A 71,566-nucleotide genomic window follows, 5' to 3' on the forward strand; every position below is an offset into this window, starting at 1 on the left:
GCAATTCTGCTCCTATAGTAATGGTGTGACACAGTTAGGACATATCTGACTGCCAGAGACATGGATATCTATTCTCCAGAAACAAATTAGTAGAACCAGAAGAATGTGGATGGCATTTATAGTAAACATCATTACACTGCAACCTTACACTAGTGGTAGGTTTTCTACATAAGGCTCATAAAATGCAAGGCATCTGTCTGTGCAAAATGTAGAGTAATGGAGAAAAAATCCTCATTAAAGTCCAACAGATGAAGCACAGAACAAATTCCAGAGTCTTTGCCAGATTGAGCTAGCAACAATTGCAGCCACTGGAGAACAAGCCTTTATAGATGTCTGCATCCCATCAGCACACAGCTACAGAAGGATGGGCAATCATTCCCAAATAGATCTTATGCCATGCTTTGAAAGGCCACACTAAAGTGAACATGCACTTTCTACATGGATGGAGCTGCTGTAGGTAGCAGTGGTATTACAGTACTGCATTCTATGTGTACTGAAGTACACAGATGATGTGTCTATTAAAGTTTATTTGAGTGGAGAAGCAGATTACCCAGGGAAGCTGTGGATGCCCCATCCCTGGAGGCATTCAAGGGCAGGTTGGACAGGGCTGTGAGCAACCTGCTATAGTGGCAGATGTCCAGGGGAGTTGCAACCAGGTGATCTTTAAGATCTCTTCCCAACCATTCTCACCCAAACCGTTCTGTGATTTGCTGGTCTGACAGCAGTAGCCAAAGCACTTTTAGGGCTGAACTGTAGCAGCACAGGGCTTGCACTAGGTGATCTTCAAAGGTCCCTTCCAACCCAAACTCTTCAGTGATCCTCCCAGCACCATGGGAGTAGGGAGAGGCCAAACCAGGAGCTGTCTCACGCCTACACAGGGCAGGCAGGTGTCCAGGGCCATCACAGAAAGAGCTGTGAGCTGGTGCTGCACCACTGCACATTTAAATTCTGGACATGGTTGAAAATAGCAGGGGAAACAGAAGGTTTCCAGAAAGGTGTGGGCTGAAGGAGATAACTCAAGGGTACATCTATGAATAGATCCCTGGTGGGTGAAGCTCTTTTAGAACACAAATCTTTACTTTTAGATCAGTGGCACATACAAGTCACCAGAGGGTAGGACTGTAAGGGGTAAGTCAGCCCAGTAAGACATATGTGCCCCAATCCATGGGGTGAACAGGCCCAGAATTGCTCAGAGGTGGGTGCCCAGGCCTCTGGTCACTGTGCTCTTGTCTCTGAGCTGCCATCATGCTACAGCCTGAGCTCTGTGTGTTGTTGCATGCAAGTAGGTTCAACCACAGCATCCAATACAGCAGAGCCTCAGTTCTTCTGAAAGATCCAGTTTTAAGGGTCTAATGGAAATTTTGAAGTTATAGTCATTGCTTTTGTGATGAAGAATCAGAAGCAAGCTGTAAACAGGCAAGGTAAATTTTAATGCATGGGAAGATTTAATCAAGCTATTCCACTATTGCAGACAGGAAGAGTCAAAACCTGCTTAAACTTGACAAGTTAATTGTCTACATTGTGGAGCCGAGAACTGATGTGAACTTCCTAAATCCCTGAGCAAGTTCTGTGTGCTCAAGGGATGCCTCATGACTGGCCCATAGAGCACTGGGTGGCAGCTTAGGGTCTCCTCCAAACTCCAGAAACCACCTGGAGCTTTTTGAGGAGCCAGCCAGCTCAAGAACTGCCCAACATTAGTTCACTGCACTGCCTGAGTCGTCCCAGAGCCTTGTATGGTATCCTGAATCTCTCAGGTGGGGAAAAGCACCAAGCTGCACCTGAGGCATGAGCGAGTTTCCTCTTGCCTAAATCCAGCCCAAAATACCAACCTCAGTTTCTCCAATCCAAGTGTGAGTTATGCTGTGATTGTCTATCTCTTACCAAAAGTCCCACCCAGGTTAGAACAAGAAAGCTTTCATTGTGCTAAAGTTTTACATTTAGTGAATCGACAATTCCCAGCAAAGAAGTATTTCACTGGAAAATTCCTAAACCAAATCTAATTTGGTCATAAATGCAATAAAAATTCCAGACCAGATCCTCAAGTGCTGCAGCTCCAGTGCCCAAGGCAAGGAGGAATGATGCCACCTCAGCAGTGACCTGGCACACAGTACTTTGGCCAGCTGTTTTCCTTTTGCTCTTTAGGGACTTCCCAGTTTACCCTAAATAACCCAATTTGCAGTGGGCAGCTGCAGTTAGACTTGTAAGTTGCTCCTTTTTCCTGTCTTGCTGTTCCAGCTGTTGTGGTGATCTCTTGCTCTGAGCTATCTGTAATCCTGTGTTTGGTTGTGGCTGGTGCAGACCAACGTGCTCATGATTCAGTGTTTGCCTTGGTCTGCAGTGAGTCAGTTTGCCTTCCAGGACATGGCATTCTACTCCCATATGATGTTCTCCACAAAATCTCACAAAAGGGACTCTTGGCACTGCTCTGTTCCTACCATTCCCTATGAATCCCATGGAGTCTGGGAGAAGCATGTCAGAATAGAACCTTTGTACTTATTTATGTTAAAATGGAATTACAAAAAATGGGTCGGAATCAGGTAATGCTCATCCAAGCTAATGGGCACAAACTGAGGAGTAACTACAGCCCAGAGCCATAGAGCACCCTGTTCTGTGAAGAGTAAAGTTCTTTCTAAACCACGTTCTTATTTAGAGTTCTTAGTGGTAGGTAGCCAGAGTTTTCTCATCAGTTATGCAGAAATGGATTTAATTGCTGGCCTTTCCAAACTGGAATTGTAAATAGAGCTCCTAGTCAGAGCCATGGCATCCGACCACAGCTTGGTTACTTTGTCTTGCATCTGCGTGTTTGGGAACTCTGCTGATTCCCTGTGGTCACAGGAAGACATTGACCATGGAGAATCTAAACAGGAGTCACAGGACAGCAGATAGGGAAGAGCTGAGGCTGTTCCAACAGTGCTGATGCACAACAGCACAGAACCAACCTCAGGTCTGTGTTTCCTTGTTTTGGTATGCAAGATCCACGCCAAGGCTTTGACCAAGCCTTGGGTAAAGCCATTGTAAAGGATTATGAAAAGTCATACCTGGTGGGAAGGTACCTGTGGAAGAGCAGCCAGCTGAGTACCCCAGACTGACACTGTTAGACCTGTAGGAGTGCATCAAAGAGCTCAGGGACTTACAACTTAACCTGAGGGCAGGGAAAGGCCTTAACTGCTTTTTCAAGCCTCCCTTGGTGACACTTGGGGCTCCTGGTTTCTTTGGGGGCTCCTAATGCCTAAGTCCCAGTTAACTCCTGTTGAACTCCTAGTTAAGTATTAACTAAGAATGAGACAAAACATTTCCCTTTGCTAAGAGATGGCCCTCCTGACTGCCTACACATCTGCAGAGGCTCAAAACCACATTTCTTTTGCACTGTCTGGTTTGAATTAGACTCAGGAACTTGTTCCAAATGCCAAAACATGGAGAACTCATGACTCATCCACTTTCATGCCTATCCTGGCCCTGGAGAGCCTGGTCCCTCCTGTCAAGGAGGGAAAGGAAAACCCAGTGAACCTTTAAAGGGTATGGCAGGAGGGTGCTGTAGATACAGGAAGCTGCTAAGGAATCTGTACATTATCTGTGTACCCAGCCAGGATTTGAGAGCAGAAATCAAGCCCCTGCTGCAGGTGATTTAAGGTTTAAGATGGATACATTCCACAACAGGACAAGCACTCTTCTGAACAATTCCCGAGGGAAAAGTCACTCAGACATGACAGACTCTAGCTTGGCAAACCTGTGTACTGAGACAGATACAGCATTTGAGGGAGCTTGAAGATTGACTCTGTGATGACAAAGAACTAGTAAGGTATCTTGTTAAAAAACCTTGTGGCTGACAACATTCATGGGGATAAGATCCAAAGGTTCCCCACTTTTCCAGCTGATGAAAAATTCCACTTTGTTTTCTACATAGTATCTGAAGTGACAGCATAAAAAAAGTAATGGCAATGGGAGGTTTTCTGTCACGCATAGGGAATGAACAGACTGGATTTGTGCCAGTACCACCTGTCTGGAAGGATGGAGGCTGAGCCCTTCCTTTGGCCCCATGTGCATCCTCCCAGGGTGCTTGGGTACCAAGTGAGAAAGACCAAAACTAAAAGCTGAAAGTGGGATTTTAGAGATGGAACTCCTGCAGTTTTCCCATGAATTTCTGGATAGTGAGCTGGCAATGCAGCACATCACATTCTCAAGGAAGCTGGCAGGGACTTCTGAGCATCTTCAGTGCTTCTGACTGCTCAATCAGCAACTCTCACCTTCATCCCACCCAGGCTGAGACCCTCCTTTATCAGTTTCACAATAAACTCAACTACTCACAGGGATGTCCACCTGGGTGCTTAATTTCCCACCCAGAATTAAAGCAGATCCATTCAAGTAGAAAAACTATGAATAAATTTGCTGCTGAACTACACACTTTAAACTGCAATAAAGGCTTCCTGAGATCTTACCACTAATAGTCTCTAAAATTTATAAGAATTCTCAAAACTTAATTTCCTTGAACATTCTTTTTGCCTCTTAAGATGGATTCTGCTCATCAAAACCCACCCAGAGGGTGCAATGCCATTCAGTCTGTGCACTCTGCAGCTCACCATGCACCACTGACCTGCTTCAAAGAAAATTAACTCACAAAGCGAAAGTGGATTTGCTTCCAACAGCCAGAAGTTAAAACCAAAGGAATTTTCAGCATCAGAGAGCTCTTCTCTTTCCACTAAGGTACTGTAGTGAACAGAATTTAATTGAAAAAAAAGAGATGAAAAATATATGTATCTGGAGGTAATAGCGGGGATGGTAGCAACTGAGTTATTTTGATAATTTATTCTTCAAAAGACTGAAGGTTTTTGATCTACACCTCATTTTGAAGACGCTTAAAGAATACAATTTCAGATTTTATATGCACACCGAGGACCTTTGCTATATTCCATCTCTATTTTAATATCATTGACTAGGAAATGACATGGATCAGTTTTTGAAAGCCCAATAATGCCTTTTGTCTGAAGTTGTGTTTAATGAATTCATGAATGGCAGACATTGTTTAAAACAGTTAATTCCATGAACATTTAGTGTTACATTTTTTCCATGATTTAGTGCTCAAAAATATTTTTCAATACCAAATACTGAATAAACAGGAATAAGAAAGTCTTAGAAAAGAACTTGAGAGGTGGAGGGGGGAAAGAAGAGAAAGCCCAAAACATGAAGTGCAAGATAAAGCAGGGCTCCATTCCCTCAGGTGGCCACTGGCCCCAGTAGCCTGATCCCTGGACTACTGGTTTTCTTTTAAGTTGTGTATTCTTTTTTTTCCCCCTAGAAATTACATTAACCATGTCTGTGTTGAGATCTAAACTAATTTTATTCTTTAAAGCCACCTCCTATATCACTGTGCAGACACACTGCTTATATGCAGATAGAAAATGGCCTGGCTGAAAGAACCAAGACTTCAAGAAATCATGAACTTCCCTCAGGATATGGAACACTGGAAGCCTGTTGCTATTTAGACTTTTTTTTTTTTTTTTAATACTGATCTTAGCTACAGTTTACTTTCCCCACTTAGAAACGTGGAAAAATTTGTTCAGCTTAAAATTTCCTGTTTGGCATCAGCAGCTGCTGGCTATAATATTTATAAATATTTCAGCAGACATTTCTAGGGAAATCTGGTTACAATTAAGCAGCGAGTGATGGGGCTGTGCAGTCCCTCACTCCCAGGCAGGGTTGAGGTGACCCCTGGGAGGAGAGGGGCTGCTGCTGGGTGAGCTGTGTGCTCTCCAAGGAGAGTGTTAGCAGCCAGCAGCCCAACTTCAGGGGGTCTGTTTTCAAATGGAATCACTTGCCTGTGGCATCCAAATATAGTAGCTCGGGAGGAACATTTGGTTAGCAGGCCCGGGACCACCTACACTGAGCACTGCTCACTGTGCTTCCCTCGCCCCCAGTGCCCTCAGGCATCCCCAGGCTGTGCAGAGCAGAAACTTCTCCAAGAAAAGCAACCCTCCCAGCCTGTCAGCTCCTTACTCCAGTGTGTCATCCTCTCTCTGAGTACACCAACCTCAGTTTCCCCCCGATTCTCATTAATATGAGCTAAAGATCAGCAAGTCAGAGTGAAGGGCAGAAGGAAGAGACGAGATGAAAATAAGCCTTTGATTTGCCAGGCATGTCTGTCCGCAGCTTTCTGAAGCCTTCACCTTTGCAGAATCAAAAGCAGGCTACTGCCCTTCAGGCAGCCTCCACCTCATTTCAGGGCTTCCTAGGGCAAATTTTTTCTCATCCTTTTAAAATAGCCTCCAATATGATCTGAACTGATCTGGTCCTTAACATAATAAAGCCTCAAACATCTCAACAGCTCCTTATCTCCTTGGACTCAGAAAGATTTTTGTGCAGTTGATGCACATCATCCTGCATGGACACACTTTCAACCCTCGGTGCCCCACTGCTGTGCTGGGCAGAGGAGAAGGAGAACGTGGCTTCTTAGTGAGCCAGCTCATTCTGAGGAGTCAGGAAACCAAATAAACAGTCAGGCAGTGGTGTTGCCTCAGAAACCACTAACCTGAAAGAGCAGCTGCCCTTTTTACTGCAAAAGTACTGAGCAAGGGAGAGATTACTCGGAGGAGTGGCAGGTGGAGAGGACACGTGCCAGTGAGTTGCTTTCCCCTATGCTCTGGTTGTTACATCCCTGATTCTACACCTACACTGTGTAAAGCCAGGGCACCCCAGAGCCTCTCCACTGTGCCCCAGTGACACCAGTCATATAGCCAGGGGCAGCTGGAGCCTCATGGCAAGCAGAGTTTCCCATGCCCAAGCCCAGGCAGTCAGGTGTGAATAAGCATCATTCTTTCCCTGTCTGCACTCCTGGTAGAGGACATCTCCCAAATCTGCACAAGAAGATGCTTTACAGCACATAAAATGGTCCAAGCCATCCTACTGTGGCTCACAGGTCAGTGCTGATCCTGCTCAGTGTCCTGTCTTCTGGGTCCTTAACTCAAAGCTTCTGTAGCTTCAGAAAACTTTAGAGCACAGATCATTTTATTACAGTTTACCTAGTTTACTTCAGAGTGCAGGAATGTAAGGTAGAGGCAGCCCAGAAGAAGAAAGTCCACAAAATAATTCTGCTGTAAAAAAATTTTATGGGAGAAGTGACTTTAAGTTCCTCATTTGCTGGTTTTACGTAAAAAGAGACAAAATATGCTGAGCAAATAAAAGGCAGAACGGCAGAGCCTCACCCCCAGCCTGTTTCCGGTCCTAGGCAGCAGCACCACGAACTCCTCAAAGAGCAGCATTTCCTGAGCCTCGAGTGCTTGCAGATGGTGCTGTCCTGGAGGCCTTTCTGCTGATGCTCCTCAGTTCCCCTTGCCTTGCGTGACTACTCTGCAGCTTGCTTTGTTTATTTCACTTTTTCCTGCTCTTTAGTTATGAGCTACAGAAAGGAACCAGCCACTTTTGCTGCTTTAATCCCTCACTGGTGCCAGCGCACGTCCGCGGGGCAGTGGCAGAGTGTGTCACTGCCATTCACGTGAGCCACGATTGCAAAATCGGGTCCCTTCAGCCTCAGGGGCAGGAATCACAGAATCACTCAATGGTTTGGGTTAGAAAGGACTTTAAAGATCATGTAGTTCCAAACCCCTTGCCATGGGCAGGGACACCTCCCCGTAGGCACGATGGATCTACCATCGTCAGAGACAAGCCTATCAATATTTCTGTCTGAGAACTTTGTGTTCCGGGTGATAAAAAGGGTGAGGATCTGTTGCCTGGCTATGAGTAGGATCAGGTGTAGTCAGGCTTGGTCCAGTCACACATCCTGAACTTTGAGATACAAGCTCCAAGCTGGAAGCCACATCACCACATGAGTGTGTGTGGTGCCCCAAACACATTGGTAGAGGAACACACGGTTGTGCTGAGCATGGGATTAGGATGCCTACAGTTTACAGCAAACGGAGATATTTAAAAAGTCATGACTGCTGTCAGGATACTTGGTCTTCCTTCAGAGAAATCCTTTGGCTCTTCCCTTGTGGAGGTTGGTAACTTCCAAGTGCTACATGTACAAAGATAGTGTTGTAATACTTGGGGATTATCTAGGATTCCCACCTAAAGGTTCCTAAGAAAGGTCATTTATCCCAATCACAAACTTTGAAACAAAGGTAGAAAGCTAGAAGACTACATAGCAACACTGGTAGAAATCTTGAAATCCAGGAATTTATCCTCCTGCATCTGCAAAATTTAACAAATGCCCCGAGATGGCATCTGGCTTCTGCACAACTGTTTTCCAAATAGGAGATCTTGATTCTTCTCCCAGAAGAAGCAATTAAAATAGATTGAGTTTTGCATTTGCCAGCTAATAGGGCTTGATGCACAAGCTGCATATGAAAGAAAGGTGTGACTTTTAAAGTCAGATGAAATCCCCTTGGAAATGCTGAAGAGAGAAAGAACAGACTGGTCAAAAGTCAGAGGCGGCCCTCTGAAAATCTGCGGAAAAGTCAAGGGTAAGTGTAGCAGGACAGATGTGCATGGGTCAGCCCATGGCAATTCTGTAAAGAACTTTTCAGCATCACAAATGGCATCTATCCAGCAAACTAACTCTTCCTGTCACCTTCCTTTCCAGGAAGTGAAAACAAATCCTTAGAATATTCTCCCTTAGCAGGAGATGCCTTCATGTGGCACAGTGCATGGCTCACCAGACACTGCTACCCTCTGCTCCTGCACCAACTGACTTCTTCTAGGAAAAGTGCTGAGCTTTTGCAAAGCGATCACGAAAATCTTACAAAACAGTAAGGGATCAGTCATTGTTGGAAAGAAAGTCCCCTCTAAATATTTTTCTTTGGAAAATTTACAGGTTTCTGAAAAATCTCTCAAATGTGTCTCCAAAAAGGACTCAAAAGAAAAACAAAATAATGCAAGAGTTGCCTAAGCCACAGCTGAATGCCTCTGATCCCAACTGCTCCTTTGAGCCTGTCTTTCACCAGCCCTATTACCATTGTTTTTTCTCTTTGGTCCTTCTGGGACACCAGCTAACAGTGAAACAACTTTCCAATAAATCACACGTAGAAGCAAGAATTTCCCTACAGCAGAAAAGCAGGAGTACAGTTTTCCAGTGACAGTCTGTGGGTGGCTTCCCCCACCTTCAAGTGACCCCTTCCAAGGATCATCCTCCTGCAGCACATCTGGCTGTGCTGCCTTGGCTTCACTCAAGCTTCTGCCTGGCCTTTGACACAGGTGAAGGTTTCCACTGCTCCCACATCGAGGCACAGGGAGCTGCCTTCGCCCACCCTGCAGCCCTCCCAGCCTGGCTCCCCCACCAGCCCGTGGGCAGGTCAGCTCCAAACCTCCTTCGTTAGCCAAGCACACAGAGCTCCCAGATCCCCGTGACAATGGAGGAACACGTGTTTTCCACTACTGCCCCGCATGTGAGATCTCCCTTCGGACAAAGCTCAGTGCTGCTTTTCCTCTTGCCTTAAATATCTTTGCAGGAGGCTACAGACAGTAAAAGAATTTTCTAGAAGAAAAGCACCTCTAGTTCATATCTCAAGATGTAAATGAGCAAAACCACAACATGAAGCTTCCCAAAACACAGCATTTTGCAGTCAACATTTCCTTTTCCAGCCTTTCAGAGGCACCACTTTCTGTTCACTGCTCCAACCCTGGAGAGCACTGTGGGGCTCCACTGGCACAGGAGTGACCCACGAGCAGCAGCCCAGCCATGATGGCATCATTTCAGGACATGGAGTACACACTTAAAAGCTGTATTTTTCCTAAATGGATTTCTGCATGTATTTAATTACTTTGCTTAACTGGAACTGCTGCAAATGAAGGAATCATTATTCTGAAAAATAAACAAGGGCAGCTGTACATCCCTGCAAATTTTAATAGCAAAACACTCTTGACTTCTAAGGAGGGGAAAGCAAAAGTCTCCTCCAAAAGACTCTTATCTGGTCTCAGTTTATTCTTTTTGTCCCAATCCTGAAGGGAGTGCCTGTGGAGCACAGACATGGTTCAAGGTCATGGTGACATTGAACCACACGCTGCATTTCTGACAATATGGCTCTGTGCTGAATACCCCAGTGCTGTTTGTCACTGAAGGCTAATCCTAAATGCTGCTCATGCCAAGACTGCCCCGACCCTCACTCAGCAGTTTCTGAATTGGGCTTTGCTTATTCCCTTCCCTGGGTGTTGTATCTGAAGACTCCTGCAACTCTGGGATGGGATAGGTACACAGAGGGGTTCCAACTTCTCTGTGGCACCACAGCCCTTGGCTGGGACATCCTTCAGGTTCCCAGACCCAGCTGGGCCCATGGGAGCCCTCTGCCCCTAGGCCAGCACTTCCCCAGGGAAGTTATGTTTTGCCTCACCACCAGCAACTTCCTTCTTCCTTTCACTTCCACCTTTTATCATATTTAAAAAATATTAAAAATATTTCTTTGGAAAATGACAGATAAGTTATTATTCCCATCATCTCAGCACTCCTCATTTCCCCATCTTTCAGCTGCTCTCCTCTTGCTTCATCCCTGGGCACCCCTTGAAGGCTGAAGCATTGACATCTCATTCTCCCTGGTGGAATGATTGGCTGCGCTCACCCTCACATTACTGGATAAGGCACAGTGACAAATCCATGGGGAAAAATATCCCCAAAGTGTCACTGAATCAAAGCAGGGGTACAGTCCCTACTGATAAACTCAGACAGCTCAGCCACTGATCTAATCCGTCTGCGTATCCCTCCCTGAACACAGAGAGGTGAGGAATCAATTTGGAGCAGGGAAAGGGAGGGCGTTAAGAACTCCCAAGAGTTTCCACCATGAACTGTAATTTGGAGACACCAAAATCCTGGGGAGCTGCCCAAGCAGACTGCCTGTGGGAAGGCACCCTGTGATGTCTTCCCAGGTTGTAGGATCCCAGGGAAATGACAGAGCCAACACAACAGGGAGAGCAGCCCCATCCACAGCACTTTCCACCCTTCCAAACTGTGAAGACTTTATATCTCTTAATTATGAAGCATCAAGGAAGAAAAAGAAAAAAAAAAAAAAAAAACAGAGCAGATTTGACATGGCTTTCCCTCTTTCTCAGGCTTTGGAAGGAATAGTAATTAGTTAGTTTAACAGCAAGAAGCTGAACCTCCCCCAGAACCCAATCCCTTGATACAACTATTCTGCCTTGGGCTGCTGGGATTAGGTGGCTGAAAGAGTTCCCCTTCACCTCCCCAGCCTTAAACACCAGGACTGTATCATTCCAGAAAAATAATGAAGGAAAATGAGGGGGGGTGGGGTGAGGGGTAGGGGAGAAATAAAAGAGATAAAAGAAGAACTGAATATTTTTCACACATTTGAATTATTCAGATGACTCCAAGCATGTGGGATTTCAGTTTGGGCTTTCAGGACACCTATCAGGGTATTTCTCTGCCAGAGCAACCAAAACAATGTGAGGCTTTTGTGTTCTGCACTTGACACCCTCTTTCACTTTTTTTGCCTCATCCTATGTTTCACCAGGGTAGCAAATGTAAAGCCGTGATGGTGAGAAAATGCTGTTGGCAGCACGAATGTGGCCCTGAGCTCCAGCTGCCAGCAAGGATGGCTGAGCAGCCAGTGGGATGTGCATGGCTGCCCTGTGCTCCTTGGAGAGTGACAGTGACTGCTTATGAAAGTACCAGGAAGAAAGGATGCCAGGCCAGGATCAGAGAGAAGAAATGCTTTGCCATTCCACTCAAGTAACTATTAAACTTATGATGTTGATGCAGCCATATCTGATTCCCCTCCTGCCCAGTGCTCAGGTTTGACCACCTGGTGCCATCAGGCAATTCAAACCAAGTAAAAACCCAACCAAGCACTGCCATCGCTTTCCAGATTTATATTTTTGATTTTATTTTTAATTTTTATTAAAAAACAACCATTATTAAAAATGAATCATTTACTGGAAGGCTTCAGCCAGGGAGAACTCTCATTTCAAATCTCATTAACAAAATACAGCACAGTTATAACCCATAGGCATAAAAAAAAAAAGACCCTGGTTAAAAAAAAAGAGAATACTTCAAACCATAGCTTATAACTATGCAATTTTCTCATTGTCAATAGAGAGAATCTTATTAAAAGCCTGCAATTCAGAATTTCATGGAAGACTTTTAAAATCCAAGGGAAGAAGGAAGGACTTGCTTGTTAAAAAAAAATAAAAGGCCCTTGGATGTACTTATCAACCCCCAAACAGGGTATGTTTAAAATTGAAAGTTGGTGAATAATTTTTATTTAAAAAAAAAAACCAAAAATGAAATAAACAAAAAACCTCAAAACATTTCCTTGGTCTGGGAACTTTAAAGTCAAAACCAAATAAAAATGGTCTTAAAATATATACATATATATGGCTTTTCATCTTTCTGATCCATTTCTTTGCAAACAAAAATAAATTTAAGGGTGGTATTTAGTTTTTTTAAATGGTTCTGTCCTTCTCTTCAGCAGTCAGCCAGAGTGGATGGGATGGAGGCACTGCCTTGTGGTTGCTCACGATGGGCTCAGAATGCCCCCGAGTTCTCCTTCATCCTCGCCAGTATCCGGGAGTAGACAGGCGCTGCCAAGGAGAAGAGCAAGTTGGGTGGGGCAGACACAAACCATGCCCATCGCCCCTCTCCTCCCAGTTGTGCTACCTCTTGCTTAGAGCAAGAGAACAGGAGAAACCTCTTTTTAAGGAATGAGGGGACACAATGGAAATTAGAAATGAGCTGGAGAAGTTGTTTTACCTAGTCGAGGATTCCTCTGAGAAACCTGCATGGAAAGAAAACACAGGGTTTGCATAAATGCAACAAATCTCCAACAGCCATAAGAACATGTCAATATATTTGTCCTTCGTCTCCAAATCTATGCATGAGTGACTCTTCATTATTGGAAGCTGATATATTATAGTACCATGCCAAGGCTACATTCACAATGTGCTGCAAAGTGGAGCTTTGCAAAATGTGTTATTATTTCTTATATTATTAATGCAAGAAAAGAGGATGGACCATTCCATGAAACACATACACTCACTTTCCCTGGAAATCAGCACATGAATGTGACATGATCTTCCAGTCATTATTACCAAAATGAGATTTTGGCAGTTTTACAGTGAGAGATTTTTCCCTTTTACCTTGGATAATGCAGATGCCTGTTTGAAGATTTCTAACGCGGGATCTGCAGGCTCATCACCTCTTTCTTGTGGCCTTGAAGCTAAGGGTGGGACATTGAGAGCATTGAAATACTTGTCAGAGCATGCAGGCTGCTTCATTTCACTATTTTCTGCTAAAAATCCCACAACTGACTAATTTCTCCTCGCAAAACTGAAGCAATTGCCCTGTGTCCCCAATCCCTCCCAAAACAGTTTTGCTGTAATAAGGTTGCCCTGGACATTTCTCACCATGGACCTACCCTGTGGCTGTAAGACAGAATTCACAGCATAAATGACACCATTTGTGGCCATGATATCGCTTTCAGCAACAGGTTCCTTGTTGATATGTATTACATTGTTTTTCTGTTCAGTAAAAAAAAATAAGAGTAGAAGATGAGAATCTTCTGTCACTTACAATGTTATTTAAAAACCCTCACTTTGCATTTATTCATTTACTGGATGGCTGAAGGCATTTTTATTCCTCTTGCAAATTAAGGAGAATATAAAGACAAATTGTAGCCTGAGCTGTTTGTCTTGGAATGGCTGGCAGGCTTTGGACTTCCTCAGTGCAACTGGCTGGGAGTGCTGTCCCATGGCAGCAGAGCACATCCACCAGCACCCTGCCAGGAAGATGGCTGTGGAGATGGGATCAGGAGAGGGCAGAGCAGGACTGGAAGAGTCCAGCACGCACATTGGCCAATTCAATGCACCTGGAAACACAGTCCCTTCCATTTCTGTCACATGTTTTCTTATGCATAGAGTGGGCCATGATTGTTTATTTCCTGATTTTTTTTCCTCAGTTGAGGATTCTACATTCCCTTAACGGAGAGTAGAGTTTGTGAAATGAAATTATATATCTAAACAAACTCTGCTGTGCTAAGGGAGCCCATGCAGAGATCATTTTCATTACACAAAAAGATATGTTAGCTGAACAAGCTATTCATTTCATTTATTTATGTTTTTCTCCCCATGACTCAGGGTTAAATTTATAGCAGCTCCTGGAAATAATTTACAACTGGTCTTCTGGGGAGAAAGCTGAAGCAAACCACATTTCATTCTTCCAGCTTGTTGAATTGAGCACACGGCAACAGTCCCTCCAGTACAGCCCAGAAAACACTGGTGGGACTGTGCACACATTCAGGAGATGTTCTGCACCATCCAAATGAGCACAGACATGCTTTGGTCCATGGCATGGACAGCCAAACACTGGACAGCCCTGCTGTCAGTAAAGCCCATCTGAGGTGACTCACCATGCCGACTTCCAGTTTATCTCCCTGCATGGATTTCAGCCTCACCAGGGCATTGACCGCGCCGCTCACCAGGATCTCATCAGCCACGTGGAACTTGAGGATGTTGGCAAGCTCCTTGGCATTCCCTGGGGGGAGAAAAAAGATGTAAAGCAGCATCAGCACTTGCTTCTCATTTCATGTGCTGGAATGGAATTACTTGGAAAACACCATCATTTCCTGAAAGTGCAAAGAAACAATGTAAAATTGAAAAAACAAACCAAGACCGAAAACCAGGAAGAAAAGACCTGGTTAAGGCATTGAAGCCATTCCTGCCCAGGCAGGTCATGTTCCCAAGTCCAGAAGGACATTCTCCCAACATCCTACCTTGGTACCTACCAAGCCTGCCCTACACATGAATTCTCTCTTTCTTGGGTTTTCATCCCTCATTCTCTCACTGTGCTAAGTGAGAACCTGCTTCTCAGAATGAACCTGCTTCTTCTTGCTGCTTTCACTTCCCAAGGAAGCCTGGGATGGGGTGGGGAAAGACCCATGTGAAATAAGGAAGCAGATAGGACATTCTGATATTTTCAAATGTCACCAAGGCCAGTGTCACTTGGCAACAATCCTCACAGCTGGGTAGGAAGGGGAAAAGTGCAGAAGTGACACTCATGGACTGATGCCCTGATACCACCCCACTGAAAAAGCTGTGCTTTGAAAACGATTTTAGGAAGATAAGGTGCTTTCCCTGCACCATTTGTGGTGATGTGCACAGCATGGGCCAGTAGCACTTCTCCATCTCATCCTTCAGAGGACACAGGGCAACTGACAAGCCCTACAGACAGACAGGGTCATTGACAAGCCCTACAGGCAGCTAATGCAAAGGTGGCCTCCATCAGAGCAGCTCCCTCAGCAAAGGGGACTTTTTCTTTCAATGCTTTCAAAGATTGTAACGCGAGCTTTTTTCCATTATGGTTCTCCTAGCATGGCCACAGTTCACTCTGCACATCCTCACCAGCACAATCCATTTCTTCATCAGAGGCATAAGCTAAATATTTGTGTGAGAAAAGAACATCTGAAGTGTCTGCATCTGGGAATCTTCATTCCTGCAGCCATTTACAATAACTGCAAAACACTTCTGAAATATTTATATATTAAGCGTAAGACTGGACTCATATTACTGGTTCTTCATCCCTGCACTTAAAAGGATAACCAGCTACCATGGGCAAATGCTTCCCAAATTATGATGTCAATGTTTGGCTGGGTTTTAATGACAAGAAGACATTACATTCAAATACCTGACATTGTTTCCAACCGCAACCAGTTTTCAACATGAACAAAATAAAAGATCATGCTGCTTATCCAGAAGGGAGTTATTAAACACTCCCATGCTTTTTTCCACACCCAGACTGCATGCCTTGGCTTTTCAGGATACTGGCCTTTGTCTGAGCTAGAATGGTACATTGTTGGCTTCCCAGGACTAGACTGGACCTCCTGCTTTGTCGATGTACATGGAGAAGGAGGAATAGCCCCAGCCTTATCTTACTTAAATTTCATACAGTGTAACTTGAGGGTGTATGTGGATCATGTCTTCTCTTTTCAAAACTTACTGCAGACACCGTGATCCTGTATTGTCAAGAGTCACATTCTCACTTCTTTTATCCTTGAAAGAGGCAGAGGCCTCACTGGTTCTTTTAGAAATATCTGGGAGTTATCTTGCTTACACCATCAGCACAGCCAAATTAAAAGTCACTGTGAGTTTGTGACGCACACTATAAACATGTCCTCCAAGAACATAGGCAGTATAAACCCCACTTGGAGATTCAGTGCCACTCTGTGCATCCTCAGCTTTCTGCTTGTACAACTCTGTTGGGTGGGAAGCTCATGCTTCCAACAGACAGAGCCAAAGAATGAGATACAGCAGAGAAACTTGGCCATTCCTCCCAGTATCACAGCAGTCCCACACAGCAGCTTGTCACCTGAATGTTCTGGAGATGCTCACCCATCAGTTTGTTGAGCTCCCCCTGGGGCATGGCTCGGAAAGCTTCATTTGTTGGAGCAAACACTGTGAAGGTTCCTGGCCTGTTCAGGCTCTCTGTCAGACCTGCAGACTGGATTGCAGCCACCAAAGTACTGCAAAGCAAACATGCATCAAATACTTCACTGCAAACCACTTCGTTGTCAACTGTGTGCTGGGCTTAAGAGAGCACTGGGAAGTTACAATTGTGAAAACATGCTGGGGTCCAGCAAATCAAATAACCAAATGGTGATTAGGGAGGAAAGGAGCCTGTGAGGTCCAACCAGAACATCTGAGAAATGGCAAAGCAACCTGGGAGTGCTGGCTCCATGGGGACCAGATGGTATGGGGAGTCAGAGAGGTCTGGCTACAGTGGATCTAATGGGCAGAGATTGCTTCAGAGCCAGATTCTTATGGTATTAAGAGAGCCACTTACTCTTGGCTCACAGTTGATTGAGGGTTATTTGAAGTTTCACTCCCTATAATTTAGAGAGACCATGGTTTTGGATGATCTTTCTATGCTAAAAAAACATATACATTGTCATGACTACGACCTATAATAAATAGAAACTGCTTTGGCAGCTCTTCTGCTCCTAACTGGCACTTGGGAAGAGCAGAAAGGTCACCTGAAGCGATGGTCTGCCTTGAGAACATCCATCACTGAGCCAGTCGGTGGAGTCAACATTTTGTCCACACTAAAGAGGGTCCCAAACCTTCCCCTCTTGTCATGGGCAGCAATGCAGGCATTTTCAATGCAAAGGTTCTGCAAACACAATCGCAGAAAAGAAGACTTCATTAGAATATGCTTCAAAAGGGAGATGCTGATACCTTCCACAATGGTCATTTCCACTTTTTACACGACAACTGTAACAGAACACTGAGCATCACTCAGCCCCATGGAGCACAGCACACGGGAAGGACTCACATTGCGATACACAAAAACTCTCAGTTCCTTGTCCCCCAGAGTCTGCAGTTTCTGTCCATGATACAGGTATTTAGAGGAGAGCTGGTCTTTAACAATGTGATTCAGAAGCAAGTTTCTCATGTTGCTGTCAATTATGGGGAGTCCATCTGCAGCAAAAAGTATGGAAAGAATGAGTGATTAATTTAAAATGGCTATTGAGACATTAAAAACCATTCAAATGCAGAGCATTACCCACATCGGTTGTAAATTGTAAACCTAGATGCCACTGCCTCGAGGCATTTGAGAGAGGATTTGCATGCTTGTGCACTGAAATTTGGCTGAAGACTGCTTGAAGCAGATCTGTGGCCCAAACTGATGGAAGAAAGGGATTTAATCTCTGGTTTACCTTTGAACACATTATTCACTGGGGCAAGGAGGGTCACTCGCTCACTGCCAGTTAGATGAGAACTGAGACCAGCTTGTCTGAAAAGGTCTGTAGACTTGGAAACTTCAGATTCTTGTGCCAACTCAAACACGGTCTTAGCTGAAAAGAAAATCAACACACAGTAACTTTGCATTAAAGGTTATCAACTCATTATGCCCTCTAAATTCAGAATTTTCTTGGCAAAATAGATAAAAGAAAGGCAACAGAAAGAATGCTGCAGAGAGGCACCAGTACCTGAGTCTGGGATCAGCAGCTCATTAACAAAATGTACAACGCCGTTGGTTGCCAGGACATCCTTGTTGGCAATGATGGGCTTCCCGTTGAGGGTCAGCTCTTCCCCACTGCAGCCCACATCCAAGGTGGTTCCTTCCAGAGTCTCCATGGTCAGGCCAGCAATGATGGCCTCAGCACACATGGCTGACTTCAGGATGTGATGGTTCAGCAGGTCTGTGAGAGAGGAGAGTGTCTTAGGGAGCTGCAAAAATCAACTATGAAAATTTTGTAGCTTTCAGAGATCCTGTTCAATGGCCAGGGTGTACTCCATAAAATCCAGTAATTTTAAATTGAGATGATTTTAATTCCACAGCCTGTGAAATAAAATGCCTAAAAAGAGTCACTTCAAAAGGCTTCATGTGGGTACTCGACTCACTTGTCAGGGGAAGTTTCATGGATTAGATATTACTTTTCTTGCATTTTTCTGGATCAGTAGAAATCACCACCATATAAAGTGCTAAAAGAAAACTCATGAAAGGGACTGCTTCAGCTCCCTCATCCATATCTGGATGCCACTCCTGCCATGTCTACACATTCTACAACCAAAGAGAGCTGGGCTGTCCAGCTAAAAAAGATGGACTCTGTCACATCTGTTTACTGCAGCTGTTGTCAAGGAGCTGTTGACTTGTCCTTGAGAAAAAAATTAGAAGAACTGAAAAATACTCTTCAGTCTCCCAATGGCCTCAGTAAAAAAGCACCTACCCCTCAGGGCTTCTGGGTCTCCCAGGATCCTGTTCAGTGTTTCTCGTGGGATCTTCTCAAAGGCTTCATTGGTCGGAGCCAGGAGTGTGTACTGACCCTCGCTTTCCAGCAAGCTGCTGAGGTCAGATGCAGCCACAGCAGTCTTCAGAGAAATAAGGAGAGAGGGAAAAGCACATTCAGCCAGAATACAAAGGTCAGAAACTTTGCCCAGGGACACACTAAGGGCAAGACTTATTAAGGCTTTTATAATTTCATAGGACTTACAAAAAATCCTGAATAGCTTTATTCAGCACTTTGGTCCCTTTATAAATTTGACCCAGCCCCATGGTTCTCTGGTGTTCCAGAAATTTGAGTACAAGAGCCCTTTTTTTTTGGCAAGACTGAGAGCTAGTTCAAATACCCAGATATGCCTGGAAAGGCTCACAGTACTTCCAGTGAATAACTCAGATCAAAACCCACAGCTGGCTAACTGCAAATCCCCTGTGCATTTTTCTTAATTTGGCAAATATCAAGGCAAATAAATCAGGACACATCAAATTGAAACAGTTAATGTCTCCTAAGGCTAAGACTTCCATACAAGAGTGAGGAGACAGACTCAGTCTCTCTCTTTTCTGAGCAGCCATAGAAGGGTGACAATTATTGTCATAAAATCCTACTTGCACTGATAGCAAACACTCCTCTTCCTAAATCAAAAGGAGCTACATTGGTACAAGGATTTCATCAGCAGCTCCAGGGTCACAGCCCAAGACACTGGCAAAGCTCTTCTGGACAATTCACTGGGAGTGGGATGACTGAGCATCTTTAAGGAGGCCTGGAGTAGCCGTGTGTTGACTCACCCGAAGGGTTTCCAGGCTGTCCTCAGTCTCAATGATCTGCTGGATGGTGTTGGTGGTGGTGGCAATGACTTTGTCAATGACATGAACCACTCCATTGGTAGCGTGGTGGTCAGCTTTCAACAGCCTGGCACAGTTCACAGTCACAATCTGCAGAGGGAAAGACCTATGGGGTGCTCCATGCACTAAAACCAGAAGGTAAAGCAGCCTCTGCTGCTTTTCTATTTTTATTTCAAATGCAGCGAGCACTTCATTGAATCAATAAGAACAAAAACTTGATTTCCTTAAAAGATACACCAAAAGTGAGAATGTTCTATCAAGAATGTTTGAAATATTTCATGTTTAAAGAGCTTTGAAAATCATCAGTGGTTTTGTCTACCCTTAAGACTAAGAAAATAAGCCAGAACCGATACTCAGGCAAGCAGAGTTACACAACAGCATAGGCAACTGCCCTGCAACAGCATTGAGGAAACCATCTGCTTAAAAATATTCTTTTAAACCCCTTCATAATATGTGTCTTAAATCCATAGCTGTCAACCTAAGCATTACAGAGTCCTGGAGGCCCCAGGACAGTTTGGCTGCAAGGCAGCCAAAAAATAAAGCCTGCTGAGGGTAGGTTTAATATGAAGAAGAACTTCTTTACTGCAAGTGACCATGCACTGGAACAAATTGCCCTGCAAGGATGTGGGATGTCCCTCACTGGAAATATCCAGAACCATGTGGATACATGTGCCATGTGCTCTGGGATGACCCTGCTTGAGCAGGGAGGTTGGACCAGGTGATCCCCTGACCACTGACCCAGGCCCCTTCCAGCCTGAGCCACTGTGACTCTGTGACTGCCTTACCCCGTTGGGATAGTGGTGGATCTGGATGGGCAAGTTCTGGTACATGGAGTTTAGTGTGGTCCCGTGTTTCAGATCATCTGTGAGGACCCGTTTGTCCACCATGTGGTAGCGGAGGGCATTGAGCAGCTCAATGTTAACATTACTCACTAAGGAATCCAGAGTTTCCTGAAAATCAGAAAAATTAACTTTTTAGTACTGAGTGCAATTAGACATCTGTTAGAGAGTACCAGGAGGTCTGGCTACACCCAGGGTGGTCCCAAGGTGGGGGTGTGGGCATGAATATTCAAGTGATTCATTCAGCCTCATGCCATTTGTGTAAATTAAGAGCTCAACTTTCTCAAACCTCTATCTTTTGCCTTACAAAAGCAGCCAAGAGCTTTGACACCCAGTCCTTGGAACTCAAAGGGATGATTGCAGCTCTAGAGTGGGATCATTGCATTGAAATGAGCAGTAAGGCAAAAAGGCCACTGACAAATACACTAAAAGACCTTTCCCAACAGCATCATCCCTGAAAGGGGCTCTGCTGGGGCATTTGTGACAGAGGCTTGGCAGTGGGGAGACCCATAAATGTCCCCCCTCCCAGCCCTATTAGTTGTTCTTGTTCACAGGGATGCTTGACTGGGATGGGAGCACCAGCAGGACAGCAGTGACCACTTCAGGAGTGGGAATATCACAAGACATGGAAAAAGAAAATTAAAATGAATGAAAAGGAAATGTATATCTAATTGAGCATGGGACACACTCATGTGGGAATTACTGAGGCTCCATTTGGGATTGGCTATTTGTACAAATTATGAACAATCAGAATGGCAATGTAAGGGTCAACAAGAAAACTGGTAAGGGATGGGAAGCTTCTTGCTGCAGGTCTCCATTCAATCTCTAATGGTAATTGACAGAGAAAACTGAATGAGGAGATTTCCACATCCACATCTCTCTCAGAAGCAAAACTCTGGAGCTAATGAACCAGTACAGAGATAACCATCTTGGAAATCCAGAGTCCTTCCTCTACCTGTACTATCTCTATCCTTCCAGACGCCTGCAGAGCTAGATCTCCACTAGGGAAAATCAGAAGAGAGAGCAAAGGAATTATCTTACAGCAGACAAGGACGCCCAGGCCTCATTACTGGGAGCAAAAATTGTAAAACTTCCAGGTCCTTCGATTTCTGGCCTTAGGTTGGAGCGGTCGGAGTAGAGCTGTGTGGTGGCAGAACCAACCACTCCCAGGGTTTCATAGATGTTGGAAAGTGGCAGAGCTGAAAGAAGAGAAGGTTAATTTCCTAAAAATATCATTCCTCCTTCTGGCTGAATTAAAGCATAGCTGGTGAGAATGCCTGGGGAAATGAAGCACATCAGAGAATTGGTGACTGTTCAATAATTAGATAATAAATAATCATAGCCTGACAGCTTCGTCCTCAATTACAGCAGTGTAACCCAGAATCTACTGTATTCTTGAAAGTTTGAATGGACTTATTCTGGATTTATACAAATGTGCTTTAGGCAAGCAAAGATATTGATTGCTTTCACCCAATCCTGTTTGTATTCAGGTTTTTGGGATTTGGTGTTGGACATTGTCCACTGACCACGTATACCAGCCCATGTGGTTAACTTGGAGGCATCAGAATTTTGTGGAAGGAAGTGTTCTGAAAGCAAAAGCAGATTATGGCTTTCTTCAATAAACCAAATTTATTGCCCACCCGCCAATATCAACTGTATTTTCTCCTAAATAAAACTTTGCTAAGCCCATGCTTGCCAAAATGTTCAAAGCCAGGTTGAAGGGCTTGGAGTAACCTGGTCTAGTGGAAGGTGTCCCTGCCCATGGCAGGGGGTTGGAACCAGATGATCTTTAAGGTTCCTTCCAATCCAGACCATTCTATGAATCTACGAAAATAAAAATAAGCAGAGATTGGCAGAGCTTTCGATTACCCTATCATTCCTTTGCATTGAATGTCCGATATGGATATATTACTTGCTGGAATAAGTAGTTCCCTATGGCCTTCCCATGCTCGATTAAGTTCAATTATATCCAAGGTTCTAAGTTGTCTGGAACATTTAGCGTGCTTTGGAGCTGATCTGACCCTTGGCTGGTGCTCTACTGAGTCAATTTTGGAGTTGTTCATGGCAATATTGTACATATATTGCAAAAATCAAATCTACTTTGAGCAATTTTATAACATTTCCCTTTACTAGACAGCTGTATAATTATAAGAAGTCTAAAAAATGTCAAACACATTTTTACCAGCTGGGCAGCCTTTTTCTCCAGGAACCTTTTCATATCCAGGACAGCACTCATAACTGATTACTCTGGAATAAGAGATGGATACAGCAGATTAACCAGCAGTGTATTACAGGTTTTTTTCTATTTGCTACAGTTCTGGGTCCATCCATATTTGGGGATGTTTCCAAGCAGACTCTTCATTAGAAATTCAGCCTTCAACAAAAGACTAACCACACTTTTATCTCCTTCAGGGCTGCATGTTGCCAATTTCTCCACAGAACAAAAGCAGACACAATTTCTTTTCAAAACCACACTTTCCAGGAGACTTTATACAAACAGTGGATGGAAACTGATTCCACAGTCCCAACAAGACTGCCAGTGCTGGTTCATCTGGGCACGGTTCCCGTGGGATTTGGGGATCTCCTCGGCTGGCTGCTGCTGTCACATCTCATCACTGTTCAGGCAACACCCACAACTCCACCTTGGCTGTTGGACCAAACCAGCCAAGCATTTCCCTCTCATTTCACCCTGTTTTTGTCCACCACCAGAAATTATTTGCTTACTTATGGCAAAACCCACAAGACAGACCTGGAGGGAAAGGAGAAGCCTGTTCTCAGATATGTGCATTGGCACAAGGACTTGGTAAAAGCCCTGCAAGGAGACACTTCACCAGTGTGGGATGTGCATCCACAGCACAGCTGTGTCCATGTGAGCACCCTCAGAGCAGCACTTCCTTCTGAGTGGCAGCACTTTCCCCTGGTAAAACCAAAGGGGTCAGAGGCACCATTCTGGGCTGTCCTGACAATTTGCAGACCCTAAACAAGCAAGAGCTGCCTGAAGACTGCATCCATCATCTGCAGCTCAATGGGAAACAATCATCTGATTCTCAAAGGTGGCCATTTGAGGGAACATGGCTTGATATTAGAGGGAGAAGGAAAAAAATAAAAAAGGAAAAGGGAAAAAAATCAATCTAGAAGTTGTCTGTTTATTTTTCCCAGGGGATTCTTTCACCTATTGCTCTATGCTTGGTGTGAAAGTAACAAGGCCACCTGATTGATGAGCTGAGAGAGCCAGGGAATAGGTAGGTGTTCCTCCCAAGGACAAGCATTTCCTCTGTGCTCCCAGTTGTATTTGATACAAGTAGGATGCTGTATTGCCGAGGGTCAGCACACTCACTCAAAGAGAGAGGAAAATCCTCCAGCTTCAGATATTTGTCATCATTTTAAAACTGTTAACAAACAGTGGAAATGCCTGGGGTTTAATAGGGAATTCTTCAGGGTAATTAAGAGCCAGAAAGTGAAACAAATACCTGCTTTTCTGTGACAGAAGCAAATAAATTCTGTGTCACGGTTTCCTAAGAGAATTACAAAGCAAACCCAGACTGATTGTCTAGACATTATATATTCCATGTGGGAAAGAGTTTGCCTAAAGCAATCCCTTCCTTTGACTACCGAGATCTTAACACCCTGCTGCTCCGCTTTCCCAGCCCCCCATCTCGTGTTCATTGGAAACACACACTTTCTTCCCCCACCACTTCCCTCCCCTACCTCCAATTTTTCTTTTTTTCACCCTAGAAACTAAATCCAGTCTAGACAGTTCCCTTGGTTCAGACCTGTAATCAAAGATGAAGAGCTGATTAAAGAGAAATCATTCCAAAGTGCTGACGAAGGCTTTGAAAGCCTTACATACAGATCAATTGGAGATGAATGAGCTCCTCCAAAGAGGCAGGATGTGGATGCACACAGCCTGTGGCACACTGGCTCAGAGCTGCCCCTGCCCACCCTGCCAGGATGGGAGGGCACTGGGAAGGGATGCAGGTACTTGGTCAAGTGGAAGGTGTCCCTGCCCATGGCAGGGGAGTGGAACTGGATGGTGCTAAAAGTCCCTTCCCAGCCAAACCATTCTGCGATTCTAGGACTGCACCTCCTGTTTTTCACTGGGTTTGTGGGCATCTCCAGCAGGAAGGAAAGCTCATGACAAGAAGCATCAGGGCAGAAACAGGGCCAGCTCCGCTTGGGTAGGGGCTACCTCAAGTCCTGTGTTTCACTCTCCCACTGAAGCCTGTGTCTGGTACCTCACCATTCTGAGCACTGGCAAACTGCTGCAAAGGGCCAGGTGAACACAGAGGTGCTCAGCCAAGGGTTGGCAACTACAAGGAGCCAGAGATGAGGGTTATAAAACACAGCTTCAGGCATTTGGCCTCCCATGGCTGGTGGACGAGGTGGAAACAAAAGACCATCCAGCCCACCCAAAGGCACTATTCAATGGGTTGCTCAGGGGTGGCCCCAGGGCATGTCCCCAGCTGGTCCTGCAGCCACCTCCAGCCCTTGGAGAGGAGCAGCAGAGCCGTGGCTGAAGAATGTTCTGCATCTCAGCGCTGCCGTGCTCCACGGATCCATGGCGGAGGGAGGCTGCTCTTGACACCTCCGGCTCCAGCTGGGTCAGAGCCACAGTCTGCTGCCAGGGAGGAGCACTTCCCTTGAACACCTCCCAGCTACTGCTCCACACTGTGGGCTCTGCACAAAAGCCTTTGGAATTGCCCATCCCCGTTGCTGCTGTCTGCTCAGTGGCCACAGCCCATCCACCGGGACACAGCGGATGCCAGCAGTGTGGGTTAGATTAGCACTGCCCGCACACAAAGAGCATTTGTCATTCACTCTGCAACGCCTTGACCACAATTTCCTGACCTCCCCATTGAGCAATTTCAAGTCAAATCTATAGTTTTTTTAGCCTCTGGTTGTGAAACACTATTTCTTTAATATCTATCTGTGTCTGTCTACAGAAGCAAGCTCCTTTAGTTTAGGCTTTTATTAGTCATTGTTCCACTGCTGTTGCATTCTTAGGAGCTGAAATTAAATTTTAAGTGCATTTTTCAAGGTAATAAAAATAAGCTTAGGCATATATTAGTGAAAAAAGATCCATTTGTAATAACTTCCTGTAATAAAGCCCATATGTTTTGTTTTTGTAAAAAAAGTGCCAGTATTTTTTTCTAAACTGAGGAAAGTACATCACACATGAAAAAAGGAGAGTTAATTTAAAAGGGGGGGAAGGAATCTATTAATGGGTTGTTCCTCAAAAAATAACCAAAACTTATGAGTTGTCTTTTCATTCTCAAGACAAAACAGTGTGTGCGAATGTGTTCCATTGCAACCCCAATTCTGGAAGAATGAGTCCAGTGCACAAGGGAAGGAGAAAAATATAAAATACACAGGCAAAATTATGAAAATACACCCTGAATAAACTATTTCTTTCACTTTGGAATAACCAACAGTGGAAAGTTACCTAATTACAAAAACATTTTTGTCTCAGTGATCCTTGAAATCAAAGCAGTGTCAGACTTCTTGCCAACTATCTTATCTCACTTCATCAGCAATGATAAAAACTCTACATAAATCCTCTACCTAATTTCTCTGTAACTATGTGAGCCAATACTTCAACAGAGAAAAATTTTTTAAAAAGTCAGATAAAGAGGTAGGAGTCTTCTGATGCGTGAGTTAAAGTTTCCACTGTGCATAAACAGCCCCAGTGGAGTTACTCCACGCCTGTGGGCTAGAGGATGCCTCCCAAGCATTAAATCTACAAAGCCTCCACTCCAGAGTGTCCCCTCTGTAGAGGTGTAACCTCCTTGTTTCTGCCAACAGCCACGGAGGAGCTCAGCACAGCACCTGCTGCTCCCAGGTGACTGAGCCCTCCCAGCCTGGAGCAGCAACCCAAAGGGGAGGCACACAGAGTCAAGACTACAGACCAAGCACATCTGTGTTTTTCAGGCTGGCTTTCCTTGCTGCTCCAGTCACTCTAAGCCTCCTGATGCAGGATGTGATCATTCCACAAGGAGTGAAGTTATGGGACAGGCTTGCAGCAACTTTACTGTCTTCCTTGCTGAGGGGTGAATTTCTCTGCTCAGAGCCAGCTCTGCAGAAGCTCAGCTTTGCTCCTCAGCAGTTCCTGCTCCCTCACTGACCTCCCTCCCTACTATCTGTTTGAAACAGTGCTCAGAGCAGGAAAAGGGAAGAAACCAAGGCAGTCAAAACTGTCCTAGAGCAAGCCATTTTCACCTGCAACATACAGCTTGTGGCACCACTGACCCTTTAAGCAAAATGAGAGGAAAACAGCCAGGTCCAGTGCAAAGTAGATGAGCTGGGTCAAGTGTCTCCTCCCCAGGACTGCTGTTCTCAGGTGGAAAAACCTTTCAGGAGGAGAAAATGACCATGCTGATGCAATTCTGGGAATGTCCCCTGCATGTGAGAGGACCACACACACAGCTTTAGGAGAAGACTGCTGACTACAGATCCCAAGTAAAGGCTGGATCCACCCAGTTATGATAAATGTGCCAAATCCTGATTTTTTTCTAGGATTTAAGGGTATTCCCAAAACCTCTCATGGACCAGCTCAGTCCAACAGGAGGGGCCAGTTTGGAGGTTCATGCTGAGCACCATCAGCTGTGCCTGCCTGATCTCCTGGGCTCTGATACCTGAGCACACCACAGCATCAGACCCCTGACACTGCTTTAAGAATTTGACTGCTACAGCATAATGCATCATGTCCTTTATAGCCCAAATGACTCCTGATTGCTTCCATATGCCAGGCACACCACATCCAGTGGGAGCCATCACAAGCAAACATTTGTAATCAGAGCTGTCCCAGGGTCCTCCAGAAAATCTGAGTCAAGGCACATGTCTTTTTGTTCTGCACGAGCACTGCTAAGGGAGAAAGCAGGGCCCAGGCTCAGGAATGACTGGGAGAGAAGACAATAACACCCATTGTGGAGATGATCTAAAGCAAAGAATAGTAAGTGAATTCTGTGGATAATGGCAAGATTACCTCATAGGTTAACAGGCAGGTTAATGGTTTGTGCTTTTCTCGCAGTGATGCATCACTGGGTGAGACACTTGGGTAAAAGCATAGAAAATGAGGTAGAAAAGATCACCCCAGCTCCTCAGGTGAAATCATGAAATACTGCCAGATGCCAGTTATTCCACCTCCTCCTTGAGATAAGTGGATGAGTTTGTCTGTGCCAAATATAGCACACTTAGTTAATGTAAGTTTAGTTTCTGACTTGCTTCAGAGCTAAAGAAATCCATGGCTGGACTGCTTTGCCTTTCAGTGCCCACAGCAGCAAAAACTCTCCTGCATCCACAGCTGAGTTGTGTTTTCTTTGGAGACATACTAAGCTACTCTGTAATCAGAAAAGGCAACTATGAGACCATATTGCTGTGCCATAAACTTGTCCATTTTATGTCAAGAAGTGCCATTATTCAGCCAAGATGACAGCCTGAACTCGAATCACCCAAATTAAGTTTTCCCAATATTTTATTTGTAGAACTAAGTGGGGGGCTGCAGGGGGGGGGGTGTCAGTCTGGTTGCTTATTTTTACAATATTGCCTCTCCATTTTTTTCTGTAAAGACTATTGGACATAAGGAAAACAATGGTACATGCAAACTACATGGTACAGCCAACAATAAATTCTCCCAACTACAGAATTTTCCTCCCTAGGGCAAATTCATGTGAAGTACAATGAAAGGCCAAAACTTGTGCATAGCCATGACTCCTGGTTTGCTGCCCTCCGCCCCACACCAACACCATACATGAATCCTGACAGCCAGCTGTCACAGCTAAACAAACAACAATGGCAACCCAAATCTGCAGTGAAGAACAGCATGTTGCTATAGATCTAATTACAATTTACACTGAGCCATAAGGGAAATGAATGAGATGATTTTCTTCTCTCTGTTCTTGTTCCTGCAGATCCAGGATGAGACCTGGCTCATAGCTCTGGTCCCATAGCCAGGACTGCTCAGGGAATCTTTGCACTGACCCTGGGTGTTGTGATGGTCCATGCTATGAGCCAGCAAGGATGTCTAAAAGCCCAGTCTGGACTACAGCAAGGGAAAAGATTCTCTGCTCCTGATCTGGCAGACAGTCAAGCATGCATAGCCTTAATTATCTGCTGACTGCATCTTCCAAAAGAATGTCCCAAGGCTGCTCACACAGATCCTTCATGCAACAGCTACTTGAATATTATTGTTTGCAATTTTAGACGTGGAATTGGCCTGCAAGTCTGATTAACTTTCCTGGTGGAGTCAGAGAGTGTTGGCTAAATCTGACACCTCTTTCCTTTTATTTTTTTCCCCTTCCAAAGCAAATAGATGGAGATGAATTTTATATTCTCTCCAATATCCATCAACTCTGGGCTGCCTTTTTCCCCCCCTATTTCTTAAATCTAGGCAGCATTGATCCTATCATGGAGACAGACAGCACTAAAAAACATCTGGCACACACTTCATTACAGCACAGAGAGCTATATAAGTACATATAGAAATGCAATTAGAATAAACCATCAGGGTTTATATTTACGTGGCACTTTTCATTCTTAACATCAAAGTGTTTTAGAAAAACAAATATTTCTTAGGGGGAAAAAGATAAAACAATTTTTAACACAGACACATGACATGCACGCCATGGGCTCTGACATCCCACATCTGCTGTCTGCTTCTGCCACCCCGCACCCACCTCCACATCGGGTCCTTGGGGAGACCTGTCTGGCACTCAGGGACTTACGTGGACTTCCCGCAGATCTTCCTCTGGTACCACTGCTTGCAGTTGGTGAAATATTTCCTGTTGGTGCCGATCAGCTTCTGCACCGCACACACGTTGGGGCTGCAGGGAACGACAGAGCAGAAGAGGGTCCTGTAAGCCTCCCTCCTTCCAATGCTGACCCCCAACACGGAGCCAGACCCCCCCTGACAGTGCCTGAAAAGCCCTGATGGGAAGGCATGGGAGGAAACCTTGAGAGCTGCAAGTGAAGTTGCTCAATTTAGGCCTACAATGACAACCATGAAGTGGAGGAAGCAGTGAAAGAGATCTCTCTTGACTCTGCCAGAACATCTCTTTCTTCACTGAGCGCAAATTCTTGACTTTTTTCCATGTTCCACCTCTCAACAAAATATAAAGAAATCAAGTAAAAGTACTGAGGTCAGAATTTCCATGGTGAACAGCTACTTAAATTCAAAACTCAGCTAAAACCCGAAAAAGTTATGCAGTATTACAAATCCTTGCAAAAGAAACCATTATTTTATTGTCTAGGACATAAAATAAGTATAAGACAGATATTTATCAGCCTACAGACTTGCACCAAACCCAGAACTTTGGCTATATGACAGACTCAGCAAATTCTGGACATGGTTGCTGAGCTGAATGAGGGGAAAAGGAGCAGTGGCTCTGCCCTCCCCTGTTTCAACACACCAGATATGACAGCACAGATCAAGAGGGACTGTATCAGCCCATAAGGTACCAAAAGCTCCTGCTCAGCCAAAAAAACCTGGTGGTTGGTGTTCCATGTGTGAGTTGAAGTTCCCTGTTGAGAGCTGACTGCAGCCCAGCAGATTTCTAAGAAGCAGTATCACCATGAGCAGGGATGTGGTGAAGCTGGAGCTGGGAGTTTCCTTGCTGCTGGTTTGGCCAGCACAGCATTCCCCTGCTCTGCCTGGCTCACCATCTCTGTGGTTTGTGGCCAGCAGCCCTGGCCACATCTGTAGGCAAAACATGGTCAGCACAAAAGATATGATTTATGGATCTGGGTTGCAAGGCCATCAACTGCCTCTGGGCTTGACTAGAAGTATAGCAAATGCTCAAGCAAGCTGAAGATGCTTAGCCCAGCTGAGACTGGATTCCCAACACCATCACCATGTCCCAGTTGCAGCAGCATCACCAAAAGTATGACCAGTATTGGCTGCCAAGCAGATGACAGAAAAACAAATAATTAAGCAAAACACATAAATCATCACTTCAGCCTGTCAGAAGTGCTCTGTGCTGTCCAAGGCAGGTTTTTCATTTGCACAAACGAAACTCCAAATGGGGGCTGGAGATGCTCCTGTGAAGGTTTGTTGATCTGCTCAGGAGAACAGGCAGCAGCCTGTGTCCTGCTGTGTTTGACCGAGGCACTGCCCGCTTGCCCCCCAAAAGGAACAAAAGCAGAGTTTGCAGCCCAACCACCAAGTCCTCCTGCGGCCGTGCTTGCCTTTCAGCGGCATCCCAGAACGGGCCAGCCTGCCATCATTAGCATGAATTAACCTGAGGATCTCCTATACGCTGGCTGACTCCAATGCCAGCCTCCGCGGGAGCCTGGCTTGCCTTCAATGAGCCTTTGTTGGTGCGGCTGCTGCAGGGCCCTGCGGAGGCTGCATCCGACCCTGCGTGTCCCAGGCACCTTCATCCTGCCCCGAGCGGAAAGAAAGGACCTGTGGGACCGGGGCAGACTCAGCTCATCGTTTCCCTCATTACTGCAGCATCCAGTAACGGTAGTTTGTTTCTTCAGAAAAGTATTTAATTCCGTTTCTGTATATAAGGCAGGGAACAAGGACCAAGAACCTACTGAAAAAAAAGTTGGAAATCACAAAACCAAACTTTCAGCTGGTGCAAACTGGCCCAGACTCAGCAACTTCCAAGCCAAATCATCACTTAGAGAGACGTCTGTGCTCTCTGACTCAGCCCACCTTGGCCACCCGGCCCTGCTGTGGCAGAAATATGGTTCCAATTACATCGAAATTCCAAACCTTCCCTTGACTTTAGCATCTGGCTGACGGCAGTGGACAATCCCTCTAATATTCATCTTGACAAGCCTGGCTACTGAAGGACTTGTTTGATCACTTCCCCCGCATCCCCAGGAGCAGCCTGCCAAGAAAACCCTTGTGCCTCCAGGACAGTATTTAACTGCCTTGCTCCCTCCTCTCTGCCTGGGACTGCAGCTCTATGGGGCTGCTCCTCCCTCCCTGACTGGGGGAAAACTTCTTTCCAGTATTTCCTCAGTGTGGAAAAATCCCCGCTCAGGACTGTGTTATCAACGATTCCCGCAGGCACGCTGTAGTAGCGGCTCCCCGCATTGCATGTTCTGGTTCCTTGCCCAGTCTGGCTTAAAATGAATTTGTCAACACTCTTCCCTCTCCTCGTTGGAGTTCATCACCTCTGCCATGCCGTTCCCAGCCAGCCGCACTGACTCCGGGATAAAACTGCCTATTGTTCCCCTTCAGCCAAAGCCTTTTTCTTGGCAGCAGCAGCTGGGAGCTGCTGGGACAGGGGCTGCCCTTGGGAAGCGGCTGAGAAAAGCAGGACTTAATGTACAGCCCCAGATACCTGCAATGCCTATGGCCATGGCACTCCCCAGCATCACGATGTGCCCACAAAGCTGGATGGGTTTGGGAAGAGCACTCCTACATTTTTTTCTTCAAATGTTAATGTTCTTTATGCACTTTTCAGCTCCTCTCACTGACTTGAGCTGGTTCATTTTAAAAAAAGTTAATTAAGACATACATTTTGCTGTAGAGCCAAGTTCTGCCTCTCAACTCACTCTCAGCTCAATAGGGGCATTGATGGTGTGGGGGACGCTCACAGCAAAGGGTGGCAGTCTGATTGCACATCCCTCTGGAGCTGGCTTCTGCAAACAACACAGCATGCAACATCCAGGATGTTTCTGGCTGGTTTTGTGTTGCTGTATCTCTTTAGCACATCATTAATCAATGCTCAAAATTCCATGCATGTTCAGAAGTTAGCTTGGTATAAATCACTCTCCCCATCAGAATGGGAGCAGTGAGCAAAGAGCTGTGGTCAGCTACACTGGGTTTATATCAACTCAGATGGAAGTTCTGGCATTCCGGTTCCTTGTATCTTCCAAAGATCTCAGGCACCAGAGTGGACCACAGTCACATCTTACCCAGTTCCTCGGCTAATTGTGCAGGGAGTAACATAACAAGCTTCTCTCTGCGGAGATGAGTGCACTGCTTCACACCAGGACTGCTCTTATTCAGCCTGAGCAAACTTCAATCTCAGTGCTGTCAGCAGAACTATTTACTTAGTTTCACATCACACAGAGGTGGTGAACAAGATTCACTGTATTTCTACGTAAATCACTGCAATTCTGGCATTATTGACCTATTACAAATAGATATCAGCTCAGAATTTGCCTGTTGGATTGTGTCCGTGATCAGACATACAAACAACACATCCCTTGTCAAACTCAGACCTGGATCCTTGCCAGAGAATGTATCAAATTGCAATATTTAAATCTTGGGATTTTTTTTCATTTAAAGCATTTCATGACCCTGCTTCCAGCAAAGCACTTAAACAGAAGCTTCAACTCAATCACTGTCACCATCCTGAGAGATGGAAGCCAGCTGAAAGGTCTGTCATCCTTTCACCATTCTTAATTAATACATTTTAAAAACAGTGGGAACAACTATTAACATTGGGTTAGTTTTCTGCCTATTAATAAAGGCTCAAAGTGCTCACTCTATAACAGGCTGTGTATCAAGCAAGAGAGGTTTACATGAATTTTTCCATAGGCCTTATCTTGTAAGGTTTATGAATAAATAAGTGATTTTTGTTAAGAAAACTTCCAAGACTAACTGGGGTTTCCAGTCAAAGAGTAAGTTAGTGCTGACTCCACACAAACATTGAAAGGATTTTCCTTTTTTCCCCTACAAATTCATTTCCACAAAATCGTTAATGGCTCAAAATCGGAGGATTTTTATCCCCTTTTTCTTTAACAGGGATAAACTGATAAAGAAGCATTGAAGGGTCTGAACTGACATCTGCAACACTAAGTTTCGTGATGGAAAGGAGGAAAAGTTACCGAAAGAAAAAGTTACCAGGGGATGAAAGAGAAAGAACTGAAAGCAGTGGTTGCCGAGAGAGCTCCCCGCGGTGCCCGCACGGCCCCGGCTCGGCGCCGCCTCCGCGTCCGCACAAAGACCCCGAGGGGCTGCGCGGGACGGGCGAGACCGCGCCGGGCGCATCCCCCGCGGGATGCGGTCCCGACGAGGCTCGGACAAACGTAGGGGGAAAAGGGGTTCCAAAGAGGAAAAAAAAAAAGAAGGGCTCCCCCCTCCGTGCCTCCCCGTCCCCGCGGGGCCGACCCTTACCCGTGCTGCCGGCCGCGGAGCCGGCTGTGCTGCAGGACCTGCTGGTACGGGGACTTGGCGGCGGCGGCGAGCCCGAGCGCCAGCAGCAGCAGCGGCAGCGGGCGCGCCATGGCCGGGCAGCGGGACGGGACTGCGGGACGGGACGGGACGGGACGGGACGGCGGCAGCGAGCCCCGTTAAATGCGGAGCGGAGCGGGGGCGGGGGAGGGAGCGGCCCCGAGGGGGGAGCGGAGCCGCCCGGCCCGGCCCGGCCTGGCCCGGCGGGAGGGGAGGAGAGAGGAGGAGGGGAGAGGAGAGGAAAGGAAAGGAGAGGGGCCGTCCCCCGCGAAGGTCTTCCATCCATCCATCCATCCATCCATCCATCCATCCATCCATCCATCCATCCCTCCCTCCATCCCTCCCTCTGTCCGCCCACCCGCCCTTCCATCCCTCCGTCTTTACACACGTCGCTCCGTTCGTGCCCCGGAGACCCACCGCGCCAGGGGGGTTAAGTAGACAAGGATGCTTTATATCCCCCTTCCCAGACCAGCGTTTCATCTTCAATTTCTACTTCATCAGGACTTTTTCCCTCCATCCTCCCCCCGTCGGGACTCAGAGCGGGTGGTTGCACTGCCACGCTCCGGGTGTCCCACTGACTCCAGCCCCTTCATGATCTTCCTGCCCGGGGGGAGCTGCCTCCTGGCTTCTGCCCAACCCTACCCACGCCGCGGGAATGTCACCTGCGCTGCCTCTCCAGGTCCCCTCAGTCCCTCTTGGTGTCGACTTCCAGCACTGGCAGGGGTCACCCTTGGCAAGAGGTTTCTTGTTGCTTTTATACCAAACCAAGTTAAAGCAGGAGCTCTTAGGCTGAGAAAGTTGGGGGTGTTCAGTCTGGAGAAAAGAAGCTTCAGGGAGATCTTAGAGACCCTAACAGTACCTAAAAGGGGCTTACAGAAAGGAAAGAGAGTGACTTTTTATGTGGGTAGATAGTGTTAGGACAAAGGAGAATGGTTTTAAACTAAAAGAGGAGAGATTTAGATTTGATATTAGGAAGAAATTCCCTGTGAGGGTGGGGAGGTCCTGGCACAGGTTTGCCCAGAGAAGCTGTGGCTGCCCCATCCCTGGAAGTGTTCAAGGCCAGGTTGGATGGGGCTTGGAGAAGCCTGGGGTAGTGGAAGGTGTCCCTGCCCATGGCAGGGGTTGGAACAAGATGAGTTTGTAAGTTCCTTCCAAACCAAAGTTTTGTGTGATTCTATGATTCACTGCAGCATCCCAGTGTTTGTAAAGGCTTTGCTCTGATTGGACTGACATCAAAGTTGAAGGGCTCTTTCCTCCCTAAATCTGCCTGGGAAGCAAAAGGGGTCCTTTGGGGCCACTTGCCCTAGGGGACAGATCTGTGCAAAATCCTCCCGTGGCTATGTAGACTGGGCAGTGGCCAGCAAGGGCAGCTGCTCAGCAAAGGATGGGAATTGAAACGTGTCCAGCAAGCGGCCACTGAGCCAAAGAGAAAAAATCTTTAACAATATTAAGCACTTTAAATGTACAAAGATGTTTTTTCCCCACAGTAAATAAATCTGATCTGCATAAAACCCGTTAATGCTTATTGGATAAAATTCATTAAACCATTCCTCAGCCAGGTTTCCTCTCCTCAGGGAGTGTTTCATTACTTCCTCCATCTAAGTAGGTAAATCATGAAATCTTACCTGCAAAGGCTCATGACTCCAGTAATGGAGTAAAGGATAAGAAACAGAGGTCTCAGGTATTTCTGAGGAAAAGGTGATGTTTTATACCCTCTCAAATATGGCCTGAGAGCCTCAGATGCACCCCTATAAAATAGAGGCAATTTTATGAGCCTCCAGTTCTCTGTGTAAAAGAAAGGAGTGATCTATGCTCTGCCCAGAAAGGGGTGACTTGGTTCCCTGGCTCTGGGCAAAGATTTTCAGCTGTGAAGCCTGATCTGATGCTTGTGCATTTTTCCAGGCCAGAGTTAGACCCCTTGGTCTAACTTTTCCTCCACCACCCGTTCCATTTTTTTTTGCCAGGGGAAGGCTTAAAACTGTTAAAAAGTAGAATGAAAAGCAGAGGGAAATCAAGCAAAGGCACTGCCAACTGCTGCGTCCTCGGAAAACAGCAGCCAATTGCAATTTCTCTGTAAAGAATATCAAAGATCCCACATGATGGCAGAGCCAAGCCCCTGGATATAGGCTCCTGCCTTGCCCCCATATGCTAGACTGCTGTTTTGGGAATCACAAGGTCCCTTTCACTCACAAAGCTGGTTTATAGATGTATGAGCTTCTCTCTCAGACACCCCAAGGAGCAGGAACCCCAGATCCTCAGAAGAGCATGTTTCCCCAGGAGCACAGGACTGCTTGTCCTGCTGCCTGTCCTGGGATGAGCTCACCAGGACCACCGTGTTCCTGTTACAACCTTCCAGAATGAGGGTTGATGTCCTTGAGACACCAAATGCTGCACTGTATCCAGCAGAAGTTTGTTGAACCCAAAGTGTTGGAAATTAACTTGACAAAGATTTTTCCCAGTGAAATGCTTCCCTGGAGATTAAGCCAACAGGGAGTGAGGAGGGACAGCCAGCTGTGATGGGTCAGGGTGAGTGTGGGGAGGGATGGGACAGCCCCATTGCCATGCTGTGCCCAGCACTGACATGTCCTGGTCCCTGAGTCACATGGAGGCAAATTCACTGGTTTTATCTACCACTGCTGGTTTACTTCCTCCCCATCCCTCCCTTCCAGTCCAGCTGCCTCCTCGTTCTTCTTCAGTGCATCTTTATTCATTACTCCTCTCCAACAGGACTTTCTGTACTGACTAAGCTTGCAATTAGCTTCTAGAATCTGTTTGAGAGCAGTTCAAGTGTTGCAAAGAAATATTTAAATATACTTGGCTATCAGACTGTAACAAACTTATTTGTGAATAACCAGTGCTTTGATTTGCACTTGTTTTAACCTCTGTTTCCAGACGGATGTTTAGTTTGAAACGAAATCCATGGGCAGTGGACTCTCTGCACACTCATACAAATACTCTGAAATCAATCACGTAGAAAATTGCACTTACACAAATAGACCCTTCTGTACACATTTCAGACATAACAGCTGCTCCACAAAAAGGGAGGAATCGAAAGACATACCCTAAGCCAATCGAAGACATCTTCAGCAATAATAAACATCTATTATTTAAAAAGCTCTTCCTGTATAAACAAAACTGAAGGTTGAAATTACTGAATCATTAAGACCATAAATATTTTTCACCTTGTTCTGTGAGTTGCACAGAAAGGCCGGAAGGAGAGCTTTTAGAGAAAAAACACCTTTCCACCACTCTAGTAATAGTTTCAAGGTAAATAATCAACAACATAGAACTGAAAGTGGTTTATTTGTATTTGTCTGCCTTATTAAATTTCTGCTATCCTCATACTAGTATAATCTCTAATTCCAAAAATAAAAAGTCATAGTGATATTTGGTAACCCTCACATTCCTGCAGCAGGCTGAATTTCCATTTCATTCAGAGCTTTACTTCATGGTGATTTCAGGTTGAATTTTTTTCCCCCAGAGTAGCATCTGCTCTTGTTCTCACAGACAGAAAAAGCACTGAAAGTAGCTCTGAGCATCTTTGTTGTGCTTTTGTTTGACATTCAGCAGAATTTATTTGGAAGAATAAAAAGGTGATGCTTCATTCAATTCCCTCCTGTATGTTTCTGGAATACCAGGTGGAGAGATCGCTGCCATGGCTGGAGGCACAGTCCTGCATGGGACAGAGCAGGATCCAGCACAAATGGGGATGAAGCAAACAACAAATGGTCCAGAGAGGTGGGTTCAGAATATCACAGAGCAATATTCCCTGGTGACTGCAGTGCTGACAGCCAGCAGCTTGTGCCTGGTTTGGGCTGGAAGCTCAGAGGAATCAGTTATGGTGGGAAGCGACAGTAACCACAAGCCTGGCCCTATCTTGGTGTGAAATATATCCCATCTCATCCCACACTCCCGCTTTGTTCCCTGTTTTCACTATCCATGCTAACATAAGGGGAATATATTTCCCTTCTGTGTCTTTCTAGCTCTTTTTGAACAACTTCTTCGTCCCAAATGCTCCCACATTTGCCTTTTGGGTCTGCTTTCCATGTCCAACGTGTTAACGATGTGGCAGATGGTTCCTCACACCATGCTCTTGCTTTCACACATCAGTCTTGTAAAAAGATCCCGATAAAGATCATATAATCCTCTTCGTTTCACTTTGCAGACAGTTCCATGTGATGTATCCAGAGCATGCTGGAAAAGGAAGAGAGCTAATTCCACTTGCCCCTACCACACACAACAGGGAATTAATGAGATTTATGTTCTAGCTCCACTTCAAACTGTGTCCAAAAGGCCCTCTATATGTTTGAAGTGTTATAATTATATACAGTAACACGCTAATAAAGTAGTATAATACATAAAATACATATATGTTCAGTAACATGCAGTAACATACATAACAGGCCAGGTTGAATGGGGATCTGAGCAACCTGGTCTAGTGGAAGGTGTCCCTGCCCATGACAGGTTGGTTAGAACAAGAGGATCCTAGACCATGTGTTACAAACACAGAAGAGGTGTGGTTTAAACGCAAAAGAGCAAAGAAAACGAAGTCTCTGTGAATAAAATGAATCAAACACAGAAAGGTTTGAAATATACCCCAAAACTTGATTAAAGCTAAACAAGGCTCAATGTTGGTTCCAAAGAAAGTGATACATTTTGTTTAATAGTAAAAGAGGCAAGGAGAAAGAAAGAGAAAAGAAAAAAATAAAGAAATAGAAAAGTTTGTGGGGCTGGGGAGGGCAGGGAGAGAGTGAAAGGGGTTAGATAGAAACATATCCCCCTTCTGGAGGACCCAATGACATCTCATGGTTTCCCTCCATCTGGTCTCCTTGGGGGTGCAGGTCCCCTGCCACAGTGCCAAGTCTAGAATCCAGTGGATTAACACATGTTTGGGCCAGGTGGGAACGCCCAGGTGCCTCCCTTGCAGGGGGCCAGTTTGGCACTGTCCCTTCCAACACTGAGGGTCTGGTGCAGGGTCTGGGGACCCCTTTGGGGAGGCCTTTGATGGGCCATGACACCCCCTCTGCTGTTCTTCACATGGATGCAGCCCTTTCCCTGGGTGAAGGGGCCCTCAGCTGAGCTAGTCTGCACAGTGGAGGATGGGTGTTCACTGCCTCTCACCAGAGGCTTTTCCACCACACACCCGAAACCTCTCCTTCCCCAGCCCTTTGGTGTGAGGGTCTGTGTGAGCCTGGCAGCTGATAACCCCGGGGCTCTGGTCTCCACCCTGAAGGTGCGAAGCTTGATCCCTCTGTGAATGTATTCTTCTTCCCCCAGCCCAGACCTGAGTCACTTTATTTTATCTCCATCAATGAGCAGTGCAGGGTCTTAGTTAGGGTGTGGTGGTCTTCTCCGAAGCTTTTATACAGTTTTGCTATAATAGGCAGTATATAAGTCCTTCATGAAGATGTTTTAGCCATAAATTGTAACATTTCAGTCTCTGACACCTGATTGCTTGAAGTGCCATCCAACCTGGCCCTGCCACAGCCACTGGCAACCTGTGCCAGGGCCTCATTACCCCCACATGGAAGAATTTCTCCCAAATATCCCATCCAATGCTGCCCTCTGTCAGTTTAAAACCACTCCCCTCTGTCCTGTCACTACATGCCCAAGTACAGTTTGGTCTCTCTTCTCCGATTAAAGGTGATGATACTGTTGTAGGTCTTGTTAGGTCTGGCCCAATTAATCTACACTGAGCAGTGCTAAAGTGCCTCCCCCAAGTATTTAAGCAGGGTTGTTGCCCTGAGTTAGATGGGACAGGCATTCCTTGTCCTGTCCTCAGGGGCCTTGCGAGTGCTGGCCAAAAAGGCAATTACACACAATATTCTGCTTCCTTTTAATGTATCATTGTGATGGAAGAAATATGTGCTTTATCTTCTCTTGTATAAACAAAACAATTCTCTTACTTCATCATATAAGCTTGCAAGTATCTTCCCACATTAGAGACTTTGAGAAAAGTCTTTTTAAGAACACCTCTCTATTGCTCTTGCTCTCTCATTTGTTGGCAGGCACACACCCAAAACAAACCTGATGAATCTCAGGAGTAGAGCTATGGGCCAAGCTGGTATCTCATCATCTGTCTTCTATTTTCTCCTCCTTCCCACTGCCAAATATTGTAGATATATGATACAGTAGATTTACAGAGCAGAAGTCACAAGAAGTAGCAATTCAACTTTCAGGGAATAATTCAGTGTCACTTATTCATATCATCCATGTATATGAAAAATAAAAAAAGAGAGATAGAAAACCACTCCCACAAGGCATTTCTAGCTCTCGCATGTTCTCATTTTATTCCTTATCCTGCAATTTATCTTCTTGCTTTCAGCAAGCCAGCAATGAAGTAGAAAACCCCTAAGAAATCTTATTCTGACATATCTTTCTGGGGAATATTCATTTCCTTGAATACCTGCATAAGCCATGGAGAAGTCTGTGGCATCACTGGAGAGCAAAGCACTTGAGGAGCAGTCTGCAGACCTTAAAAATGATAAAAGCAAGCTTTTTCTGGCCTGTTCTATTTGATTTAAAGGTCTGATAGACACCCAGCATCAGCACAGTAATCTGCTGAAGTTGGCCCCAGGCCATGTTGTAATGCAGGAAGAGAGCAAACGTTGGAGCATCCTGAGCCAAATTACAATTGACTGTTATTTTGGGACACTAAGCTTTGAAATCTGAATTAATTTAGCTTATTATGATATATTGGAACTTCCTTAAAAAAAAAAAAAAAAGAAAGAAAACGAACAAACCCCAAGATACTCTTTAATTCTGGTTAAACAGAGCAGGCAGAAGAAGGCATTGCCTGCCAAAAAGATACACAAACCCCATTATGTCAATAGACCATCTCATAACTGGAGGTGCATAGCCAGAAGGCTGCTGCTCCTGTTCACCTAGAGACTCTGGATGAAGTTCAGCTCCCTGAAAACATGACAAAACTCTGACTTCAAGGCCAGCCTCAAAAAGTGCCTATGTGGCTCAGAACAATTATTTCAGATTTTCACATTTTACTATTCTACACCCAACATGGCAAGGTGGGCATTGCTCACAGATCAGGAGGTCTCTGCACAAGAATCTCTCCATGCATTACATGTGTTATGGAAGAAAAGAAAAAGAGCCATTAAAGCACAGAAGTGGCAGCAAGTTCCCTACTGTACATTTTCCAATGTATTATCCATACTTCTGAAGTAATCCCAAAGGTTTATCCAAGCCTTGTGGGTTCTTGCAGTTAGGAGCATATTAAAAATATTTGAAATCATTAAGTTCTTGGAAGTTAAGAAACTGGAGAGCAACAGAGTATTTCTCAGGGATGCCTTGCCTTGTTTGAGTCACAGCTTAAGAAGGGATGCTGCATCTAAGAGAAGAAATAGGGCTTGAAATCATTATGAAAATTAAAAAATTATTGGTATCTCCTACATGTAGTATTTGTACATCCCTGATATCCTAGTTTTGTAGAGTTATACAGGTGTTCAATAAATGTTTTGATGTGGCCCTGTGGTATTAGGTGCATGGTTTAGTGGTGGGCTTGGCAGTGCTGGGTTGATATTTGGAAGTGATGATCTTAAAGGTCATTTCCAACCTTAATAGTTCTGTTTGATACACCTGACACTGGAGGGGTCCTACACAACTGAGAGGGAGAAAACTGACAGATCTTCCCTCTTGGTTTCTGTAACAGCTTGGAAAGATGTCACTGGCCACCTCCACATTGATCTCCACAGGGCTGGACTGTGTAGGTACAAGAGCAAAATCACCTCATGACCTCTCTGTCTGGCATCACACCATTGTCAGCAAAACACCTCCCCAGGCTTTCCTTCAGCCTTGACATCACACTCTGAAGGTGATTCTGTACCTCGCCAGCTCCTTCATGTCTGTGTTTCACCTTTTCCTTCTGTTTCCTCAGACAGAGACATACCATTCACCACTGTCTGCTTTGGGGCTGCATGCCCAAAAAGCAGAGCTTTCCCCCAGTCCGTGATGCACATGCACCTAGAAACCTCAAAACTGTACAGACACACACTTCTCAATTAGATATTGCAAGTCTATCGTCACCATGAGGAATTTTGGGGGATATATGCCTTAATTACGTTGCAGTGGTTTTCTCATTACAGCTGAGTAGATAACATGACAAGGCTAGTGATTGTTTCTAGGAGGAATGATTTAATAATATAATCTGCAGTGCTTGCAGAGGCTCCTTGATAAAGGGCCAGGCAGAGCTGGAGTGTTTTGGATCCATTTCCTCACCACTGCTGAGAACGAACGTTGCAATATAAGTCAGGAGGGTTGAATGGAAAATAATTGCCTTCATTATGCAAGTTCAATGTACAGACATATGTTCCTGGATAAAACACTTTTACAGCCAGCCAGGGCCATGTCGCTTATTTTCCGTAAAATACAAGGAACAGCGTTTTCTACAGGTTTCAGTCAAGTATTTGAAGCAGACATGGACCGATTTGTCCTGCAAAGCACACACACATTTCTGAGCTCACATGCACATAGGTTTATGGCTTTTTACAAGAGATGCAGGTGTGGGAATAGGTCTTATAGAGGATGTCTGAACAGGCACCAGGACTTTGGCATAGCCAAAGCAGTGAGAAACTGGAGACATGGATTTTATAGGATACAGAGCACATTGTAAAGCAAGACATCTTGGGCTAAAATCCAGTTCCTCTTCTTTAGGCAAACTGATCTCTCGATTTCGGTGGGACTTCTCACTCAGAAATGGTCAACAAACTCAGCTTTGGGCATTGACAGGAAGAATACAAGAAGTTATTTCTTTGGTGTGATGCAATAGGAGTTTGTATTCCCATTAGCCCCAAGTGCCTGGAAATCTGGAATTCAGATGAAGTAAAACCTCACTACAAATAAAGATTTTCTTAAAACTGAAGTAGTTTCCACCACTACTTTTAAAAAGCAGAGTTGCCAGCTACTGAGAAAATGAGTCAGTGATGCTCTGGCCCAGGAGGATTTCAGTACTATTAGTCTGGCAGTTCTAACACAATCAAGACCGACTAATTTCTTCATTATTAGATTTTGATTCTTCTAAGTCTGCTTTTCACAATGGTTTGGCACTGTCCACACTCATCACTCTCCAACTCCAAAGCTGGCAAGTGGACACATTTGTTTCTTTTATTATAGCACAGGGATGGGCTGATTAACACCAGGAACTGAGCGTGCCAGCAGAGCCAGGAGAAGAGGGAAGACAACATTCCCTCCTCTAGCTGCTGCAGGAGAGATGCTTTATCCATGAGCAGGAGCAAATATTTATCAAATGGGCTTTCCAGTCATATGGTCCTAATCCTCAGTAATGTGAAACTCCCTGGATGAGGTCATGGTTGTTGAATCCCAGACTCTCCTTTTTTTCTAGAGGCCAGGTCGGGTAGGTGGAAGATGGAGCACACTTATCCTTGTCTGGAGCTGGCCAGGAAAAAAGCACATGGGTTTAGGGACATGATGTGCAAATACTGACCCATTAACACACACAAAGACTTGTTCCAGAGCACATCAGGGCTGCCAACACTGAATTTCCAGCACCAACTCTGGGCACCCATTGCTCTAACTTTCCAGAACTTGGCAAAATCCAATTGTCAAACTTCCTGAAAGCTCTTTTAAGTAAAAATCCTTCTCAAATGTGAAGAAAAGAGTATGATTAAGCATTTTTTAAAGGTTATTTAAAGGCTCTCTGAGCTGATTACTGCTGGGCACGCTTGTTTAGTTAGCTAAGGTATCTTTGACTTGCTCTTTAGCTTTTACTGGCCTTTGGTGATTTACACTTTAAACTGAAGAACCAGGGAATTCCCTGACCATTTTCCTCCAGTAACTGTTCGAATCCGAAATTGTCCAAATTAGGAATTGTATGTGAATCCTACTGAGGTCTGAGCTCGTGGGTCCTGGACAGACCCTTTTTATTTTAGCCCAGATGGTACTAAAAAAAGACCATGAGACATCGAATGGTATATTTTAGGAATGCCATGCTTAAGATAATTGTCCAAATAATGTGTCATACTCATAGAAATATGTTGTTCATCAGTACACAATTTATATCAGCACCATGTCTAGGCATGAGGTTATCTTGAGCAGGACCGAACCAAGGGAAAGAACAACCAACTTATTGTGGGTGGCATTTGCAGCTGGAAAGTTTCCCAAACCTCAGTCAAGATGAAATTTGAGTCACTCAGGAGAATCTGACAACCAAGTAGTCAAGAAGATTGTAAAGGCAGATCATGTCCCTTATTTTGAATCAGATTTTAGCTGTGCAATTTTCTGTAAGACTGATTTCTGAGCATGACTAACCCAGAGCAGCCCCTTTACCTAGAGCCAAGCTTGGGTCTCCAACAGACAAGGTGTGTCCCAATCACCAGCCACTAGATTTGACTTTGGGAAATCTCTCTGCCAATTTTTGCCATAACTCTTCTTTCTTATGCCACAGAAAGATGAAACCAATAGTTAAAATCTCTGGGTCCCTGTGTCTCTCCCCCAAGTCTGCAGCAGTGGGAGGACTCCCACATTTGTCTCAGGTCAGCAGTGGGGTCTGCTGGGGTCATGCTGGACAAGGTCCAAAGACAGAGTCACAGGCTGAGCCTCGAAAGTACTCAAAAATCTGGGTGAGAGTTTGTAGCAGGAAGTGGTCTGGGGTGTAGTTCAAGCTCTGCTCACATGCTCTGTACAGAAACATCACTGAGCCCTAAACACTCTGTCTAGGAGGGGAAGGTGGCTGGGGAGTCAGAGAGGGGAGAGTCCCTGACTGTCCTCTACGCTGCAGAAACCCACACCCTGGGGGTCTGAGCATGTTTTGCTTTCCACACATTGTAGTTACCTCCAATAAATAACTGGAGAAGGGAAAAGCAAGAGAAAGTGGCTGATGCTGCAGGATGGTGTTGTTTACCCTCTTTCCTGAGCAGATCCTTTATTTATTTCACATGTGGGAAGAATCAGCCCTTGGATCTTCAGTTTTCTCCTTCTATCTCATTCCCCTCAAATCCATCAGCCAGGGAGATTAGCAGTGTCAAAGGAACCAGACCTTTCTGCTAAATCCCTTCCAGATGTCCAGAGCCACAAACATGTCAGTCACTGACAAGAGCCTAATGACAAGTGGCTCCCTGTTCATTAGTGATGGCTACTGTTTCCTGGCAGAAAAGCTTTTTCTGCCCTGCCTCCAAAAGCGGGTTTTTCAGGGATGGTTTTTCCTTCCTTCCCCAGAAACAGGGCTGCTGTCTGATGGGTCATGAGGAGATCCTCATCCCAGCTGGTCTTGAGACCTGCCCTAGAGCTGCTGCTGGAGCACTGTCACAGGGCACCACATTGCACAGGCATTTCAGCATCGGTAGAGAGAAACAAGTAGCAGATACGCCTCCAGCCAGTAGAGTTTGACAGCCCTAAGCTGTGAGGTTCTTCAAAAGTTTAGTGGCATTAGACTTCTGAGGTGGCAATGCCAGTCGCAGGGAGCAAGGTAGAAAGTCAAGCAGGTACCAAGGTCAGGATGGCTTTGGAGAAAAGGAGCAGGTGGGAGGGCTGGCTGGGAGCAGTTCAGGACAGAAGAGAAGGAAATCTTCTGACTGTTCCTTTCACAAAAGCAAGAAGAGCCCTGTGGTGGTGTTCTTGTCTTGCTCATGGAGAAGGCTGTGACTCTGTGACAAGGCGCCCTTTCAGGCACAGAATGCAACAGGATTTTCGTTCCAAGCCTGTCTACCAGGTCCTTTTCTTTGCCCAAAGACTTGTCATGACTTTCTTGACCTGTTGCACTACATCAGATTTCATCACTTTCTTCAATTGCATTTTAATCAGTTTGTAATTGCTGTGTTGGATTTGTCTTACATCTCCATCTCCATCTCCATCTCCATCTCCATCTCCATCTCCATCTCCATCTCCATCTCCATACAAGCTCAAGAGGTACTTTGTCAAGCTAAATTATCCTCAAAAAACTCAATACTATCTATCCCTTGTGGAGATTCCTGGAGATTGTATTTTTTCCTCCTCTCATTGCAGTTAATGGATGGGATTTTAAAAGTACAGCTGGGCAGGAAAGACTGTTTCTTCCATGCAAAGTGCCAGTCTCCTTACTGGGAAGGGCAGGCAGGATGGACTGATGCAATGTCTTTTGCCTTGCTCCCAACCACACCACCACAAGGAAATGTTATTCAGCAGCTCATCCCACCTTGGCACAGAGACTGCAATGAGATGCCAAGCCAGAACTTGTGCTGAAGTATCTAAGAACTGTTCCTTTAGTGCAGCTGCTTATTAACATGACCCTACTTGGGGAGATTTCTTCCTTTATCCTTGAATTACAAAAACCATTCCAAAACTTGATCCCCATGAAGGCTGGCATTTTGTCAGCTCTAAGAAGCTGAAAATAGTGATGGGTTCTTTGCAGTGAACAGAAAGACCCACTTGGAGTCTGTCATTTGGATTTATGAATATGAAGTCTGTTCTTTTGGCATAATCTTCTTGATTTAAGCTTGTGGTTTCTGCGCACAGTTTCCATTAAAATTAATGTAAGTCATCTGAGCAAATCTCTCCCAGGCCTACAGGATGAAATATTCAACTTCTGGAGATTTATTCCTTGTTTATGGGCTTCAATGCTGACCTGTGTAGGACCCAACCCACAGCCTGTGTTGGAGCTCAACAGGACAAGGTGCCCAGTGTGGACACCCAAAGCACCAGGGAAGGTTGGCAAACACCTCTGAGTGTATGAAACTGCTCCTGAGTGCAGCCTCAGAACAAGCACCAGACATTTGCTAGATAAACCAAAATATCAGCCCTTGCTCACCTCTTTGTGCTGCAGAGATGTCGTGAGTTGAGATGTTCTGCCTAGAGTTAAACCAGCTTCACCATCAGCATCACTTCCACAGCAATGTACCATAAAGGGGTGAAGCAGAAAACTGAGGAACTCAGCAAAAATCCCAAACAACAAGGTTTGGTTGCAAAATAGCCCAACCATGTGCTGTAAAAGAGCGCAGATATCTCCTCAGAGACGTTAGTGTCTCATTTTAACTCAAATCCACTAATTTTGCAGATGATAGCTGACATCACATCCATTTGAAAAGCAGCTGGAGGCTGAACCCTTCCTAGATTCACATCAGCCAGGAGAGCCCAGCATGGCCAACAGTGCTTGGAACCAGTCCTCCAAATTTCCTGAGATAAAACCACTAAAGTATGTGTCTGTGTGACAGTAAGACCACAAGTGCTGAGTCAGCCCATTGCCTCTCACACAGTTCCAGTGATGATTTATTTCATTTTTCCTCCACTGCTACCAGATCCTTGGCCCTAGGAGAAGATCACTGGCTCTCTCCAAAACAAGGTCTCAGAAGCTGGGTGCTTCAGGTTTTCCCTGAGGAAATTTGGAGAAACCTGTTTCCCAGAGCCCTCTCCCTACCTGGAAGGTGGGTTTGCTTTCCATCCTCCCACCCTTTCCCATACTCCCTGTTCCCTTCCCCAATGCCCTGGGGAGTTGCCTCACAGCAATTGTTACTTAAAGAAAATGGAACTAAAGGAAATCTCACCAAAACTCCAGAAACCTGCGAAACTAGGGTCCCCTGTGCTAGCATAACAGCATGTCTCCTTTCCCTTGAGCCCTGTGCATCCCCAGACCTGCATCCACCAGACCTGCCACCTAATGCCTCCCAGTACCTCCCTCCTGTCCACCTCAGGTTGCCTCCACCTCCTCCCACAGCTCATCTTGGTGATGGGGACTTTCGAGCCTGACCACAGCTCTCCTGAGGTGCAGACAAGTATGGTGGAAAGCACAAGTGTCCCCTTATTAGTCCCCTATAAAGGGCAAAACCATGCAATTATTTTCCAGTAAGTGTTATGGTTGGTCCAGAACACCCAGGAATCCCCAAGCACTGGCTCCAGCCTGGGAAGCAAGGTGGGATGGAAACACAGAGACCTTGAGGGAAAAAGGTGATGGGTGAAAGGGGGGAGCAAAGCAAATGTTTAGTTTTGACACTTGTAACAGTGGTTATTCATTTTCCAGTAAGTCTATACTGCTCCGAGCCAAAATAGTAATTTTTTAAAAATGGCATTATGAGCTCTGGGGGATTTCCATGAAGTGTTTATGTCAGAGCACTCATGTGTGGGGAGTCCTGTGGTGGCTGCCATTGCTCCATGGCCTGGGGACAGCCTGCAGATGGGGACCACTGTCACCAGGAAGGGCAGCCCTGGGGGGGCCCTGACCACAGCCCCCCTGATTTGCACCATACCTCAACACTGAAAACAGGGCTGGTAATCTCCACCAGGCAAAGGTTTGGGATTGCTTGGTTGTGGTAAGAAACGCTTGATATTCTTACACATCTTGATTAGTAGATTAATGAACAAATGCATTAAATAATTATTATTTTTTAACAATGATTAATTTAATATTTTTTTCTCCCTAAAGTCTGGAAGGCTCTAAGTAACCTAAAGGAAGAAATAAGGATAGCGGGCAATAGTGATTTTAGTATGGGGATAGGTGCAATGCTGTCTAAGAACTGAATTTAAACCAAAAATCAGAGAAGGAAGCAGGCTGCATACCTTCCATGGGCTATTTATTTCTCATTGTTCTGGTTTCCCTGCTGTCCTTCACTCCCTTGGCTTTTACAGAGCACACACTGCACTATTGTCCCATAAAAGCCTTAGTTCAGCAAATGAGGAATATATTGCAAAATCTTCCTGCCTGTGGAAGGCTCCTCGCTGCCAGCGGGGACTCCTTTGCCTTCCCAGCCCCGCCCCTGGGTTTGCTGCTCCAGGCGTTACCTGTGGGAGGATGAACTCATCAGCAAGAGCAGTGAGAGGATCCCGGGGAAAATAGCACAGCTGCTTATTGCTGTGCAACATCTGGAATTAACCTATCACATCAAATTGTCACCTGTAAGCGCTGGCCAGGCCTGAGCTCTCCGTGTTCCCCAGACTGTAAATCCCGGTGTAATCCCAGCACCGACGAGCCGGGAATGCCTCACTGGTGCTCACAGATCCACAGGCACTAATGAGAGCTGAGTATCTGGCCCATGCCTTAGGCCCTTGGGCATCTTCACCGAGGGTTTTTCATATTTTTCAAGTTAGAATTTGACTTTCCTGTTTTGTCTGCCCACTGGGAAATGTCTGGCACTAACATTAGTCCCCAGTTCTATTGCCTCATGTTTTGCTCAGTCTGTAAAAAGCAGAAAGAAGGAAGAAAGGGTCCTTCCCATTTAAAGGAAAAAAAGAAAAGAAAAGCAGAGTGGGAAGAAGAAAACTCAGAAGCATTGAAATAGTGAAATCTAGTCTGTAAAAAAGTTATCAAGAAAATTTCCAGCCAAGTCATAGCTCCAGTTTCTGTTTATCTAGAAAAAAATTCCAGTTTGTCTTCCTTCCAAAGGCTATCACATCTTTTCAGAATAAAAAGCAAATAAAGAGCCTAATGTAAGGAATTTGAGCTAATGTTATAAACCCTGTAAGCAGTTAAATAATTAGAGACCTTTACTGGTATTACATGAAGACAAATTATTCCATACAGTCCAAAGCTGAACTGTACTCCTGCTAGGTACCTTAGTCTTAACTGTAGGAATATAGGAATATCATACATAAATCTCTCAATCATCTTTTCATGTAGAAAAATGAAGTGCAGTTGGTTTTGAAGATCAATGGAGTTGCTGTTTTAATATTATTTTATTATGCAAGCATGCCATGTGGGAATTTTGGCAGCAAGTGATCCAAGAAGACTAAAAAATACATTTGTTGGCATTAGAGTAGCAAGCAGGATTTTTGATCAGTGATAAGGTATTATTTGTTCATATATATATACACATGCATCTGCACATATATTTTCAACATGTTGCCATAAATCATGTGAAACATAGAGCAGATGTCCTGTCCTAGTGGGGCTGTCATGCCTTGGTAGTGCTTTCCTGGGAGCTGACCCATAGCAGGCTCAGCAAAACATGCCTGATGGATAAAGTAATGGTGCTACTGGAAAAGAACATTTATACATGGGGCTAACCTGGTTTTTTAAACATGAGAGGTGACTTGTCTGCTTCATCAGCTCTTAGATGAGTCAGACGGTAAGCAGATGGTTTCATTAAAAGAGTATTTTCCAGTAACTGGTCATTTGTAATGGTCTGTACATTCAGAGGACAGGTTTCCTCAGACATTTCCTGGCTCATGCAGGGGGATGCAGCAAACCATGGTCGTGTTTGAAACACCGCTGGACCCAAAAGACGAGTAGCCAGAAGAAAACGAGTTAAAAATGACTGGTTAGAAAAACTGTTTAGAGATTGTAAAGTCTTGAGGTTTCAATCTTTCTTTCTCAATGGGAACTGCTCAGAGGGTAGAAACTGTTATTATTTATCCCTGCTGTGCCCAAGCCAAAGGATTTGTGTATCTGCATCCCAAATAGGCAGCCTGAGGTAAGATTGAAATAACTGTTTTTCAGAATAAACTGTTTAAATTCTGCTTGGCTCACTGCCCATATTTCTAAGGGCAGCACAATGACTGCTGCAGAGATATATTGCTTTGCTATCCATGTTTTCCTATACCAGAGGTTATAGGGACTAAAATAATAATTCCTGCTATAGATACATAGCAATTTATTAGAAACTGAGGATTCATGCAGCAAAATCCTCAGCAGCAGCAAACAAAATATAGAAACAAATGTTCCCTTAAATAGCATCAGAAAGATTGTAGCACAAAGCAATTCCAGAAATACCTTATAATACACATTTCTTAGATTTTTCTAGTCTAATCTGCCATCACAGCTTCCATGTTTGAAAAAACATAACTGGGCATTTGTGAGAAACTGGGTGCAACAGGAGACCAACAGAGAGGTCCAACACAAAGATTTATGTATAGAAAGAGAGGTGATGGGCAAATGAACAGGTCACACAGGGCCAACCCCTCTGCTTGCCAGTTTGCTCTTGGCAACATTTCCAGCAACATTTCCTCCACATGCAGGGACCTTCCCTCAAGACATGTGAATCTGGGGATGTCAAGAGCGCATTCCTGAGAGGTGCAGGGGGCAGAGGGACACCCCACCACAGCAGCACTCACAGCACAGGGAGAGGCCAATCCAGCGAGGTGAGGTGGGACCACAAGAGAAATGTGGCAACATTTGCAATGCCCCTGCAAGTATTTTCCACTTCTCAGAGCACAAAGTCAGCAGTGAATGAAAAATTAGAAATGTCACATGTGTAGACGTTTGCTTTTTTAAAAAGAAACAAACCCACCAGTTTTTCTGCCGTGCTTGCCAAGGGGCAGCTCTAATTCATCCCCTTGGCCATCTCTGTTGTATTTTCCTCTCTACAATTTGTTAAACAGTAGGATTTCCATGGTTACCACAGCTTGCTGTTGATAGGACTCAAACACACTGTCCATTTTTGCTGGTGGGACGCAGACACGACCACCCAGAGCAGTGGGTGCAGCTGAGACCCTCAATGAGCCCTGCTGAGGACACCCAGGGGATGTCAGGCACTAACCCAGGCAAGAGGTGTTGGGGAGAAGGTGCTCTGTCCTTGCTTCTCCTTGCTTTGGGGTAGAGACATGACGTGGCCACCTCCTGTGGCTTTAAATATTTGGCAAGGCCACAGGGTTGAGCCCTAGGTCCCTCCTCTAGGATTACCCCTATTACATGCACCAGCATCTCCAGCTAAGGCATTAGCATGGCTCAGGGTGGCCAACTGCCAGCATCCAAATATTTTTCCCCAACCTTTTTTTTTTTTTTTTTTTTTTTTTGGCATATGCATACATAAACAAACACAGACATATTGCATCAGTGGAGGGTTCATGAGAGGGAATTGCTATGCTAAATTCAAACATTAAAAAAAAACCCAAACCAATGCAATAATTATTTTCCACCAAGAGATCATATATTTTCCTACTTTTGATGTCTAATAAGCTAATTTCAATCAAGAGGTGGTATAATTTCCTGCTTTTGAAGTCTAATGAGTAAATTAAATGGAAACCTCCATAAAGCAGAGAACTTATTAATAAATGTATAGTCTCTTTGTCCAAGACTTCCAACTTTAAATCAAACGCATAACAACCAGATGTTTTTCACATTACTGCATTTCAAGATTTTACTGGAAGTGATCTCATCATACATACTTAATGTAGGTATCCAACTGTGCATGTTATTTGTATCACGAATCAGACCTTGCAGCTTTAGGACACTGTGTGGCAAACACAGCTATTGTTTAAAGTGGATAAAATTTATGCTAAGCTCGCCACAGGGAGATGAAGGAGCCCAGACTGGATGCAATATGCTGATTTTGATGAGTGTCAGAAGTGAGGAAATTATATCATTCAAATGTTTGAACTTATTTTTAGGAAACACTGAGCCACTGTTTCTGGAAAAGATATTGAATTTAGCCAATCTAGTAAATCAAAGAGTTTTCTGTTTTAATTTGAAGTAGGAAATTAATGCAAAAAAATTGAGACCAGGACAAAGCTGAAACAAGATGTATTTGTTTTCAAGGGGAGTGAAAATGTAGGCTTACTTGAAGGGGGAGGGGGAATAATTTTTCAATAGGAAAATATTGCTTCATCAGTTCTGAAGAATATATATATATAGCGAGGTTAGGATTTTAACTTTTTGCTAGGAAGCATGTCAAGCTAGGGGAACAAACTTTCCTTCCCTGGAGGGATGCAGAGCACAGGATGCAGCTCAGCTTGCACACCATGTCTTCAGTTTTCTTTGGTTATTAGGGAAATACCCTAATGGAGTAGTGGACTCAATGCCCTGTTGGAAACACCCACTATGGAATCATATTAATTGGTCACCTCTTAATTGCCAGCAAGAGCTGGCTGAAAGTTTTCCAGGACTGTTTATCACCAGAGCAGGGCAGTGGGCAGCTCTTTGCCCAGGGCAAGCTCACAAGTCCTGTTCATTGTAGAAGAGCCTGAGCAACTCCCCTTCTCTGCTGCCCGTGTCCATGTAAGACTTTGACTTTTCTCAAGAGTTTAAGAAATGCCACAGGAAGGTATCTCAGGGGACTTCATACTCTTTTTTGTTCTTTTGTTTCCATTGGAAATTTGCTGAAACAGAGTTTCTGAGTCCCCCACCCACTATGTTTCCACCCTGAACCAATGGGCCACTGGAGAGAAGCAAAAAGGAAGACAAGGAGGAAGAGCTTTAAACTGCCAGAGGGGAGAGTTAGATCAAATATTAGGAAGCAGTTCTTCCCTGTAAGGATGGTGAGGCCCTGGCACAGGTTTCTCAGAGAAGCTGTGACTGCCCCATCCCTGGAAGTGTTCAAGGTCAGGTTGCATGGGGCTTGGAGCAACCTGGGATAGTGGATGGTGTCCCTGCCTTTGGCAGAGAAGTTGGAACAAGATGAGGTTTTAGGTCACTTCTAACCCAAACCATTCCATAATTTAATTTGAGAAATATGTGAAAGGATCTCATCTTGCTCTCCATATCAATTCATCCCAACCTGCCCTGACACCACCTTCCTGCAGAGATCTGTTCTGCACTGCTACTGCATTCCAGGCCATCCTCAACAGCAAACAGGGGGCTCTCAGCCCTTCCACAGAGAAATTACCTCCAGAGATGAAAATGCTGCCCCTTCACACATATCAGCTTTGACCCACAAGTAATGGGGGAACTAGAATACTGACTACTATCTGGCTGGTTTCCTCTTTGAGAGATGTGGAAAGTTTATCCAATTTCTCAAACCACTCATTAGGAAGGGGAATCACTCATTTTCTCTTTCTATCAGGAGAACAGTGGCAAGGAGCTGCTGAATTTGTGCCTCTTACTTGCAGCCAAATCATCTGACCCCACCACATCTGAGCAGGTTCAGTGAAATCTTTCCAAGCCTGGTGTAAAAACAAGGATCATTTTGGCACATATAAACACAAAGAAATGTCACATTGAAATGAAGCAATTTAGAGAAATAATAGGCTTTTCAAACAAATCAGCAAGCCCTTTAGTGATGTCTAGAGACAGCTCAGAATAAAGAGATCAATCAAACAGGAGACATAAGCAGGAGAGCACATGGTCCCAGGCTATACCCACACCTGAACTGATGTCCTTGGCACAGCCCTAAGATGTCAGTGGGAGCAGCAGGTCTGAGTAAGGAAACTGAATTTCTCAGTGTGGCTTCTGCAAGGATTAGATCACTCTTTGGCCCTCATTAGATCAATGTACACTGCTGCTACAGCAGCCAGGCAGCAAGCAGGGCTCTGCCTGGGTGCACCAGCACATGCAGCATTGTCAAGGTCTTGGCTCTCTTCCTTTGCAAGAAGAATAATTTTGGTGCATTGCTCACAACACACACTGATAGCCTATCAATAATCTCTGTAAGATCTGTAGCTCATTATGAAGAGAATATAGACTTAAATTAGGAGGCTGAATCAAATTAGGCTGCCTTGAGTTTCCATGTTCCAGGTCTTAAAGAGACCACAAAAGCCCCACCCCACTGGAGATGTACAATTTACATGCTGAGTGTTCAAAGAGCAGATTTTGCAAACCCACTGATCATTTCTGAAGCAATCCTCATTATCCTCATGCCAATTCCTGTCAATCATAACTGGCATTGTGAAATAAATAAGCCCCTAGACTGCTGCAAAGAGGTTGGGAACCTTCTGGAGACTTGGCACTCATGTCACACTGCTCACCAGTGGGGGAATTTGGCACAGAATCTCCTTGCTATGAGAATATCAAGGCCTTGATCAACACAGTTTGCAGCATCAAACCCTGGTCTGTAATCTCGGGAAATTATCCTCTGCCCCTCTCACCAGCTGCTGGCACACAGAGCTGCAGCCTGCCCGGGCAAGTGAGTGGTGAGGCTGCCCAGCTCTCACCACGGCTGCTCCTGCCTGACCAGGGCCAAAAGGCCTTCAGGCTCTTTGCTGGACCTGTGTTTTTGGGGTTTTTTGTTCATTTGTTCTTCTTTCTTTTTTTATCAATTTAAAAAAGCATGAAACCAGACTTTGCTGACCAAAACTTGACCCCCAGCAGTTCTCTAGCACAGTTTGACTGGCCCTTGTTGGCAGAGGAATTATTCACAACTGGTTGATATAAGCATCACAACCAAGCTGATGCCTTGGAGTGGCTACTGAGAACAGAGGCTACACAAGGTTAAGAGAATAAAAGTGGGTATTTATTAGAGGCCTTCAATAGGTGCACCTTGGGCAGTCAAAAGCCTCACAGAGGCTACACCCAAGATGGACAATGGTCACAAGTTTTTCAGACAGAAATAAGATTGGTCCATTTACATATCAGGAGTTAATCCTCCAACCACAGCTTCAGGTAATGAAGTCTTATTCCCCCAGTCTGCTTCCCCCAATTCAATTTTGTTTATACTTTGTGGGGCCTGAGGCTGTAGAGTGTCTGAGTTTCAGGCCTAGAGGAATTGTTTTGTCTGACCAAAATGCGAAGACAGTAACTAACACTTTATATGGAGTTTAGAGTTATGCACTAATTCAGTACAAGATTTGAAAAATATGAAGGCTAAAACCTTAAGGCATCAAAGTGACTCCTGAATCCAGCACCACAAGGCAGGGCTTCATCCCTGTGGTATGAGGCTCCTTCTACCCAATTGTGCATGTTGCATAGACACTTGTTAAAACTTGTTACTCCAAGGGAAAAAGCTCACATCAGTCTATAGAGACACTGGAAGGAGCAGCCTTTGAGCACTGGGAGAGATTTCGTACATCCTGTAAAGGAGAGCTAATTTTGCACAGTATTTGCATTTTGCACTGGATAATGCTCTTCCATGGCATCTGTGATACTGAGAACTGGTAACATGAGGAAAGAAATAGCCTGCACTTACTACAGGATACTACACTTACTACGGGATCAGCATACCCTAAAAAGTATTACAAAATTGTAATAGCTGCAACACAATTTGATAGATAAAGGCTTCATAAAAAATGTAAGATTAAATATAAAAGGACTCTTATAAATCTCCCATCTGTTGTGTATCGACAAAGGTTTTGGACAGCTGGATATCAGAGTGTTTGCTGAATGGACTATAATACTGCTATATTTTTCTCTAAGATTAAGTAGAGATTGATTTTGTTACGGGCATTAAAAACTTCAATTTTCAGGAAGCAAATGGCCCTTGCAATCAAACAAAAAAGGATAAGGAGAAGTGAGGGAAGATAACCTTTCCTAAAAGCTGGTTCTGGAGACAGAAAAAGCCACTGCACCCTCTGCTGGAGCCTGGTGAGGAGACTCCTCGAGACTGACTTCAGGCAAGCTGCACACATTATGTGTTGTCCTGTACAAGAGAAATTAATTTCTCCTGACTATGTCTTTCCAGTTGTACAGCACAACATGGCTCATAGCAGCTCTTATCCCAATTAGGGATGAACAGTGGTGCAAATTCTGCTCTAGATGAGAGGAATTATAAATTCATTGTCAGCCATACTTACAAGTTAATAGGGCAGCAGACAAGTTTGCTTCCAGCAATAATTAAAACTAAACATCTTTTTTTCCCTAAGTATCCAAAGTGGCTCAGGGACAGAGCCACTTGCAGCAGCATCCACGAGCAAATGGGGAAGATCCAACATTACGGGTTTGGGAGCATCTGGGTCAGAAAAGCTGGAGAGGGGCCAGGCACTCCTTGCTGCTGGGGTGAAAAGCATCCACAAATTTGTGAATGAAGGGCACAAACAAATCAGATGAAACAGCCCAGGGCATGATCCAACCCCGAGCAGGTTTTGGGGATCTTCAGCTTCATGTGAGCCCCTGATCACATCCCACTGCTCTTGGAGGGACATGGCCACTTCTGAGGGGAAATGGAAGAAAACAGAGGCATCATCCAGCTCCAGAGCTGGACAGCCATGGCCTGAGATACAGCACTCCTAGTTTCCATAATAGTCCATGAGGTTTTCTAGAGCCACAGGTCTTCCCCATTTCACAATATGATCAACTAATCCAAAGCTGTGTGTCCAAGAAGGACCTTGCAAACAAGCAGGAATGTCGTATGAGAGATGCAAGAGCATGTAGACTACCTGCAGATTTCTTAAAAGGGGAAAAAACCCTGCCCTGTCTCTCATTGCATCAAAGCACCAAATCCTATGGATCTTCACCTGCCAGTGAAAGAAACCTCTTAGCAGGAAAGACTCTTTTCAGAGAGAACACACACCGGAAAGTTACCAGCACAAAGGTAATAAAACCACAGGGAATGATCATTGAATTTAATGGCACAAGAAGGAGTTATTTACAAATCCTCTCTTAATGGTGAAATGTAGTTCTCAAACCTGGAGTACATGGTCAGCAGCAGAGTGCTGATACCACTGGAAGGGACATTTAAGATATTGCAAAGCAGCTGTGACCCCTCAAATATATCAAGGGGGACCCTGCTCATGTCCTCTAGTCTGAGGGATTGTTGCCCACAAGAAAGACTTGCTGCTGCATACTCATTGGCAGGTTAAAATTAAATGGGATATCTTTTCTAGAATTTATTTTTAACTAAACTAGAATTTGAATTATTTCAATAATACACTCTGGCCCCAGCATTTGTGTCCCTACTGTAGAATATCTCCTTGCTTAGAGGAGCCTGGGCTCATTTTCTGGCTTGTCAGCATAACCACATCACTCCTCTCTCTCCACGACTCCCCCTGTTATGTCAAACATGTGTATTCATCTTCATCTCAAGGCTCCTCAGCTCATCCCAACACTGGCCTTCTCCCACATGCTGTCAAACCTTCAATACCCACCTGCAATCTGCCAACCCCACTCACCTCTACTGCCAAAGGCAAACTCCAGCCAGTCCCCTGCTTGGCTGCCTGCAGGAGATCTCCTTTCCATCATTTCGAATATCCTCATGCAGCAGAGCTCTTCTCCAGCACCCAGAAACCCTCCTCAGTTGTCCACTGGAAGTTTGCTCCTGCATGGAAAAGCCAGCTGAGCCCTTCTCCCTGGTGCTGGCCACTGTGGTGTCCCTCTGCTCTCTCCCTCCTGTGGGTTCAGCCCTGTGAGTCCCCTCAGCGTGGCTCTCACACATCCCTCTCCACGAGGGACCAGAGGGGCGTGACGGGGACCATCAGCCATGGCCATGGAGCAGAGAATCACTGGATACACAAACAAGACCACAAATGCCGTGCAAAATTCCAACTTCTGGCTCTTGTCTTTGCTCTGTGAGTGACAGCTTAACAATTCCTTGCCTTCATTATCTTACCAAAAGACTTTTGTGTAAAACAAAAAAATCCAAGCTCTTAAGCCAGCTGTGCTGCACAGCTGGATGCATGAGTCCCAGACAGCATGAGGCAAGGCACTTCATATGGAGGCAGCTTCCTGCTGCTTGAATCCACTCTGGGAAAATCAGGCACGAGCAATGGAAATATGTAAGAGAAATTACATTTAGACAGATATCTACATTTCAGCAGTATCAGACCTTTCTACTTTGAATGCCAATGCAGGCTGGTCTTTTCTCTTCGTGCTTGCAATCCAGGCCCAGTCCTCTCCCATGGGAAGGTTTGGGCAGAGGCAGGGAGAGAGGCTTCACTATAAGAAACATTTAAACAAATAGTTAATCTTCCCTGAATCAGGACCACAGACCTTGGGAGAGATTACTTGACCTGAAGTCAGCAACTTTCTCTACCAGCACTAAAAATACCCCTGAATGAGCCGTGGAAATGTGATAGCTTAAACATTTAGCAGTACTTTAGGCTAGACAGTGGTTTTTAATTATATGGTTTCCATTCAGAGACCTGCCAAGAGGCCATTCCCACACAGTTTGTATTTTAGTGAGGACAGGGCTCTGCCAGCCCAAAGGTGAGGGGAGAGGTGGTATCTGCCTTTGCCCATCAGCAAAACCAGCCCCACTGCAGCACCACGTATCTGTCTGCAGCTTTTCTAAATCCATCAACAGCTCCTCTTAAAGGGTAAAAGAAATCTGCTGAACAAAAAAGAGTAGCAGGCACTACAATAACGGCATGATTTATTTTTATGGTCTTCTTTATGTGTTTTCATAATTAGATATCCAGTATATTGCAGTTTTCCACCCTTTAATGCCAAAGCACTGAGAAGTTGTCTGTGGACTGATCCCAGAAGCTGAGGCACCCAGACATGGGAGATTTGGGATCCTGGGCAACACAAGATCTGTTTTTAGACTACCCAAGGTGAGATAAATATATCTTCCTTCTTCCAGATGAAAGCAAAATTGTTAGAGCACAATTTTGGAGATATATATACATATATCTATATGTATCTATATATACATATATATATATGTATGCATGTATGTATGTATGTGTATACACAAAGCAGAGACATTTTATCTCTGCCTATACATAAACATGAGGATCCAGGAGGTCGGGACAGGCTGCTCAGTGGAGCTGCCTTCATCTGCCTTCCAACAGAGGCCAGTGACAGCCCTGCCACTTTCACTGTCCCCTGCACAGCCCAGTTCATCTCACCAACACCTTCCTGCTCTGGAGCACAAGTGCTGCACATCCTTGGTTCTCCAGTGCCCAAATCCAAGACCTGGCTGGGACCACGTTTCCACAGGCTTGTCCTGGATGAGCCTTGATGTGCCAAGATGAGCTCAACAAGTACTTGGGGAGAAAAAAGCATCCAAACATACTCCCCAACCCAGCAAACCCAGCAACAGGACAAGAGCAGAGACAAGACCACTGATGGGGACCACAGAAGTGACCATTAACCTGGTGGGACATGAGGGACACCTTGGGAGTGATGCACCACAGCAGGACATGGGGCTGTGCAGCTCAGCCTTGCCATGCTGATGGGGACCCAGGACTACAAAGAAATTTCTTTCTGCAAGAACCAACAGCCAGCTGTGCACAGAAGACTGCAGGATTTTAAACTGCTAATGGACTAAATTATCAATGTGGTGCAGAGAGTCACTAATGGCCCCTTGCCTGGGCATCCCGTGGGACAGCCAGAGCAGCTGTCCCTCAGCCAGGCAGCACTGGAGGCACAACTGCAATGTCAGGATTGCATACAGCAATTCTGCTGCTCATATTAACTAATAAAAAACCACTGTGTGTTTCTGCAGATTGAAGCAAGGCTTTCTGAAGAACCACAAGCCCCTTCTTCTCCACAGGCAGAGTGTTTCTAAACTATTTCCTGTGAAAGTCTGCAGTAAAGTCTCTTTCTAAATTACACTCATTAGTTAAATTGGGTTTCATTACCATCCTTTCCCTCACAGGCCAATATACAAGTTGGATGCTGCATTTCAGGAATCCATTACATGCTAACAACAATAATTTTAATACTTTTAAAAATAATTTTTAAAGACTTTTGATGTTAAACTATGTCATATTTTTTGGAATGTCCAAGATGTTATCAGAGAAAGGGAGGCAAAAGTTGCCTTTGGACATCACAGTACCCTCTAGAATGCCCCTCTAGTTCATCCAAATTATTTTTTATAAACATAATTGACAGAAACAATAAGTTATTATCCCCACAGACAGCTTTTTTTTTTTTTTTTTTTTTTTTAACACTAATTCTGGCCCTCTTTTATGTACTCTGCAGCCTCTAGGAAATAGAAGCAATACAACTCAGAGACACATGGGATTACAGCTTGTCATCCCATACAGTTCATGTGGCATTTGTTCACCAGCAAGAAAAAAAAATGGAGGAAAAACAAGACATTGCTAGTAGGCATCTGCAGTACTGTGCCCCAGGGCTTTATTTCCAGTAAGAAATTAAATTAGAGTCTTGCAAAACCTGGATATTTCTAAAGCCTGACAGTCAGGAAAGCAAATCACCTTCTCTCCCTCACTGCAATCTACCCATACCCATGGATTTCACTCTGTTTGGGTCTCTGTTTAAGGACATTGAGGTCTATCAGGTTGTACTGACTGGTGAATAGAAGAAAACAAGAAGGATTTGGTCTGTTGTGTCAAAGGCCAGAACAGGCTGTGAGTTTTTAGACACCTATTTTACCAAAAGACCATTTTTAGCATAAGTTGGGGATTCAAGCCCTTAGAGCATTGCCAGCCCCTTTAGTTATGCCTTGGTACTTGGTAAAACAGAAAGAAAACTGTTACAGCTATTTGCATCCCTTCCATAACAGGGGAGAACAACTCTCCTATTGCTAAGTGACAGACTGAGTCAAGCACTTCCTCTTTAATGAAAACTATTAACTCTCAGCATGGTTACAATTTTGGAAATTGCTTTTAGAGAGTTTTATGAGTTTTAGGGATAGAATTTAATGCCATTGTCTTTTAAATTTAATCTTACTTGAATTGCATTTAATTTGATGACTCTGTGGTGCTTACTTGCACATGAGCAGTTCGCTATTTTGCTACTTATTCACCCTTTTGCAAGCAAGGCACCCACTCTCCCTGGTGCAAGCCCCAAATACAGAGCAGTGGGCATTCCTGCCCACATGGTGACCTGAAAAGCCTACAGAGCTGCAGTGTTTGGGCATTTTTTGTGATATTTTTTCTTCTTCAGACATACATTATGTACACTATGTACAGACATACTCTATACCTACACTATGTAGGCTGTGCAGCCACAGCTAAAGAGAATTGCCTGTGCCTCACACACACCTTCCCATTGTCCTAGTGTCTCCCAGAACTATGTGAGATGAGGAAAAACCCATCCTGCCTCACTTGCCACCCACACAATTTCCCCTTCTTCATCCCAGTGAGAGACCCTTCAGTGCCTGCATCACACAGACCTTGCTTTGCTCCCCTTGTCCTGCTTTGTCTCTTCCACATTCCTGCCATCAATGAAAAATTAAGTAATTACCAATCACTGCCAGCAGCTTTTCTGAAAATTAAAAAACCTATCTTTGGATCCAGTCAGGAATAAGCAAAATGTGAAGAAATTGGTTGGTTATGTGCATTGCTCCAAGCCTTGGGGTGTTGCTCAGGTACACAATACAGCTGTAACCCCCATGAAACACAGCGTGGTGAGAGCAGATGAGGTGAGCAAAGCATCCACTGCTCTTGCACAGCTCACACAAAGCCTTCATTAATCACTCTTTACCTCCCTGATCTTTATCTCAGGGTATAATGCAAAATGTCAGCAAGCAATTTTGTCTTTTCCATGTTTAATTCACTCAATGTGAAAACCTCTCATCTCAGTTAGCAAAATCAAAGCAAAGCCAACAATTGTCCCGGAGGGGTTCCAGGAGCCACGCCTTGCAGACCTCCACTATCTTCCCCTCTCCCACACTAGTGGAAGCCAGACAGAAGTTTATTAAAAGACCCCAGAGAAACCCATCTGCAGCCCGGAAATCCAGATTTCCAAAGAGCTCTTAACCTAAATTTCCCAGTGTGGCACAAGAGCTGGAGCACATTTTTCTGCAGTCCCGTATGTTGGTGGCCTCCCCTCTCCGGGGACAGAAGCAGAAGTCACCTGTGGTGGCTGCTCTCCTGTGGATCAGAGGAGTATCAGAGATGTCATGGGTTGGTGACCTTGCTGTTGTGTTTGAAGGATGCCCTTGAAGCTGGTGGGTTTCCCTGTGGCCTCTCACCACAGTGCATTCACCTCCACTGCTTTAAACTGAGTGTGCAACAAGAAACTGAGAGTATTTGGTCCTCAGGATATTTATTAACAGAATTAGGAAAAAACCCACTCATTTTCTGAGGAAACATACACAATTGCTTCACTCGTCCTTTTCTCCTCTTTGATGTCTCAAAGAAAACTGGTAATTAACAAAATGAATTTAGGCTGAGGCAATATTATCTGGCTTGGTTTAGCTGAGCCCTGGGCATGAGAAGTAGTGCACAGAAGTAGCTACTATATATTTTTTTGCCGATATAGTCTGTCTAAACATCTTGCTTCAAAATTTTACTGTCAAATAGATTTTCCCTTCTCTATGTATGACATCTGACAGGCAGGAAAACTGTACACCAAGAGAGTTTCTTCTTGAGAAAAAAATCACTCAGGGATCCAAATGGGAGAGGGAAGACAGTGGGGGCTTAAAACCCCTCATGTGACAGGACCAGCATGATGCCCTCCTCATCTTGCTGATCTGCAAGGGGTTGTCTGAAGCTGAAACACCTCATCTGGTCTCCACTAGGCTGTGAAGACAACTCCAGCCCAGCATCAGCTGGTCAAGGGTTGTGGAAAAATAATGTTGATTGAATAAGCAAGAATCAGCTGAGGCATATTGATTACTAACAGCATGCCTGATTTCTTAAAAGCCTTTTACTTCAAGATCAGTAAGGATCTTGATTTGTGTCCAGAGATGTTTGTGTCTTTAATGCAATCACCTTCAACTTCACAAAGAATACACAATTCATAAAATAAATGAAGGCTGCCTAGGACCTAGGCTATTTTACTTAGGGAAGGCATTAGGGATTTCCTGAACTCTTTTAGGTCAGACCTCCAATGCCAGCATATCATTTTCCCTTCCTCTTCCCAGTGATGCCATTACCAGAGCCCATAGTAGATAGTGCCTGCTGAGCCCTTCACACTCACAAATGTCAACTCTCTGCTTCTTAAAGCATTGCTGCTAAATCTCTTATCATTTTATTGTCATTTGTATTTTGCTACTGAATGTTACAACTTTGCCCGGCTTTGAAAAAATTTCATAGGAGCAAATTTCTCCCTCTCTGTCCCCTGTGTTAACAGGATTCTGTGTGAAGACGTTCTACATGAAACCCATAGAGTTTGGCCCCATAAGAAGGGAGTGAAAATCAGTGTCCTGGTGCCCATGCAAAGGGTGACTGAGGAGTTATATTTCATGTCCATATCCAGAACTGTGCCTTAGAAGATCCTGTCCCAACATGTTAGCAGGAGCCTGCACATCAGGGTCAAACCTCCAGCCCCCTGACTTGTGGGGCATTGCTTGGGCACAGGCAGTCCCTCCATCAGAGTGAAAACCACTGAGCCTCAAGCAGTTGTTCCACCTCAAAAGTATCCATGAACAAAATACTGGTAGTTATCTGAGCAAGACCAGCCTCAGAGTAAGATCTCTAAGAAAGAACTTACTCTGAGAGTAAGGTCTCTAAAACACCTGCCTTAAAGCTGTCACTGTATCCTGTCCATCACTGTTCTTTTGGGTGGGGGCTGATGCCGTGGGGACAGAAGATGGTGGGAGGAGATGGATTCTCAACGCTCAGCAGCCTGAGCCCTGCTGCAGCTCACTCCTCTTGGATTTCACTGCTTTCTTTCAGCCAAAAATGAAGATTTCTTTAATAAGTCAGAAATTTCACTTGTGCTTAAACATGGAAAATTACATTATTAAAGGGCTGCTTCACTACAAATTGCTTTGAATTTCTTTGGTGCTGTCATAGACTTAGGGCTAGGTTCTGCTTTTTTAAGGCAGCTGGGAAGAAAAAACCTGTATAAAGCTGAAACCCAAATCTTCCCTGGGGCCCATCACCAAAGCCATAAAACAACATTGATGAAGTAACTCATTCCTTTTCCCCAGACTCCTGCCTCAGGATTGCCTTGGCACACTCAGGTTTCTTTTTGTCCAAGTGAGACATTTCTTTCCATTAGTAAATCAGCTGAAGACTTTCCTGGGACAACAAGCTCTTGTTAACAGGACAAGGCTTCTCAGGCCAAGACTGCCAACATGCTACTGGGAGTGTCAAGGGCTAAAGTGCTCTGCAAGTGCTGCAGGCTCACGTATTTCCTCGTGAAACTCCTGCCCTGGAGAAGCAGGGAAGCGGCTTCTGTGGGGGCTGTGTATGTCCTGGCAACATGTTTATTTCTTCCAACTACAGAAGGGTATTTGCTGCACCTGTGAGAGGTGCTTATTCGCCCTTCCCAGGAAACACTTTAATTTTGCTATGAATGAAAACTCAGCATGTCCACATAAATATTCAGCCCCACCTGTAGAGGCAGATAGTGACCAGACATTGAAGGCAAGTCAGTACAACTGAGTTGTGAAAAAACCCCAACTCTTTCCCTTCTTCTCCTTCTTTTGCTTATATTTCAGCAAAAGTCTCCAGTGTTATCCATGTTGACAAATGTTTTTAAATTGTTATAATGCAGTTGGTTGTCCTTATGAAAGAAAGACTCCCACCTACGATTCACAGAAAATTCCATGTTCTAACACAGTTATCACCTTATATTTGAAAAGAGAAGAACCCACTCCAACCCCCACCTCTCCATGTAAACTCTAATGAGAACTGAGATGACATTTGTGACTGAGCAGGGCTCTGAGTTTCCATCAACATCCCAGCTTTGCTCCTCCAAGAGTGACATTTTCACCTGTACCTTAAGGACCATAGCTCAGCACTTTTCCAGTGTGTCCCACAGATTGGTTTCCCAAGCATTTTCAGGAATCCATTATTTAATCAGAGTTTTTCCAGCAGCACAGTGATGCTCCTACATAAAACCTTCCAGTTTTAGCAGGGGCTGTCACCCACTAGCAGAGGAGAACAAGTAATTATCACTTTCTATTTCAGGTTACAGACCAGTTGGGGCAAACAGTACAAGTAAATCCAGTTTTATCTTATCAGTCTATTAAAAATTAACTGGGTCTAGAGGAAGGGAAAATACAACGTGTAGCTGACTCTGGAAAGGAAATAAAGAGCTGGTAAAATACACAGTTCTAGAAATATTTAAGGGGAGGGGGTGATGGGGAATGATACAGGGACAATTAGGCTTTTGAGTAGAGAGCTAACAAACTCAGCCATGCAGATTTGCTTTGTTTCTGCACCGGTTCTGCAACGATTCATTTCCTTCTATCCCTTTTGTTTTGTAAGTTTGTATCATAAGGTCTCAGACTGACTGCCTTAAGTTGTAACCCAAATCTATGCTATGCCCTTCTATTTCCTCAAGCCTTAAAGGACTTTTGGAGGATTCAGCCAAAGCTTTGTCCTCCCCAGGAGACAGAACATAGGCAGTAAAAAGATATTTTGTGTTCTTTAGTGCACCCTACTGAAACCAGCCTACCTCAGGCTGAGGTATGTTTGTTAATAAGGGCAAATAAACTTGAAATGGAGCCTTCAATCAGAATTGTGCTGTATCACAACTCCAGCTTCATCTTCAGCTCATACTTGGCAAAAAGGGGCAGGATACTCACACCTCCCACAGTCTGATACCTGGTTAACAAGGCAGGCCCAGCCCTGCCCTTTGCTGGTCAACAACCACAACCTGCTGTTATCCCACCAGAACTCCAGTCTCAGCCATGTGCATAGGGCTTAGTTAATCTCTGGGGCAAAATTCTTCTCATTTCAATGATCAGAAGCTGGATTTATTAGCCAGTGCAATTTGTTTTGCATTGTGCCCACTGGATTTTCACCACTAGTCTGCACTACAAGTGGCACGAATAAGTTCTTCTATGATAATTTTTTGAAATATGTTTAATTTTATAATGATTAGCACATAGAATATGATAGAAACAGCTTTTAGGGATTTTTAATAACCTATTGTCTACAGCTCAGCTGGGAGGTGAGCGCTCAGCACTGACTTGTTACCACAAGAAACACTGGGCTAGCCAAGAAGGACCAAGCCAAAGGTAAAATATAGGAAAAGAATTTACTTTTTCTATCACCTGCCAACAAAGCTGGCAAGCCTACAGTTGTGAGATTGTAAAATGACCAGGAAATAAAATGCACAGCACTCATTTATCCAGTTCACTGCAGAACAGCCCTTCAGAAGTAGCAAAGAGGAAGGATTTTATCAATTTTTGGACAGTGGTTGAATCCAGCTGTGTAAAGGAAATAATGGAGAAACCAGCCCTCACTGTGGGCAAGCAGAAGAGGGAGGCAGCATGGCTGGAAGGAAACAGCAGGGTTTGGTGTGGGGATAGATTTGCTCTGGCTCACAGTTTGGCCCTGGCTTTGCTGATGTTTCTGCCCTAAGGCACGACTACCATTGCCTAGCCATTTCTCAGTTTTCTGGGTTTTTCCCTCCAAAAATCTTACTCTATTCTTCTACTATGCAACTTTATTTATTAAGACATAATGTTAAGATAATTAATAAGTTAAGGGGGACTAGTCTAATGTTTGCAAGGTTTATGGACACATGCATGGTAGGTACCACCCAGAAGCCCTGGTAACTGGCAGTTTACATTCCTGAAATATGACATCATTTACACAGCAGAATCAGGGTATCTTGGAAAGGCTGAACAGCAAAGGAGGGCTTTCTTCAGGACAGCATCAGGCTTAACTCCTTCTCTGCCTATTGTGGTTCTCAACATCAGAAGGATGTGGACCTGTTGGAGCAAGTCTAGGGGAGGTCATGGAGAGACCTCGGGGGCTGGAACCTCTCTGCTCTGGAGCCAGGCTGCGAGAGCTGGGGGTGCTCACCTGGAGGAGAGAAGGCTCCAGGGAGAGCTCAGAGCCCCTTCCTAAAGGGACTCCAAGTAGAGCTGGAGAGGGACTTTGACCAGGGCCTGGAGTCGCAGGACAAAGAACAGCTTCAAACTGCCAGAGGCAGGACTAGGTGGGTATTGGGAAGCAATTCTTCCCTGTTAAGGTGGGGAGGCCCTGGCACAGGGTGCCCAGAGAAGCTGTGGCTGCCCCATCCCCGGAAGTGTTCTAAGCCAGGTTGGAAGGGACTTGGAGCAAACGGATCTAGTGGAAGGTGTCCCTGCCCATGGCAGGGGAGTTGGAACAAGATGGTTTTTGAGTTCCTTTCCAACCCAGACCAGTCTATAATTCTGTGATTCAGTGATATGAGACCAAACACTCCCATTTTCCTGCTGAGCAATTGCTTAGTCCATCAGAAGATCTTGAAGAGTTTTCTTACACAGCCACTTAAGTTACTACTGACATTAAAGGGGATAAAATGGGGACCTCAGACCCCATGCAAAAGAAAGAAATCAGCATTTCCCAAGTTAACCCACCTGGCTCCCCTCCATCTTCGTGCTCGCTTGCCACCACAGGGAAGGAAATGGTGCAACTGCAGCTCCCAGGACTGTGCAATGCCAGGGGTTGTTCCATATCCTTCTGTTACTGGGTGCTAAGTGGCCAATTCATGTCTTTCACAACTGCACCTACCAACCGTTAAATTAACATCTTGGGTGCCCAACAGGAGAATCCCTCCAATTTCACTTCTGAGTTTCCTCATGCCCAAGGTGAGAGGTTCTACCCAGGAAAGATGGGGGAGGCACTGAGACATCCCAAATGCATCATCCTACACTTGAAAGCTGTTTTATTAAGAGTACTTTAGCACAAGTGCATTAGATATATTGCAGTAGCAATGGCATTTTGATGTGTTTTTGAAAGACCAGAGCAAGAGACAATGCTGTTAGGATCTCTTATAGGGAAGAAATAAAAATAAATGTACACAGTTATGAGCAATTTGGAGTCAGCCTGCACACAATAGAGATGGGGAAAAAATTGCAAAGAGCAGGCAGCTTAGAGCCTGCTTTTACAAAGCACCAGACTGCAAAACAGAGCTCAAGGAAAATCTTCTTCAGGCTCTGTGCACCCGTAATACCTCCCCTTCCCATGCCTACCAGCTTGGCTGGCTTTACACTAAGCCTTTCCTTCGTAAGACTTTGTAGAATGGATTGAAGTGCTGCATTCTTTCGTTGGTAAAATTTGGAGTATGTGAGTTCACAGGAGTCTATAAAAATCAGTAGCTTTTCAAGGCAGGTCTGCCCCAGGCTAAAGTTATCTAATGAGGTATTTAAAACTCTCCCACTGCAAACTGAAATAAATCAGAAATAAAATCTGGTTGAGAGAGATCATTATTGCAAAAATCCCACTGGACACTCCTCAACTGGGAATGGCCAGGCATCCCTGAAAAAAGTCTTTATTTTTAAATTGAAAAAGGCTTCCAGCAGCCAGTACAGAGCTAGCCAAGATCAGAAACACTTTACAACCTCTCTGCTATGAAATCTTCATTGAAAATACCACCCGTGCCACCTCCCCTGCTGACTCCTGCTGTTGAGGGGAGCTGAGGGGGTTTGCAGGGAGCTTGTGTCAAATGAAGGAGAATAAGCAATGAAGGTTGTTTCTGGCAAGGGTCACACAAAGCCACACACCCCATCTTTCAGTTCAGGGATAAGCAGCATTCCCAAACCATGAATACCCACTGAGAAGCCTTACCAGCACATTGTGTCATTTATCAGCCAAAACTCCATTATATTAAGCAAATTCCAACCAAAAGCCCCATCCAAACTGGACTGAAGGGACATAACTTTTACATAAATATCTGTTTGGTGGTTATGAGTGTGGAAACTAGCAGTTCTTCCTGGCAGGATGGAGAAGAAAGCAGCAGGGATAAAACCAGCCAAACCACTTGTTGTAACCCCAGGGAGGGCTGAAAGATTGTTTGGGAATTAAATATTGGCTGTAATGAAAAGCTTGGAAACGCAAATGAAAAATTTGTCTCCAACTGCTTGTTCCATGGATGTTTTCAGAAAACACAATGTACAGATGCTATTGCAAACTAGAAGTAGGGCAGAGACACATCTGTTTCTTCTCTGAAAAAAATCTGTGGGACTTCCAGAGGTTTCTGTAACTTAAAATATCAAATAATTCATGTGAAAAGAATCAGGACTCATTTAAATTTCATATTATCTAAGACATGTCTGTAAAGAAAATCTAATGCTTTTCTGTAAGTAGCACAGAAAATTAAACTGAAGGATTATCAGATTCACAAAGAAGTCTGCTTTCATAATACAATAGCTGAACCCAAGAAGGTGCTAAAGACATCACTTTTTAAAACCTAGAATTATTGAACTCCAGGTCAGTTTTGCCCATGCAATGTGGGTTTGCAACTGTTGTTTCAGAACTTGAAGATGTTTTAATAAGTATTACACTGTTAAAAACCGGGGTTTCAGTGAACAGACTTCGTGGACTTAAGTGAAATAATTGCCCATTTCAGCTGAACCTGAAAAAATAAATGTTTCATTGCAAAAGCATCAGTTCTTCTTTGCATAAGTGAATGCTCATGAACGCTAAACACTTTGTGTGTTCTCAAAGCTGGTCACAAAACTCTGGTGGGCACTAACACCCAAGGAGGAATGAGCAGCAAAGGACAAATTGGTGACATCCACTCTGGAGCTTTGACTACCTTTTCCCTCCAGCTCAATCCTCTGAACCATATTTGTGGTTCCTACCATTTTTGAATGTGCCCTTACTGCAGGATGGGGAAGAAAAGGTGTTAAGAAACAGCTCAACCAGAGTTTCCTGAAATGTTGGGTTGTTCATTTCCATCTGTTACTGTGTGCTAAGAGCCCAATCATTTTATCCATCTTTCCCAACCAGCTTTGAAAACTGTTAGAGCCTGCAGACCTCCACAGTGCCCAATATGGCAACACCACCTGCCTGGAGCTGTAATACTTTGCTCGAGACTGATTGGCCAAGATAACGGACTTGGGCTTTCCAAAACACATAAATACCTCAGGTGGCAGCTGTTCAACATCTTTGACTGGATCAAAGAACACGGGTGACACGGCTCCAAAATGCCAGCTCTCAGTCTGGTCACTCTGGTCAGCTTGGTGTCCACTGGTGAGTTGAGATTGCTGTAATGGAGCTGGGCTTGACTGGGTTTAGGCAGACAATAATGTATTATTGAAATTCACTTGAACATAAATAATGCTGAGGTTTTTTTCCTCTAGTTTTACCTAGAATGATGGTAATATGGACAGTTATGACTATTATAAAATATGGAATTAAGTGTGCATTAAGAGATATTGAAGTAGTTGGAAGTTTCAGAAAGAATCATAAAATAATTAAGGTTTGAAAAGACTTCTAAGATCATCAAGTCCAACCATCAATCCAACACCATTAGAACGTAAAAATAGTTTATTTAACAAACTATTTTTAATCATCTTTATCTATAGCTTTGCTTTCTTTTTGGTGTATATACCTTAAAGTAAGACATCAGAAAAAAAAGGATCAAGTCAATACAGCAGGTTGTATAATGTCCTTTTACCTACAGCTTCTGAAATGACAAACTCGTTTGAGCTCATGTCTTTCCCTTTAAACACCCTATTTTGTACATGAACATTTTCTGTCACACTAGACTAAGAACATGGTTGAATTTTTCCTGTTTTTCCTCTTTTCCATGTGAAGTTTTCACCAAGCAGCTGGATGCACACCCACCCCAACAACAGCACCGACACTGGGCACAGATCTGCAGCGGGAACCCCACCAACCAGATCCGCGGCTGCGACAGATACGGCTGCGGGAATTTCGGTGCTGACAGGTAACACAGGGCCTGGGCACTGCAGGGCACTTTGCTTTCCTAAATTAAATGTTCAGGCAGGAGAAAGAGTACAGTTACACAGAACTGACATTCAGAATGCAAAAATACTGTTGTCTGCAGGACCTCTTACTGATTTTGGGAATATTGGCAATCTTACAGAAGCAGAGTCATACCACTGCTGACAACAGATGCAGGAGTGAAGGAGCAGGACTGTTACATGAATTACAGACAGAGTAAATGAAATGGAAGTATTTCAAGAATTTGTGTCATTTACCCTTGTTGCTTATACTCCAGAAAATTAACTAACACTCAGCAACACCTTACAGGAAGCTGAGTAGATTCAATTACCCAAACTAAAAATCTGACAGCATCATTGTCTTTAAGTAGGTTCCTCATACAAAAACAGATTATATTTCTCTGAAAAAATGCCTCCTGCATTTTCTTCTCCTCTCCTCTTCTCAGGCTCTATAAGTGTCCATCTTCATAATGCATCTTCCAAATTTCTAAGTCAGAAAATGCTAGCCAAAATTCTATTTTACATGGCACAGGTGTCTTTTTGGAGGGAAAAAATTGGTACTTTTCTATAATAGTCTGAAATACCCCATTAACTTGGGAAAATAAAAAATAAGCTTAAATTTGAATTTTCATCCCACTCAAAGAAGGCCAGAGTAATGTGAACAATTTGTAACAAAAAAAAAAAACAAACAAAAAACAAACAAACAAACAAACAAACAACAACAACAAAAAAACCAAACCAAAACAAAAGATGCTTCAAACCTGCTACTTCTGTCCAACTTCATTGCAGGTAAAAAATTTTTGTTAAACAAGCTTCAGCTATCATCCTGCATTAAGTGACCAATTACCAATTGATACATAACATTAGCCTTGAGAGATGTCCCTAATTATGTATTTCTGCCTCCAGGCACGGTGGCAAAGAAAAGCACGGGGGTGTGGACGTCATCTGCTCTGACGGAGCCACAGTGTACGCTCCTTTCAGCGGGCAGCTCTCAGGACCCATCCGGTTCTTCCATAACGGAAATGCCATTGATGATGGAGTCCAAATCAGGGGATCAGGTAAGTAATTAACAGCAAGTGTGCTGTGAGGCATGCAC

General features: G+C 44.6%; 2 protein-coding genes across 2 annotated transcripts in view; one reads left to right on the plus strand and one right to left on the minus strand.

Annotated features, from left to right (window-relative positions):
- Nucleotides 1-11,802: 11,802 nt before the first annotated feature.
- On the minus strand, nt 11,803-33,622 carry TGFBI (transforming growth factor beta induced). The gene is made up of 17 exons (XM_014883437.2): nt 33,464-33,622; nt 29,109-29,207; nt 22,571-22,635; nt 21,430-21,587; nt 20,335-20,499; nt 19,493-19,639; nt 18,657-18,798; nt 17,916-18,128; nt 17,643-17,780; nt 17,258-17,403; nt 16,959-17,095; nt 16,318-16,448; nt 14,340-14,464; nt 13,350-13,452; nt 13,072-13,151; nt 12,686-12,710; nt 11,803-12,516 (listed from the first exon to the last, which is right to left on the minus strand). The coding sequence occupies exons 1-17, from the start codon at nt 33,571-33,573 to the stop codon at nt 12,461-12,463; spliced, it is 2,040 nt and encodes a 679-aa protein (XP_014738923.1). The 5' UTR covers nt 33,574-33,622; the 3' UTR covers nt 11,803-12,460.
- A 36,057-nt stretch (nt 33,623-69,679) lies between these two features.
- Nucleotides 69,680-71,566, plus strand: part of LECT2 (leukocyte cell derived chemotaxin 2) — a 4,258-nt gene continuing 2,371 nt past the window's right edge. Inside the window, exons 1-3 of the mRNA XM_014883374.2 lie at nt 69,680-69,754; nt 70,322-70,454; nt 71,377-71,528. Coding sequence (XP_014738860.1) covers nt 69,709-69,754; nt 70,322-70,454; nt 71,377-71,528 — 331 coding nt within the window. The 5' untranslated portion in view covers nt 69,680-69,708. The remainder of the gene's footprint in view (nt 69,755-70,321; nt 70,455-71,376; nt 71,529-71,566) is intronic.

The sequence above is a fragment of the Sturnus vulgaris genome, chromosome 15 (genome assembly GCF_052056855.1).
Source record: "Sturnus vulgaris isolate bStuVul1 chromosome 15, bStuVul1.hap1, whole genome shotgun sequence".
Taxonomy (NCBI): Eukaryota; Metazoa; Chordata; class Aves; order Passeriformes; family Sturnidae; genus Sturnus; species Sturnus vulgaris.

Excerpts from the sequence above, each read along its gene's own strand:
- TGFBI (XM_014883437.2), bottom strand. The coding sequence starts at position 33,573 with ATGGCGCGCCCGCTGCCGCTGCTGCTGCTGGCGCTCGGGCTCGCCGCC. Across the intron at positions 22,636-29,108 it reads AAGATCTGCGGGAAGTCCAC|AGTAATCAGTTATGAGTGCT; the intron begins GTAAGTCCCTGA and ends CTCTTATTCCAG. Across the intron at positions 12,711-13,071 it reads AGGCATCTGCATTATCCAAG|GTTTCTCAGAGGAATCCTCG; the intron begins GTAAAAGGGAAA and ends CTTTCCATGCAG.